Genomic DNA, 71,816 nt, shown 5'->3' with positions numbered 1-71,816 from the left:
GCTCGGCTGGAGTGGTTTGTGCCTCATTGGTCTGGGTGGGTGGTCACCCCATCCCCAGGTTATCAAATTCAGATATATCCTTGTAGAATTACCATGTGTGTACTTGAGTGTAATATTTCCTCTGTGTTCTTTCTTTTTCCACATGGTAGGTACAGAGCACACGCAGTGTGTTTGCACCTGAGAACTTGCCCAGTCCAGTTGCTGCTATGCTGCACTCTGTCTCCAGGCTGCACAGGCTGTTTGAGCTTGATGGCCTGTGCTGCCGACCCAGCTGCATAAAGGGGGCCTTGACAACGGTGGGACTCCATATGATAACTATGGCACCTTGTTGGTGATGCCCTGTTGGCTGAATGGTTTAATATCACAACAGACAGACTGGGACATTTACCTCTGGCATTATGCGTTTGTCCCTTTTGTGTATGCTGTGCATGTGCCTTTATACACTGTCACCTTATGTATTTTTGGTTCTGGTGGGGAAAGCCTTCCTTAGCAAAGGGGGTAGAATGTAGGAGTAAATACCCTTTTCTGGAAGATTTTGCTACTGAGGAGTCTGGTATTTCGCTTAGGAAAGGCTTCGCTGCCACTTTCTCAAAACAGTGCTATTCTCTCCTCCCTCGCATTTCAGAAGCTTCCTCTCTGATATGTGAGGAGAGAGCAGATGCCACAGGCCTTTGAATCCAGCAAGGAGAGAGGGGGGAGCAGAGATAATAAAACTCAAAGAAGAAACAGGAGGCATGTCTTTCTCAGGCCCAATGCTGCTTTGCAGCCTGGTTCAGGGTCTCCTTTGAAAGTTTTTAGTGTTCTCATATTCAGAATAAACCTTTTTGGATTCTTTCCACTGCCTTGGTATTTTTGGGGGTACCCGCATGTATCTTACCACACATTTATATTTCAGCCATCGTCCTCCATATCACAGAGGCTTTATCCACTTGGCCTCCTTAATTGCAGCACATTTTACATTCATGTAAAATGTGCAATAGTGTCCATGGTTAAGTCCAACCCTCGATCACGAGCCTATTTGTATGTTCCATCTCTTCCTTGATGTCCCAAGGTGTCATGGGCCCACCAAGCTAGAAATAATTCACCCTTATGCTTCCTGTCCAGATCCACCTGAGCCACTTCAGTCCTAGCAGCCTGATCCATCTGCTGGTTGTTCTGATGTTCTTCAGTGGCCCGACTCTTGGGAACATGAGTATCTATCTACATGATGTACCTTCACAACCAGGTTCTCCACCTGGGCAGCAATATCTTGCCACAATGCAACAGCCCAGATGGGTTTCCCTCTGCACTGCCAGTTATTCTGCTTCCATTGCTGCAACCACCCCCACAGGGCATTTCCCACCATCCACGAGTCAGTGTAGAGATAAAGTACTGGCCATTTCTCTCATTCAGCAATGTCTAAGGCCAACTGGATGGCTTTCACCTCTGCAAACTGACTCAATTCACCTTCTCCTTCAGCAGTTTCTGTGACTTGTCATAGGAGTGTCTGTACACCTTCCATCTCTGATGCTTTCCCACAAGACGCCAGGATCCATCAGTAAACAAGGCATATTGCTTCTCACTTTCTGGTAATTTATTATGCAGTGGGGCCTCTTCAGCAAGTGTTACCTCCTCCTCTGGTGACATTCCAAAATTTTTCCCTTCTAGCCAGTCCATGATCACTTCCAAGATTCCTGGATGACTGGGATTCCCTATTCAAGTTTGTTGTGTGATCAGTGTGACCCACTTACTCCATGTAGCATCTGATGCATGATGTGTGGAGGAGACCCTCCCTTTGAACATCCAACCCAACACGAGTAACCGGGGTGCCAGGAGGAGCTGTGCTTCGTTACCAGTCACCTCCAAAGCAGCTAGAACCCCTTCATAAGCTGCCAGTATCTCCTTTTCAGTTGGAGTATAGCAGGCTTCAGATCCTCTGTATCCCTGACTCCAAAACCATAGGGGTTGACCTCAAGTCTACCCTGGTGCTTTCTGCCAGAGGCTCCAGCCAGGGCCATTCTCCCTGGCTGAGGTGTAGAGCACATTTTTTACATCTTGCCCTGTCCAGACCGGCCCGAGGGCTACTGCATGAACTATCTCCTGTTTGATTTGTTCAAAGGCTTGCCATTGCTCAGGGCCCTATTGGAAATCATTCTTCTTCTGGGTCACTTGATGGAGAAGGCTGACAATCAGGCTGTAATTTGGAATGTGCATTCTCCAAAATCCCACAACACCTAAAAAAAGCTTGTGTCTCTTTCTTGTCAGTTGGTGGAGACATTGCTGTTATCTTGTTAATCACATCCACTGGGATCTGCCATTTTACTCCTAAAAACTGTGTCTCCTGGGCAAGTCCCTTTGCTTTGTTTTATGGAAAAAACAGCTTTCAGAATGATTTGGATTATTTTCTTCCCTTTCTCAAAAACTTCTTCTGCTCTCTTGCCCCACACAATGATATCATCAATATATTGCAGGTGTTCTCGAGCTCCCCCCTGTTCCAGTGCAGTCTGGATCAGTCCATGGCAGATGGTAGGGCTGTGTTTCCACCCCTGGGGCAGTCGATTCCAGGTGTACTGGACACCCCTCCAGGTGAAAGCAAACTGTGGCCTGCACTCTGCTGCCAAAGGGATCAAGAAAAATGCATTAGTGATATCCATTGTGGCACCACTCTACTGCCTTTGACTCAAGCTCATATTGAAGTTCCAGCATGTCCGGAACAGCAGCACTCAGAAGCAGCATGACTTTATTCAGGCCACAATAGTCTAACTGTCGTCTCCATTAGTGGTTAGACTTTTGCACGGCCCATATGGGGCTGTTAAAGGGTGAGTGGGTCCTGATGATCACTCCTTGGCTCTCCAGTCAACAAATCAGCTTATGGATGGAAATTATGGAGTCTCGGTTGGTGTGATATTGCCTCCGGTGCACCATTGTGGTAGCAATTGGCACCTGCTGTTCTTTGACCTTCAGCAGTCCCACAACAGAAGGATCATCTGAGAGACCAGGCAAGGTAGACAATTGTTAAATTTCCTCCATCTCTAAGGCATCTATACTTAAAGCCCAACGATACCCTTTGGGGTCCTTGAAATACCCTCTCCTGAGACAATTTATGCCAAGGATGCACGGAGCCTCTGGGCCAATTCCAATGGGATGCTTTTGCCACTCATTCCCAATCAGGCTGATTTCAGGCTCCAATACAGTCAGCTGTTGGGATCCCCCTGTCACTACAGAAATACAGATGGGTTCTGTCCCTGCATAGCTTGATGGCATTAGGGTACACTGTGCACCAGTGTCTACTAAAGCCTTGTACTCCTATGGGGCTGAGGTGCCAGGCCATCGGATCCACACAGTCCAGTAAACCATTATCTCTCTCTACCTGGCTGGGGGTAGGGCCCCTCTAATACTGATCACAAGATTCCCACTAACTTCCTGTAGAAATGGACTAGAACTTCTCTCCATAGAGTCAGTAGTATGATCAGCCCTTCTATTCTGCCTGGAAAACTGTCCACTGGAGACTGGAGCGGGAACTTTCCTGGAAGAACTCCCATTTATGGTTGTTTTTCCCTGCAATTCCCACACCCGTGCCTCTAGGGTCAAGGTAGGTTTTCCATCCCACTTCCTCATGTCCTCTCTGTGGTCCCACAGGTAAAACCACAGGGTACCCCGTACTGTGTACCTTCTGTATCCTCTCTCTTGAGCAAGAGGACTCCTGCTGTCAATTGCTGAGATACCAGCCTATACAGGTGGGGAGTAGGACAGATCCTCTCTGGATTGCTGGAACTCCCGGGACAGTTTATCTGATAGTTTCTCCACATCTGAGACAAGAAAAGAAGAAATAGTGTCTTCATATTCCTGGAGTGGACAAACTGCTTCATCCATTGTTAGAGGTGCATCATCTTTCCAAATTAATGTTGGCATGTGCCGTTGGTGTGCTCTGTATAAATTTCCACCACATGGGTCATAGACATTGGACTTCATCTGGATCCGTGGGGAACTGCGCATTTTCTGGGTCATAATATTTCATTTCTCACATGGCTAATTCCCTCAGGCATTGGATACCTTTCTCTACTGCAGTCCATTTACCTGGCTGACATGGAATATCGTCTTTATAGGGATACCTTTCCCTCACACTTGCCAGGAGCCACCTCCAGAGGCTCAGGGCTTGTGTCTTTTTCCCCCATCACTTTGTCAATGCTGAGTTCCTTAGCAAGTGATCCCAGCTGCCTGGCTTCCTTACCCTCTAATTCCAAACTGCTAGCCCCATTGTCCCAGCATCAGAGCAGCCAGGCAGTAATATGCTCACCTGGATGACAGCTAAAATCTAGTTTTTCTGGATTCTGCACTTGCTCAGGGGTAAGTGCTGCAGGATGTTCTATCCCTATAAGACCTAAAATCAAGTCAGAGAAATGCAAACAATGCAAGCTATCATACAAGTTATCTGTGGTGAGTTACTGGTGGTGCCAGGGTACTGGTTTTGGTGTTGAATTATGCTAAAACCAACCTAGTTCACAAAACTTCAAACACACATCCTGCTTTTTGAAGTAGGATTTGACAGAGAAGCTGCTTGCTGGCCTGTAAATTTTTGACTAGCAGTCAATCACTTTATAAAAGCCCAGTCCAAATTTCATATATCAGATTCTTCCACATACTTCCTTGAAGTGTGTGGAGCTTCTCCTGTGAAGCAGGGATGCCTGTTCATGGTTACTCCCCAGAGGTTAAGTGAAAGAGAGAGATCTGCCCATGTTCATCGTGTGGTGAGTTTTATCAATCTCTACTTAATGATTGTTTCTTTTTGCTAGCTTTGATACAATTGCTTTAATGTAATTGCTTTGATACAGTGCACTATACTATTTTATGCTATCATATACTCTACTAGTAGGTTTTAGCTTTTACACTGTGTAGCAAATAACTCTGATTAAGATCTTTCATCTGTTCACTTGTCTGTTCATTTGTCTGCTCATTTGTCATAACAAATAATGAATTTTATATAAATATATCTGATTTGCTATCATTAAAACTTGCAGGACAAAGTAATTCAATCACACCTCTATAATTCCCTAAATTTAAACCACTGACAAAATCTGAGGCTAAGATTGGATCCAGCTGTGAGAAGGAGTTTAGAAAGCAAGGGAGTCCTTTCTGCGCTTCGTGACTCAACGGCAGGGCTTCTTTAATAAACTTTGTCTTAAGTCATGACAGTAAGGTGCAAACACGTTGGAGGTGCCCACTGCCCTAGGTACTTGCCCATACTATCCCACACACCCCGCCACTCCGAACTATCCAGCCTTGGGGCAGATCTCTGAGTGATGTTCTTAATTAACTGTCTGACCTTAAACAAGACTTGAACCATATGCAGCAACATGCTGGCTCCTAGCAAAAGGACCAGGTTGGTTTCAAGGGTATTCAAAGCATATTCAAAATCTAAAATTCTCAAATGCTACTGTAATCAGCCTGGAAGAGAAGGAAGGAAAGAAGGAGGGAAGAAAGATGTAGGAAGGTATCTTCTCCATAGGTTGGCTCTCTGAGGAGAAAAGGCCAAAGGTGTGATTATTAATTGTTCCCAGTAGATGACTCCCAATGCACAGAGGTGCCTGCAATGCTGAATACATACACCAGATTGGTGTCCCAACCAGCAATTCTACCATATCATAAGCCAATACTACAAAGTACCCCACAATGTTAGTCTTATCCCAGGCCCCAAGGACAATAAAAATTACCCCAGGGAACACATACTGCAAGTAAGGCATTACCAGTGTTACAGAACACAAGCCTGAGACAAAACGCAACAATTGTGAGAGCAAATAAATCTACATTGTAACCAGCAACTATTAAACCAGTACAATGAATGTTTATCACAATCTTGTTTTAACATGCTCTGGTCAGATCTGTTGTTATCTCAACCCTTCAAGCCTCACATTGGGCACCAAAAAGGACTGTCATGGTTTAAGTCCAGATGGCGAATAGACACCACACAGCCTGTGAAGTAAGAAAACCCACAGGTACCCCCAAAATGCCAGGTAGCGGAAGGACTGTAGGAAAATTTATTTCCAAAGTTGAGAATGCTAGACTTAAAGAACATTAACCTTAAAGGAATTTCAAACACTGGGCCTGGGGAAAGATATGCCCCCTGTTCTTCTCAGGGCTTTTATCATCCCCGGCCCCTGCTCTGTGGGGGCCTTCACATATGTCTGCAAGGACTTACCTTTTTTCATACTGAAATAGAAAATGAAATAAAATATTAGATATTTAGCTATGAAGGTGTGACTTTGCAAAATGTAAAACTGCTTAAAAGTCTCTGACCAAACTGTGGGCAATTGAGATAAAAAGCTTAGAGAATAGGGAAGGTTTTTTGGCACGTAGAGAGGGGTGTATAACCTGTAACTGTTTGAAGTGATAAAACTTTATGTAACTACTCTATAATGGTAAGAATAGGAGGTAAAACTAAGTGTCTATTTAGATAAGAAAGACTGCAAAAAGAGTGTGTGTAAAGATAATTTTGAACTTGCTACTTTCAAACTGTATAAAAGGCTATGGTATTTCTTGGCTCGGCGGAGTGCACTGGGGAGAACACCTGCCCCTTTGCATTCCCCGGCTGTAATAAAAGTGATTTTCAGATTGTTCAAAGGTTTCTTTGAATCAATTCGGCACCCCAGATGGGACTAGATCTCTGCTCGCTGGTGAGGACCCTCCGGAACCGGGGACCCTCTGCGCACCCAGGGACGTTACTCCGGTGAGGCTCCCCGGGCTCCGCTGGATCACCATGGGAGTAGATGAAGACCCTGTGCACAGGTATACAAATTTTAAAGCACTCCTATTATTTTTTTTCTTTTTTTCCCCCTAGGGTTTTGGGAAGGAAACCGTAAGTCGTACACTGGTTTTTAGGGCTCTGAGCTTGCTAGCAGCTAACAAGAGCAACACCCTTTTAATAGTAGGTTCGAGTCCTACCGGGAGGATGCATATGGCTTTGACTGTGAGTTAAAGTCTCACCAAAGTTATACCAAATTCCTCGGGCTAAGAGGAATTTTGGGCAGAGGGCTGCATCCTTCTGACTATGGGTTAACAGTCCCATTAAAGGGTGGCACAGGTTTTTGATTGTGAGTTAAAACTCTCACCAAAGGTATACCAAACTCCTCAGTCTAAGGGGATTTGGAAAGAGGTACAAATGATTTTGGGTTTACGGTTGTGGCTAGATTTGGGACTTGGTTTTGGAATTGCGATTATTATAAGTTTGGTAATATATTATATCTGGGTTTTGTTTTAAACCATCTGTCTGTGTTCCATGTGTTTGCTGAATTGTATTGTTTGCTTTTGTCTGTGAGTATTGTCTCTCATGTCATAAAATTACTGTTGTATGTTAAGTAAGCAGGATATTGGGAAATGATATTTGTTTTCATATATGTTACAGGTTTTCTCCTAACCATGGTAAAAAGACTACCTTCGTGTGTTTACAGGAGATAGTGGTTTTGTGGTTTTGTGGTTTTGTAGTTTTATGGTTTTAAGCAGAACCTTAACACTCACTGTTTGCAGGGATTGAGCCAGGAGATTTGCTGGCCGCTTGCAGATACCACAAACTCCAGGACTGACAACCTCTGAAAGTGCAAAGCTGTATCGTTGCTCAATCTGTAGAAATTGTTCACCTCGTACTTGTAATCTGTGTTAAATGTTGGCAATTTTGGCATGTTAGGGGCAAGATTGGCATTAAGAGATCTTAGCATTGTAGTGATTAAGTCTAGATATGGTTTTATACAGTATCTAAGAGAGAGTAACAAAATCTGCAGGTAAAATAAGGCGAAAAGGAATAAAAGGTGGATCTTTTCTCATTAATACTTAGATTGTGAGATTGTTACCTTGTATCAGTAAGTGTGGAGCGTGGCTATTTCGTGAACACCTAAGAAAAGAGTTTCTTATTGCCAGACTGAGGATTGCTACCGGACAGGAGATACTTAAACAAGCTAACAGGGCTGACTTAGAACTTTCCTGCCTCAAAGCTGGTGCTGTGTGTGTATGGTGTGTTGAAAGTGTATAACTGAAATTTGTAGATAGCCACAAGTTTGCGCCTTTGTTATCGTGCAAAGGGCACGACTAAAAGCAGGCCAAAGCAAAAGCTAAAAATGGGAAACCAGCAAGGGAAACAAGAGGTTGATAAAAGCCCATTAGGATGTGTTTTAACACACTGGAAAGAAATTGGGGAATCTCAGGGTGGGATTACTAACAAGAAAACTCTAATCAAATATTGTTCAGAATGGTGGCCCCTCTATAAACTAGAGGAAGGAGCAAAGTGGCCAAAGCATGGATCATTAGACTATAATATTTTACTGCAGTTAATGTTGTTTTTGCGGAGGCATGGAAGATGGAACGAGGTCGTTTATGCTGACATGTTCTTTTGCTTGAGGGAACACCCAGAATGGCAGAGAGAGTGTGGCATTAATTTAGCCCCACGAGACCCGTTTGTTCTAACATTAGAAAAGGAAAATTTAAAACAAGGTATAGGAGAGCTCAAAAGGTGTTGTTCAGCCTGTTCAATAGGACAGAGGTGTTTGAAATATACCAACAGGGAAATGGAAAGTGGAATTGAGGATTATGTAAGTCCCTTTGGAGAAAGGGCAAATGAAATAGCCGAAGGAGGGGCTTCTGCTCCCCCCTCAGGACCGAACAGTGAATTGTCCGCATCTCCAAGACAGCAGGGGAGGGACAGGGACGGAGAAAGGGGAAGAAGGGAAATTTCCTACTCCCCATCCTTATCTCCCCTGAGCAGGTGGACACGCAGTAAAATGAGAGCAAAATCTGTCTCCCCACACACAGAAGCCAGGCGGACTATACAAGCCCCTTTAAGAGAGGCTGCAGGACCGCAGGGGCCTATAAAACTTAATTTCTCTATGGGAGATTTAGAAAATTGGAAGAATATTGCTCGTAAATATAGAGACGACCCAGTTGGGGTAGCAAAGAAATTTAAAGCATATGTTAAAGCTGTAGATCCAGACTGGGAAGATGTGGACTTAATGTTGGATGCTTTGACAGAAACTGATAAAGAGTTAGTTTTAAAAGCAGCAAGGACATATGCACAAACCAAGTTAGCAGCTGGAGATGATTTGAATTTCTATTTCCCACGAGATAAACCAGGTTGGGACTATAACGAACCTGACCATTATCAAATTCTCCAGGGATACCGGGGTTGGGTGGCTTACGGAATAGAAAATGCAGTTCCCAAAGCAGTAAACTGGGGTTCTCTTTATGCAGTAAAACAAAACACTGGAGAAACCCCTACTGAATTTATAGATCGATTAAAGGAAGCAATGCGAACTTACACCACCTTAGACCTATCAGGGGACCAGGGCCAACAGCAGCTAATTTCACTGTTTTGGGGTCAATCTTCAGATGACATCAGGCGCAAACAACAAAAATTAAAAGCTGAAGATCAGAGAAATATCGAAAAATTAATTGAAGAAGCGTGGCGGGTATACAGGAACCGGGAAGGGGTAGAAAGACAGAAATTAGGTGAAACTATCACAAAGGCAACCATCGCCGCCCTGGATAAAAGAGACCATCACTCTAGGAGACCTGGACGGCACCCTGGAAGTAGTGACCATCAGAAGTTGAGACCAAACCAATGTGCAATTTGTAAAGAAGAAGGACATTGGAAAAGAGAATGCCCTCAAAGGAAGCAAAAACCTATTTTAATGGCAGAATTGGACCAGGATTAATGGGGACTGAGGGGTTTGCCCCCAGGGATCCCTTGGTTATAATGGAACTGGGGAAAAATAAACATAAAATAGAATTTTTAGTAGATACTGGAGCAACATTCTCTGTGTTAAATCAGGAATTAAGCATTGTGGACTATGTATCTTTGAATGTGATAGGAGCCACTGGTCAAGTTGAAAAAGTATCTTTTATGAAACCACTAAGTTTTAAATTAGGTAGGACTTTAGGTATACATAAATTCCTTTATATGCCTCATGCACCTAAATCACTTTTGGGAAGGGATCTATTAGAAAAATTGAATGCAGAAATTAGGTTCAACAATGCAAATTAAAGTAAAAGAAAATGAATTAATTGAAATTTTAAGTCTTGCTCTAATCCAGCCACAGATATCGGGAGAAGTACCACCAGCAATCTATGACCAAATCTACCCTGGGGTTTGGGCTGACGGGACCCCAGGAAGGGCCAGACACGCTCAACCTGTAACAGTAAGATTAAAACCTGGGACATGGCCGGTAAGAATTAAACAATATCCTCTCAAACTAGAAGATAGAAAAGGAATTAAAGAAATAATTGACAATTTTATCAGAATTTAACACACCTATTTTGCCAATCCGTAAACCAGATGGCAAGAGCTATCAGCTAGTTCAGGACCTCAGGGCTATTAATAAAATTGTTGAAGAGCTCCACCCAGTGGTAGCTAACCCATATACACTTCTAACTAAACTAAAAAATGAATATGTCTGGTTTTCTGTTTTAGATTTAAAAGATGCCTTTTTCTGCTTGCCTTTGGACCCTAAAAGTCAAAAATTTTTTGCCTTTGAATGGGAAAACCCGGATACAGGAAGACGATCACAGCTCACATGGACTGTTCTTCCACAAGGATATAAGAACAGTCCAACCCTTTTTGGAGACCAGCTTGCCAAAGATCTTGAAGAATGGACTGCACCTTCAGACAGTGGAGTCCTCTTACAGTATGTAGACGATTTATTAATTGCAACCAGTACACAGGAGGAATGTGAAAGCTGGACTGTGAGCTTATTAAACTTTCTGGGGCTGAAAGGATATAAAGTATCTAAAAACAAAGCCCAGATTGTCAAGAAAGAAGTTACTTATCTAGGATATGAAATCTCAGGAGGACAACGTCGACTTGGGCCAGAAAGAAAAGAAGCCATCTGTAAAATACCTTTGCCCCAGAATAAATCTGTAAAATACCTTTGCTCCGAAAGAACTTCGCACATTTTTGGGAATGTCTGGCTGGTGTAGGTTTTGGATCTACAAATATGGACTAATAGTCAAACCTCTATACCAGATTCTACAAGATGGAGATCAACAATTAACATGGACTGGAGAAGCTAAGCAAGCCTTCCATCGGCTTAAGAAGGAACTGATGCAGGCACCTGCACTGGGCCTCCCAGATGTAACTAAGCCTTTTTTGCTCTTTTTGCATGAAAGGCAGGGAATTGCACTGGGGGTCCTGGCCCAGCAGGTCGGACAATATCGCCGAGCAGTGGCATACTTCTCTAAACAGTTAGATGAAGTGAGCAAAGGATGGCCAGGATGTCTGAGGGCCATAGCTGCAGTAGTACTGAACATACAAGAAGCCCGAAAGTTCACAATGGGACAGAAAATGACTGTTCTAGTGTCACACGTGGTTTCAGCAGTGCTCGAACAGAAAGGCAGTCACTGGCTTTCGCCCTCCAGGTTTCTCAAATACCAGGCCACTCTAGTAGAACAAGATGACGTTGAAATCATCACCACTAATATCGTAAATCCAGCAACATTCTTAGCAAGTTCAACAACCACAGAGGAACCGGTGTACCATGATTGTATTGAAACAATTGAAGCGACATATTCCTGCCGACCGGACTTGAAAGATACACCACTGCCCGAGGCAGAAATGTGGTTCACCGACGGAAGCAGCTATATGAAAGATGGAATCCGCAAAGCTGGTTATGCGATAACAACCACAGATCATGTCATTGAAGCACAAGCACTCCCTGCTGGCACCTCTGCACAAAAAGCAGAAATAATAGCCCTTACCAGAGCATTGCAACTAGGAGAAGGAAAAGACATTAATATTTGGACGGACTCAAAGTATGCCTTTGGGGTAGTTCATGCTCATGGAGCAGTGTGGAAAGAAAGAGGGTTACTCACATCACAAGGAAAACAGATAAAGCACGCAGAAGAAATCTTAAAATTACTTGAAGCTGTCCAGTTACCGAAAAAGCTTGCTATTATGCATTGTAGAGGACATCAAAAAGGGAATACAGACCAAGTGTGCTGGTTTAAAAGTTAACCAGCAGGGGAAATGAACTCAACTCAAGGGAGAGATTATAAGTCAGAATAACAATTTATTAAAATAATACAGTAAGTACAATTATACAAACAAACAATTGGTTTTAACCCACAAAACCCAAATGTATAACCCAGCACCCTGGGGCATGAACAAAGTGGTGTTCCTTGGGCCCCCCCTTGAGTCCACAGTAAAGGGAGAGGGGAAAAACCTGCTGGTGGGAGAGCTGTTGCAGTCTGGTCAAAAGTGGTGATTGCAGTCCAGTTGAGGGTGGTGGTCTCAGTCTGGTTGAGAGCGGTGAGCTGTGGTCTTCCTCTGGATCCCATGAGTGGTGGAAAGGTTCTGAAACTCCAGGTTTATATATTCTCCAGTTCAGGCAGGAATGGTCAGTCGTTCCCTCAGAGCGGGGAATTCCATAAAAGGATGCTCAGTTCGTTCCCTCAGAGCGGGGAATTCCATAAAAGGGTATGAGGATGCTCAGAGCGGGGAATTCCATAAAAGGGTATGAGGACAGGAACACACCCCCCCCCGACAACAGTTTCTGGGAAAATGGCATGGAGGGCCATAGAATACACAGTTTTGGGCTACACCCATCCAGTGATGAATCGGTCCCAGCTGTTCTAACTAGGACATCAAGAAAAAGGCAATCGATTGGCAGATCGAGAGGCGAAAAAGGCAGCAGAAAATGGCCAGGTAGAACTTGCCTCCCTAATCCCTGATGGCAAAATCATAGAAGTAAGCCCTAATGTATCATATTCAAAGGAGGACTTAAAATTAATAAAAGATCAGCAAGCTCAACGCAAAGGTAACATGTACTACTTAGAAACAGGACAAATAGTGGTACCTGAAAGAGTACTATGGAAAGTTGTACAGGCAGAACATAACAAAACTCATTGGGGGGCAGATGCACTACACAAATATCTAAGGAGACAAATTATAGGATGAAATTTATACACTACAATAATCCAGGTTACTAAACAGTGCAAGACCTGCCTTCAAAATAATCCTCACACAACCAATAAAATCGAGATAGGGACAATTGGCAAAGGTAATCTTCCAGGGCAACACTGGCAGATAGATTTCTCTGAGTTGCCTAGGAAAGGAGGTTACAGATACCTGTTGGTTTTGACAGATACTTTCTCAAATTGGCCAGAGGCTTTCCCGACCTGAAGCAATAAGGCTCGAGAAGTTGTCAAGGTACTACTTAATGACATTATCCCCAGGTTTGGAGTACCTGACATCATCTCCTCGGACAGAGGACCACATTTTGTAGCTAGCATAATACAAAGAATTAGCAGCATCCTGCAAATTAATTGGCATTTACACACTCCATATTGACCACAGGCAAGTGGTCAGGTGGAGAAAATGAATCATTTGATAAAACAACAATTGGCAAAAATCTGTCAAGAAGTAAACCTACATTGGTACCAAGCTTTACCTCTGGCCTTATTGCAAATAAGGGTCAAACCTAAAACTAAAGAAGGGCTGAGCCCTTTTGAAATGTTATATGGAAGACCCTATGGGAATTATTATCAAGGAGAAGATCTCATACAAGTTGGAGAAGGATATGTACGAGAATACTTGATCTCATTAAGTAAACAATTGTCAAAAATTAACAAACAAGTAATGAGTACTCGCTCAAGAGGAATAGACCAGCCTTTACATAACATTTCCCCTGGGGAATGGGTATATGTTAAAACTTTTTCAGGCCAACCATTAGAGGAGAAGTGGAAGGACCATACCAGGTGCTTCTGACAACCTACACAGCAATCAAAATTAAAGAACAGCCCACCTGGATTCATTATTCACGAGTGAAGAAGGCACCTCGAGAAACATGGACGTCAGAACTTGTAGGACCAACCACCCTCAGGTTTACTCGACACTAGCCGCTGGAACTCTGATAAGTATAATAACTCTGGCTCAAGCCATTACCTTAGACTGGCCATGGTCTAGGGCTTATATTGGATATACTGGTATGTCCGGAAAAGACATTTCCAATTTAAACCTGGCCACTGTGGTCATGCACGAAAATAGACCATGTTTTGATTGGGAAAAAAGAAATGGGCTTAGTACCTTAACTGGAATAAGTGGGAAAACACAGATAGGATGTAGAGGAATTAACATACCTGACAATGAGAAACGAATATCCCAAACACAAATCACTGTAAGAGAACCTATAAAAGGAAACCTGATTGGTAAGTCCATCTGTATGTCCGACCAATGCTGGCACAATTTTACCATAGATACACCAATTTCTGTAATATGTCTTTGGGCTACTCTGAAAGGAGACAAAGCACTATCAAAGAAATTTATAATAGACACCACAACAACAGCAACATCACAGACTCCTGCTCCTTCACCAGATACGCTCTCAGAATGTACAAAAAGAAATCACAATCTTTCCCTTGTAGGACCTTATGTAATTAGGCAATCTAATGAGCAGAAGTTACTCTTGGACCCTACATATTCTCTGAAAAAGGTCCAAGTAAAAATACAAACAAACATATCCTCTATAAAAGAGGATTGTCAACCCTTCATTCTCCAAAGTCTTAAAGGATGGAATGCTTGGTTAAAAACTAGATCCCATCATGAAAGAGCCCAGAGAGATCTAATGGGGTGGTTTGGATCAGGACTAGGAGTATTAAATTCAATAGATCAAGAAATGTTAATTAATAAGCTCAGCACTGTAACCTCTGATTTGGGAAAGCTGGAGGTACCACTCAGATCATCATTAATGACTATAGCTGAAACAGAATCTCTTACTACAGATTTGATGATCTTGTTAACTGAACACACATCTAAAGACTTTCAGGTTGTAACTAATGTCTTTGAAAAATTACAACAAGATGTTTCAGTAGCAATACAGTGTATCCAAACTCAGCAATGGATAAAATCTGTATCAGCAGGAATTATAAGAGAAGGAACCTCAGGAATTTTACCTCAAGAAATAAGAGAGATCATATCCAGACAAGACACCACAAGCAAATTTGAAAAAGAACATCAGGCATGGTGGCAGTTAGTGAACTTCACATATAACACAGAGCAGGAGCAGAGAGAGGCATATGTTCTTACCATCCGTGAGGCAAAAGAGCAGACCATATTTTCTGTCTTAGCATTAGGAGCAATACACCGGGACATTGTAGTTAGACCTATAGGGCATAATGTCTGGGCAAGTTATGACAAGGACATGGGGAGGTGGCAAACTGTCAACACAAAGGCCTGTATACCTAGGGAACAACTAGGATATGTGTGTGAAAATGCTGTAATAGAAAAGGAGGATTTATGTTTAGATACAGAAGACAGTGTGTGTACATTTAAAATGTTCCCAAATACACAGGCACAGTCCCAAGTGTATTATGTGGGTAAGGGATGTGCCTGCATCAGGACACCTTGCACAAATATAACGATTGATAATTGTAAAGAGTTAACTAATGGTACTAACTTCTGTGTTTGCAATTTTACTAAAATAATAGGATGTGACTTTAAATACACTGCTCCTGTGACCACCATGCAATTGATCTCGGATAGATATATGTTATATCATGAAGTGCCTAAACTACAAATAGGCATGGACATTAATATCCTCCAGAAAATGCTCTATCATCTGGATATTGAACAAATGATGGAAAAGGTAAATGCTACTTCACGTCGCGTGCTGTGGCAAGTGAAACACGACACAACAGAGATAAAAAACATCATTACAGAAGTGACAAAGACTGGAGAACATCATTGGTGTAGCATGTTTTTGGGATTAACCAATAGACATTCACCCACGGCAGCTCAGTTATTTAACTTCCTGATTCACCCAATCTTGGTTTTGATGCTGGCAACTCTCCTCCTTACAATCATCAATCTATGGATGTGGTGGAAAATAAGAACTATAGCACAACAAGTACACGTGCTCTGGACTGTACAAAAAGTGATGCAAAAGAATTTGCATTAGTTAAAAGAAAAGGGGGGAATTGAAATACTGAAATAGAAAATGAAATAAAATATTAGATATTTAGCTATGAAGGTGTGACTTTGCAAAATGTAAAACTGCTTAAAAGTCTCTGACCAAACTGTGGGCAATTGAGATAAAAAGCTTAGAGAATAGGGAAGGCTTTTTGGCACGTAGAGAGGGGTGTATAACCTGTAACTGTTTGAAGTGATAAAACTTTATGTAACTACTCTATAATGGTAAGAATAGGAGGTAAAACTAAGTGTCTATTTAGATAAGGCAGACTGCAAAAAGAGTGTGTGTAAAGATAATTTTGAACTTGCTACTTTCAAACTGTATAAAAGGCTATGGTATTTCTTGGCTCGGCGGAGTGCACTGGGGAGAACACCTGCCCCTTTGCATTCCCTGACCGTAATAAAAGTGCTTTTCAGATTGTTCAAAGGTTTCTTTGAATCAATACCAGGGAGAGTTTCTCTGGAATGCAGGAAGTGAAAACATCTAAAACTGTCTCTGGGAAAGATGCCTCTTCCAGTCAGGAAAGTCTTCCTAAGCGAAACAAGCCCTGATCTCCTTGCAATAAATCTTTCAGAAGGGTCTTTACTCTTACACAGCCACTCACTCACTCACCCCCACCTCCTCCCCACCCCGCTGGAACAGGGATGAGAATCAAAAGTAAAACTTTTTGGTTGACATAATGTCAGAGACTGAAATGGTTAATGATTTATGCATTCTAGGAGACTTTTGTAGGCTTTTGACTTGCATTATACCTCTGATGAGCAACCGGGTCCCTCCCTCCCTCCAGTGCTGAAAGTGTGAAGCCCTGAAAAGGCAAGAAGAAAACAACTCCCTGCCTCAGGGAAGGCGTAAAAGCATGCTGAGGGTATATAAACTGACTAGTGACTTTGGGGTTTTGGGTTTTTCCTTCTCCCCCACCGCCTGCAAGTCAAGACCACTGCTCTCAAGATTGCCAAGCTGCATCGCTGGATCCCATGGGCGGTGACTATATATGTTTCTTTTTCACTCTCATCCTTTCTTTTTCCTTACTCTCCCTTACTCTTATCCTGTCTTTCTGTCCCTTATGCATTTTCTCCCCCCCCAAAGGTTATCCCTATGTCACATTGTTAAATGACAACATCCAAAATGCTAGCATAGCTGTTGATACAGAATTGTTAAAATAAACCTTGCCAGTATATGTTTTCAGACACCAATTATTCAGTGTCGTTTCACTCTAATCCACCTCAAGGGAATTATTGATACACCCCCCTCCCCTTTTCCTGGGATGGGTCATAACACATAAGAACAGTTTTATAATTGAAACAAAGTAAAATATAATAATAATAATAGTAAATTTAAAAAAGAGAGATAAAACCCAAGAAAAAGAAATGATGCACAATACAATTGCTCACCACCTGTTGACCAATGCCAAACCCTGTCACCAAACCTAGATCAGCTCACCTCCTGAATACCTCTCCCAGTTTATATACTGGGCATGATGTTCTATGGTGTGGAATATCCCTTTGGCCAGTTCGGGTCAGCTGTCCCAGCTGTGCTCCCTCCCAGCTTCTTGTGCAGCTCCTCACTGGCAGAACATGAGACACTGAAAAGCCCTTGACTCAGGGTAAGCACTGCTCAGCAACAACCAAAACATCAGTGTGTTATCAACATTATTCTCATACTGAATCCAAAACACAGCACTGTACCAGCTACTGAGAAGAAACGAACTCTATCCCAGCCAAGACCAGGACACCTGTGTCTCAAACTGTGTGGACAATTTAGCTCAGCAACTGCTAGCATGCTCCAATGTGTATGAAGAGCTTCCCCCCATGTCTGCTCTGAGAGACCATGGGCTGTAGCTCTGCAGGACTCCCCAGGGCACAGAAGAGCTGACACCAAGCCAAAGCCTGGTACTGTGATGGCAAATGGGAGGGCAGAAGCTGGGGGCAGAGCTGGGGTCTCTGCACAGAGCATAGAGAGTGAACTTCCTTGTCAGACCATGGCAAGGGAATGCTGCAGTTCTTAATGCTGCAATACTCCCTTCTCTTTCAGGCCTTTCTCTTTGTACCTGGTGTCATGTCTGGGTGAGTCAACACAGGCAGGCAGCCAAAACAACCACAAAACCACAGCTGAAATGCAAAGAGTAAATTTATTTTATTACCTTGCTAACCAGATGATCCCAAAGCAATACCTAGGCAGAGGTACACAAGCGGGAATGCAGGCACCGTTAGGCTCAGTCCATGCTAGCGGGTGGCAGGCCTGCTGTTTGCACCAATTTATCAAGGGCCCGCGCACCTGTAGTTTACCACCATGCTGTGAAGTCTCCTGCGCTTTTTATGATCTCTGAGCTTTGATCTTCTCTCTCCCAAAACAGGGAGCTCAAGCATGTCTGTGAAAATGCCTCCAAGTCTCTCCAAACACCTACATTATCTCTACAGAGAGATTCTACTTCTCAAAACAGTCAGAGGATAAACAGCAGTAGGCATAATATATGGAGTTTCCCACGCTGTTATTCTCCAGGCCTTAGCATTCCCACCTGCAAGGTCACTTGAGCAAATCTACCATCCTCCTCCCCATTCTTCCGCTTTTAACCCTTTGCTCCCAACAGTGTCTGAAGCAGATGACCTTTCCACAAAGTGAGTCTCTTGCTAGAAGCATACAGCATTACTTTGGGACTACAAGCCAGGAACCCCTCGAGCTAACCCAGTCAGTCTCCCCATCCACACCTGCTGAAGTCTGGTAGTAAACACTCTGTGGGGGTGGCTGGATCAATGGAAAAAGATCAATTGGCAGCACAGAGGGAAACCCATCTGGGCTGCTGAATTGTGGCAAGACATCGCTGCCCGAGTAGAGAAGTTGGCTGCCAAAGTCAATCATGTAGATGCACACATACCCAAGAGTCAGGCTACTGAAGAACATCACAACAACGGACAAGTGTATTGAGCTGCCAAGATTAAAGGGTGTCAGGTGGATCTGGACTGGCAACACAAGGGAGAGTTATTTCTGGCTTGATGGGCCCATGATACCTCAGGTCATCAGGGAAGAGATACAGCATACAGATGGGCTTGTTATCGAGGGGTGGACTTAACTATGGACACTGTCTTCCAGGTTAACTGTAACTGTGAAACACATGCTGCAATCAAGCAGGCCAAGTGGGTAAAGACCCTGTGGTATGGGGGGCGATGGTCAAAATATAAATATGGGGAGGCCCAGAAGATTGATTACATCACACTCCTGCAAACTCGCCAAGGTAAGCGCTATGTGCTTACAATGGTAGAAACAATCACTGAATTGCTGGAGATGTACCCTGTGCCTCATGCCACTGCCCAGAACACCATCTTGGGCCTTGAAAACAAGTTCTGTGGCAGCATGGCACCCCAGAAAGAATTGAGTCAGACAACAGGACTCATTTCAAAAATAGCCTCATAGACACCTGGGCCAGAGTGTATACCAGTGGGTATATCATATTTGTTATCATGCACCAGCCTCTGGGAAAAACAAATACAATGGACTGTTAAAAACCACATTGAAAGCAATGGGTTGTGGGACCTTCAAACATTGGAATTTACCTTTAGTGAGGCCCACCTGGGTAGTTAACACTAGAGATTCTACCAATCGAGCTGGCCCTGCCCAATCAAAACCTCCATGTACTGCAGAAGGGGATAAAGTCCCTGTGGTGCATATGAGGAATGTATTAGGGAAGACAGTTTGGATTAGTCCTGCCTCAAGCAAAGGCAAACTTATCCGTGGGATTGTTTTTGCTCAGGGGCCTGGGTGCACTTGGCAGGTAATGCAGAGGGACAAGGAACCACAATGTGTACTTCCAGGGGATTTGATTTTTGGGTGAGAACAGTCTGTAATGTTGAATTGTATGATATTGGTTGCTGAATGACACTGACACTGTATGTCATAACTACCATGGACAATGAGTATGGACTGCTCCAGATACACTAATCGTGAGCTCCTGATGCGGTTTGCAACCAGCCAACAGCACACCAGCCCTCCTGCCCTGGAAGACATCTAGGACAGATAGAATCCATAGTCATGCATTAAATGAACTCAACAGACATCTTTGACGGATGGCCATTGACTATGGAAATGATACCTGTGCTTGTGTGTATATATATATATATATATATGTATATAGTTAGAAGGTGTAGGACCTGGGCATGATGTAGATGATATAGAATAAGGGGTGGATAACATCCTAGTTCTGGCCAGGACAGGGTTAATTTTTGCAGTATCTGAGAAGGAAGTTATTCTATACCACCTCACATCATTGCCAGGGGCAGGGGAAAGGGACTCTCTTGCTTCCAAGGAAAAGGGGTCCCTCCCGGTTGAGAAAACATGGAGGATGGAATCTTTTATTATACCTTTTTTTTTAAATATTGTTGCTGTTACCGTTCATTTTCTTATCTCACTGCTGTTTCCAGTAAATTGTTCTTATCTCAACCCGTAATCTTCACCTTTTGTTCCTCCAATTCTCAACTCCCTGACGCTGCAGTGGGAAGGGGGAGGGGAAGGGGGAGCGAGAGAGACCAGTGTGTGGTTTGGGAGAGTCTCGGTGGGGACACTGAACTGGGGAGTACCATTCCTAAACCACAACAAATGCCTTGCTTAGAGAGATTAAATTCAGTAGAGACAGACTCCTCTGGGCTGGGAGAGCCCCATAGCTGCTCTTCTTCAGTCCCACCTTACTGCCTGGGCTTTAAGAAAAGGAGGGCGGAACAGAGGAGGCAGGGATTAAGTATTAGCTGGCTCCTTGGAAGGGAGCACCAGGTCATTAAATTATTCATAAGCATCTAGGAGAAAACAAGGGAGTGCCCGCCAGCAGTAGATGGTTGAGAACAACCATCAGACACATTTGATTCCTCCTGATATGAGCGGGGCTTGGGCTGTGGGTACAGTACCACTTGGCTCCAGCAATGTTTCTGGCCCCAAGTAAATGCCACCCAGGTGGGGATGTGAGTGCCCTAACAGACCGAGAAGCGGTCGTGGAGGGGTGGCTGGTGGTGGAAGAGCTGCAGGATGGTTGTTTCATGTGGTTCAAGGGGAACTAGAGCTTTAAACCCCTGATGGGGCAGGGTCTGTGCTGGAATGAGTGGCTCGGAACATGGGTCCTGCGGTGGGGCCTGGTGGGGCAGTCCAGTCCTGCCTAAAAAATCAATCAGGGAAAAGAAAAAAATGCCAAAAAAGAAACAAATCCAGAAAAGGAGTCCTGCAGGTACCTTTGGGTGGAGAGGAAGGGCTGGGTCCCTCCCCCACACCCTTTTACTCGGGGGGAAATTAAGCCTCTGGAGCATGTCCCCCCAAAGCCTCGCCGAAGCTGCCAAGAGACCGCCTCCGACGGGGCCAAACCCGCCTCGCTGCTCGCGCCCACTCGCGCGGTCCCGTCAGCTGAGCCCAGGCCTGCTCAGCGCACTCCAGCTGCTCTTCAAGCACCCGCCTCCCGCCCCTCCTGCTTGGCTGCAACCCTACTCGCGCATTTCCCTTTGCTCGGGCACTAGCCAATCGCGAGGCGAGGATATCTCAGAAGGCTTTCGTGGTGGGACTTTCCGCCTGGATTTTCGCGTTGGTGGATTTTTGCCATTGGCTGCTCGACCCGTCTTGCCCTGTAGAACAGCCACGGCAAGGAAGGAGCTGCGATTGACTGATGGGTGTTGCGCTTGGCTCGTGATGATTGGGAAGGGAAAAGAGAGGGGCGGGACAGAGGAGGGAGAGCGTGCGTTCTTTTTTTTCCTCGTCCCCTAGCTTCCGCCTCTCCGATTGGCTGAGATGCTGGCCGGACGAAATTTCCGATTGGTCAGCGCACGCTGTTGTTAGGCAGGTGAGGCAGCGCGAGGTGGAGTCTTCTGACGAGTCGGTTCTGAGGTTCAGTCAGTGTGAAGCGCCTTGACGTACCACCGCCGCGAGCCTGTCTGAGACCTGTTGTCGACCATCCTGAGGAGCTGTCGCCGGCCGCCTCGCCTCTTTTCCTCTAAGCGCCATGGCCTCAGGATCCGAGTAAGTGTGGGCCGTCCGCCGGCAGGCCGCGGCATAGGCCTGGCTGGCGTTGGGCCCGTCTCGGCCTAGATCTCCTTACCTCGCCTCCGCGCGGCGCTGCCCAGGCTGGACCCGACGTCGGGCCCGATCCTCCCCCGATCCTGCTGTGTCATTCAGATTCTGAGGAGGTAGGGGTGGGGCCGGGAGGGGGATGGGCCGCTCTTCGCGTTCGCCCAGCCAGGCTCTTGTCCGCAGTGGGGCCCTGGGCGCCGCCGCTGCCCCCCCCCCCCCCCCCCCCCCCCCCCCCGCTTGCCGGGCCTCCGCGGGAAGTGTCGAGTAATGGGGGACGAGGCCTGGCCAGGGCCGTCTCGCCTGGGCTAGGCCTCAGCCAGGGAGGGCTTTGTCTTCCAGGCCCTAGAGCGCCGGGGCAAGCGGCGGAGCGGCTGGCGAGGGGGGGAGAGGCATGTCACGGTCTCCTCCCCGCAGGTCCGCAGCGGCCGGGTCGGGGCTGGAAGAGAGTTGGTATTAGAAGAGGAAGATATGTTATACCGGGCTGGCCCCTGTGGCAGCTGAGGCAATCAGCTATATTTTTGTCTCCAGTGTCTTGCCTCACTTTGTTTTCAGTTCCAGGCTGAGGGTCATATTTTGTGCTCCTCAAAAATCAGTCGAGTAATACTGGCCTCAGCTCCCAGGCCACGTGTGCAAGTCACTTCATAGTCCCTTGAGAGGAGTAAAAATAATTTCCAAATCCAGGAAAACTTCAAGTGACTTGTTAGCTTTGCCAGAGGCTCTTTCAGTCCCTTTAGTGTCTGTGGTTTATCTTCTCCTTTTCTTTTGCAACTTCTGCAATTTAGACCCACTTGGTCTTACTAAGTCAGTTCCAGCAAGGTGTGCCAAGAATTTAGTGTGCAGTAGAGCTTGTGGTGGAAGTGATGGTCTCAAAGACGTATTTTGAGTCTGAGTGAGGTGAACAGTGTTTTTTAAAAAGAAATTTATACTTTTGCAAAGTTGTTCTCACCACATAGGAATTCACAAAAGTTACTCTGCAACTGGAAAACAGTTACTTCTTAGTTACAGATTTTGGGTCAATGCTGTTGGCAGCCATCTTGTTGAACTGAGCTTTAGCAGAGTATAGCATTGCAAGATCTAATAGAGTGTTTCTGAAAAGATTCTTGGTTTTGTGTGTATACCTGTCTAAAACAGTATTTGAGAACTTGGCATCTTGAGCATGGGTATGAACTCACTGCTTGGTTGTCATGTGTTGTTCCAGTAAGTGGCTGCAGTCATCAGATATTTCACTCATTTACGTTGAGGGATTTTTTTTTTAATACTTACCCAGAGAAAGTAGCTCAGACTGTAATAGGGATGTTCAGGGTGGTAAAAAAACACTGACAGGTTTTATCTAGGAAGTGAGTTCATGAGGGTATTGATAAAAAGGTACACCAGCATACAGAAGGCATGACTGTTTTCACTTCTGTTACTAAAGCTGGAATAATTTTGAGTTGGTGACTTTTCATTGTATATTTAACATAGACTTGCAGGAACAAGTCAGTTCCCTACTTTATGTGGAGCTTTGAAGGTTGATAGTCATTTTCAGGAGAATCAGTAATCAGTAATTACTTTCTGATCTCGCTCTTCATACTGTCTACCACAATGCATAGCCTCTGGGCATTATCACATGCTGAACAAGGAGAGCTCTGACACAGAAAAGTGATGAAGTGACATAATCGTAGAATCACAGAATGGTTTGGGTTGGAAGGGACCTTAATGATCATCTCATTCCAACTTCCCTGCCATGGGCAGGGACACCTTCCACTAGACCAGGTTGCTCCAAGCCCCATCCAGCCTGGTCTTTAACACTTCCAGGGCAGGAGGTTGGAACGAGATGATCTTTGAGGTCCCTTCCAACCCAAACCATTCTATGAACCCCCAGGAGAGATGCAATGATAGCAAATGGTGATAATAATATTCTAAATTGCTATTGGAAGATGGGTAGTGCTTGTCTGTTCAAGTCCTTACTCTTGTCTGTAGGAGAAATAACATCACTCTCCTGTGTAGCTGTCATAATTTCTTAACACCTTTGTTTCTTTGTCTGCAGAACTGTTAGGTCAGATAATGAATTATCTGTCACACATTTTATGGTATAGTAGGCTAGAGTTGTAGTGACTCCTATGAAGGTATTATGGAAAGGTGCTTATATCCTAAAAAAAAAGGAAACCCCATTTTTCATGAGCAGTTGAATATTTCTACTGGCTTGGTACATTTCACTAATAGGCTGTGACAGGCTAAACTCTTACAACTCTTCCTGTCAGGGGAACTGCAGCATTGTCCTTTAATTCCCCTATTTATCTGGAATTTGACACCAAATGGACTTGAACTTTTGTTTCCATCGTAGTGGTTACATGTGATTTCAGACGAACCTGACAAATTCTTTGAGGCAAAACATCTTAGAGTCAGCAGCATCTCACTGACCACTTCTTTTTATAGATTGCTTCATAGCTATTTCCATTTGATTAGTAAAGTAGTTATATTTAGTGACAGAAAGCATTCTGCTTTGAACTCCTGAAACTGGTGCCTAGGAATAATATTATCTTTTCTCTTACTGTTATGGTTTAAGCCCAGCTGGAGATGAAGTACCAGCCACTCGCTCAACCCCGCCCCTCTCTCCCCACCACCCCCTCTAACCCGGTGAAATGGGGAGGAGAATCAAAGTAAAACTTGTATGTTTAAATAAGAACAGTTTAATAATTGAAAATAAAGTAAAATACAGTAATTATGGTAAATGCTAATAATAATGATAATAAAAAGGGAAAAACAAGTGATGCACAATGCAATTGCTCACCACCTGCTGACTGATGCCAGACCCCCCTTCCCGAACCTAGATTGGCTCCCCCTTCTTGGTAACTCCCCCCAGTTTATATACTGGGCATGACTTTATATGGTATGGAATATCCCTTTGGTCAGTTTGGGTCACCTGTCCTGCCTATGCTCCCTCCCAGTTTCTTTTGCGTACCTCTTCACTGGCAGAGCATGAGACAAGAAAAAAAGTCCTTGACTTAGGATAAACATGACTTAGCAAAAAACCAAAATATCAGTGTGTTATCAACACCATTCTCATACTGAATCCAAAACACAGCACTGTAACAGCTACTGAGAAGAAATTAACTTTATCCTACCTGAAACCAGGACATTTACAAACAAGTATAGTTTCTAAATGACAAGACAACAAAGAAACCTGTAGAAAATGGAGAATAAAACGGGTGGTGGGGGTGAAAGGGGGGAGTCATATCACTTGGACTCATTAACTTCTGTTTTCTTTGCTAGTTCTAAAGCAGATGACTTATCGACTGCTATTCTGAAGCAGAAGAACAGGCCCAATCGGTTAATTGTTGACGAAGCCATCAATGAAGACAACAGTGTTGTGTCACTGTCCCAGGTGCGTCACCTATAAAAGCAAAGCATTTAATCTGGTAATTTGCAATCTGTTGCTGTCTATTAACTTGAAATGTAACTTTGCAACATGAATCTAAGTATTTGTGTCAGAAGCTGCAGCAGTTACAAGTGAGAGGGGTGGGCTAAATAAATAATCATATATAATAATTATTAATGAATGATAAAGTACATTTTGACTCTAACTTTTAGGATTCAGTTGAGCTCATGCCCTTAGTCTGGCTTTAGGATTAGCTCTTGACTACTGTAGTGGAAACCTCTGTCTTTGTAGATCTAGTATATTGCTTCCAAGATGAAATTCTCCAAAGTCAAGTAACTTTCCTTCAAATACTTGAATTCATAGAATCATTAAGGTTGAAAAAGACCTCCAAGATCATCAAGTCCAACCTTTGATCAAACCACCACCATGTCAACTAAACCATAGCACTAAGTGCCAGGTCCAGGGATGGTGACTCTACCACTTCCCTGGGCAGTCTGTTCCAATGCTTAACAAACCTTTCTGTGAAGAAATTCTTCCTGATGTCCAACCTGAGCCTCCCCTGGTGCATCTTGAGGCCATTTCCTCTTGTCCTGTCACTAGTTGCCTGGGAGAAGAGACCAACCCCCACCCCACCACAACCTCCTTTCAGGTAGTCGTAGAGAGCAATAAAGTCTCCCCTGAGCCTTCTCTTCTCCAGGCTAAACAACCTCAGCTCCCTCAGCCACTCCTCATATGACTTGCTCTCTAGACCTTTCACTAGCTTCGTTGCCTTTCTCTGGACACGCTTCAGCACCTCAATGTCCTTCTTGTGAGGGGCCCAAAACTGGATGTAATACTTGAGGTGTGGCCTCACCAGTGCTGAGGACAGGGGAACGATCACTGCTCTGGTCCTGCTGGCCACACTTTCTGATACAAGCCAGGATGCCATTGGCCTTCTTGGCCACCTGGGCACACTGCTGGCTCATGTTTAGCTGCTGTTGACAGCACCCCCAGGTCCTTTTCCACTGGGCAGCTTTCCAGCCACTCTTCCCCAAACCTGTGGCGTTGCATGGGGTTGTTGTGACCCAAGGGCAGAACCTGGCACTTGGCCTTATTGAACCTCATATAATTGGCCTCGGCCCATCAATTCAGCCTGTCCAGATCCCTCTGCAGAGCCTTCCTACCCTGGACCTGATCCCTTGGTTGTCCTGCATGTGCTGCGTGACCACACTCAAGATGATCTGTTCCATAACCTTCCCTGGCATCGAGGTCAGGCTGACAGGCCTGTAGTTCCCCAGATCCTGCTTCTGACACTTCTTGCAGATGAGCATCCCATTGGCTAACCTCCAGTTCTTTGGGACCTCCTCGGTTAACCAGGATTTCTGATAAATGATGGAGCACGGCTTGGTGAGCTCTTCTGCTGGCTCCATTAGTACCCTTGGGTGGAGCCCATCTGGCCCCATAGACTTGTGAGGGTCTAAGTGGCTCAGCAGGTCACTAACTACTTCCTCCAATTGTTTTGTCAAAAGCTTGTTGTAATGCTGTTATTCTTTACAGGCAAAAATGGATGAATTGCAGCTGTTCAGAGGAGACACTGTCCTGCTAAAAGGGAAGAAGAGGAGAGAAGCAGTCTGCATTGTTCTGTCAGATGATACCTGCTCAGATGAGAAGATTCGCATGAATAGGGTTGTTCGCAATAACTTGAGAGTGCGCCTGGGTGATGTGATCAGGTGAGGACTAGTTTGCTAACTGTTGCGTATCCCTGGGTTGCCTAAATAATTTGTGCACTGGCTTTGAATTGATTTGGTCTGTAGCAGAGACAGGGTCTGCAGGAAGTATTCTTGCATCTTCCAGAGGAGATCACAGAAATGTTTTCAAATGTGTGTCTTACATCAGGGATCTCAGTTTATTTTTGCATGTGTTTCTGGCTGTATGCATATTCAGATTAATACTAAAAAATTATGCTAAAGATTCTCGAATTCTCTTCAGGACCTTCATAAGCCCGAATCCTGTCGTTTAATTAAATAGCTCAATTTACCCCACTGTTGTCATAGTATTCTTCCCAAATTTACATTGTCAGATGAATTCACAATTTTTTTCCCATCTAAATTTTTAGTGTCAGCAAAGTTAACTGTGAAAAGTAGTAAGCAACATTGTAATTGATCTTATAGTATGGTTAGCTCAAGCACTGAGCTGCCCTATAACAAACAGAAGTTAAAACTTGAAGCAGTCAAATAGCAAGATTAAAAATCCCTGAAGGTTGTTTATATTCAAATTTTTGTTATAAAATAATTTTAAAATTAGGAATTCTTTAGGTGTTGCAGGAATTTTGTACAACACTTGCAGAAGGTAGTGGGAAAGCATTGAAGTATACATTTTGGCTTACAGGAGGCAAGTTCCATTCTATGATGGGAGTGGAGAGAAAAAATGTGTCAGCATTTCTTAAACATAAAAATGCTAATTTGCAGGCTTAAATATGTGAGAGCTGACAGCTCTTTCTCCTGAGTATTTTTCTAATCTGGAATATTGTGCATGTTCTGGGAAAATTGGAACCTGGTTTCTGATAGTAGAATTCCTGGAGTGATATCTGGAATAGTCTTTAAATACAAAATTTGTTTCATATGAACTGTAGAGGAGAGGAACAAGTCTGTTCCACCCATCTCTCTACCACTAGAAAATGCAAGTTTTAAACATGACTGCTTTGAGCTACTCTGTGGATTTAAAATAAAGGTGAATCCTTACTTTAACCCTATATAAGGTTACTGTTGGAGTAATTTCTAGTGTGATGGTTCAGCCTGTGCTATCCCCTTCTCTGCTGGGACTGGGTGATAGTGGTTCTCAGCCTTCCAGATGTGTTACTGATTGTCTTGGCTTCATTGCAAGGGTCAGAGAATTTTCACATCTCTTGCCTTCAAAGTTTTTCTTGCTGATCTTTAAGTACTTATTGTGTTAATTTCTGTGGCCTGGTTTCTACCAAAATCCAGATTCATGCACTAATTGCTTCCTGCTTGTAGTCTGTCAGCTGTTTTCCTTCTGTGGGGCAGTCTGTCTTTACCTTTCTGCTATATCCTCACTGTAAAGCCTGTGGTTAAAGAATCTCTTAATAGTCTCTAACAAACTAGCACATGAAAAGTTGCATGCTCAGCTGCAGTTCCATGTAGGCTTTTTTTAGCTGGCAAAGCCAGTTTGAGCTTTTTGCCTCTCTGCCACAGCTTGATACTCTGAGGTGTCACTACAGTATGCTGTTGGCCTACACTATAAAATAATAGCTGAGATATTTATTTAAAAGGGGGAAGGGGCCTTCAGACTTTAACCTAAATGTCAGTCTCCACAAAGGGGGATTGACAGACACCTGGCTATCCCTGGTTGGTACTGAGAACCTTTGCTCAGAATCAGGTTTATCAGCAACAGGAGCTCTATTCTCTGTACTAAATTATGAGGAAGAGAGGAAGGAACAAAGATTTATCCCCAGCTCCCTTTCCCTTAGTTAGTTCAGCAGTAGCTCGTAGAATCATAGAATGGTTTGGATTGGAAGGGGCCTCAGAGATCATCTAATTTTAACCTCCTTACCATAGGCAGGGACACCTTCCACTAGATCAGGCTGCTCAGAGTCCCATCAATTTCTCTGGGCAACCTGTGCCAGTGTCTCACCACCCTCATAGTAAAGAATTTTTTCCTATTATCCAATCTAAATCAGTATTCTTTCAGTTTGAAGCCATTCTTCTTTGTCCTGTCACTGCATGCCCTTGTAAAAAGTCCTTCCAGCCTCTCCTGTAGGTTCCCTTCAGGTACTGGAAGGTGCTATAAGGTCTACCTGGAGCCCTCTCTTCTCCAGGCTGAACAACCCCAACTCTCTCGGCCTGTTTTCATAGGAGAGGTGTTTCAGCCCTCTGAGCATCTTTGTGGCCTCCTCTGGGCTTACTCCAACAGGTCCATGACCTCCTTATGTTGGGGCCCCCAGAGCTGACTGCAGCACTCCAGGTGGGGTCTCACAAGAGCAGAGGGGCAGAATCCCCTTCCTTGACCTGCTGGCTACATTGCTTTCGATGCAGCCCAGGACACGGTTGGCTTTCTGGACTGCAAGAGCACATTGCTGGCTCACATCAAGCTTCTCGTCCACCAACACCCCCAAGTCCTTCACAGGGCTGCTCTCAATCCATTCTCTGCCCAGCCTGTACTTGTGCTTGGGATTGCCCTGACTCAGGTGCAGGAGCATGTGTTGAAACAAAAGTTAGCTCATGACTCTCACAGGTCTTTAGGCTGCATTAGTAACTTATGAATGTATCTTGGGAATGGCAAAGGGGGGGCTACAGAAGAGCAGGGGGTAGTATGAGTCCCCCTCAGCAGTTTTGGATAGGGCTGAGAGGAGTGAATGAAAGCATGTGTTGTGAAGACTAGCTCTCTAATGGACATGATTTTTACCTTGTCATCATTCTTACGCATGTGGGAAGTCCCACCAGGGCTTTGGATGGTCCTTTTTTGCATTTGTACTGGCCTGGGAAGGGACATCACTGCCTTTTCCAGACTTGGGTATAAGTCCAGTATGATGTGGTTAACTGGAGTTTTCTTCTGTTGCAGCATCCAGCCTTGCCCAGATGTGAAATACGGCAAACGTATCCATGTGCTGCCAATTGATGACACAGTAGAAGGGATCACAGGGAATCTGTTTGAGGTCTATCTCAAGCCATACTTCCTGGAAGCTTACAGACCCATCAGGAAAGGTAATAGCACCTGTTATTGAAGTCCTGATGGCAGCAAGTGTGAGCTAGTCCTGATACTGAATAAAAAGAATTTCTGGAAGCTTGCACAGATCTCCATGGAGCATTAGACTGACAACTGTAGAGTGCGATTTTGTTGTTGCTGATTTAATTTTTTTCTAAACTTCAGAAGAAAGAGTGATATTTGTTGCTGGCTGGCAGAGCAGCTTGGTAGTTCTCTGTCATGGTTTAATCCCAGCCAGCAACTAAGTACCATGCAGCTGCTTGCTCACACATCCTCCCCCCTTCCCAGTGGGGAGGAGGATCGGAAAAAAAGTAAAACTCATGGGCTGAGATAAGAACAGTTTAATAATTGAAACAAAATATAATATTAATTATAATAATAATTGGAGAGAGAAAGAGGGAGGAATAAAACTCAAGCGAAACAAGTGATGCACGATAAAATTGCTCACTGCCCACTGACCAATGCCCAGCCCGTCCCCAAGCAGCAATATGTGGCTCCTGGCCAACTCCCCCCAGTTTATATACTGGGCATGATGTTCTATGGTGTGCAATATCCCTTTGGCCAGGTCGGGTCAGCTGTCCCAGCTGTGCTCCCTCCCAGCTTCTTGTGCAGCTCCTCACTGGCAGAACATGAGACACTGAAAAGCCCCAGGGTAAGCACTGCTCAGCAACAATCAAAACATTAGTGTGTTATCAGCATTATTCTCATACTGAATCCAAAACACAGCACTGTACCAGCTACTGAAAAGAAATTAATTCTATCCCAGATGAAACCAGGATATTCTCTTGTGGTTTTTTACTATGTGGGATGGGAGAACATCAGAAAAAGCTCAGGTAGAATTCAGTTTAATGAGATTTTTCTCCTGAGTTGCTACTACTTGATGGGATTGGGGAGTTGCCCACATATCAATCAATTGGTTGGATATACTAGCCAGCACCCTGACTAAATGCACTTTTTCAAAGTAATTTAATTAATTACTGAGAAAGTGCATAAAAAACAAATATACTTTTAGAGTTGTGCTAGTAGCACTTCTGCTGGAACAAATAGGTCCTAATACAATATATACACAAGTTGAATTTATCCATCTTCTGTAGCCCAGTTTAGCCAGGAGTCATAGTGCAGTATCGTATATTCTGCTTCTGGAGACAATCAGTTATAACTAGTAACAACTAGTTATAATAACTTCAAAATGAATTTCGATTAAGTCAAGTCTTTTTGCCTTTTTTAGAAATGTTAAATTGAAATTGAAAGGAAAAGAAACATGATTCCTTGCCTTTGTGTCTTGTATTGAAGCAGAGTATTATTTTTCTATTGTTTGCTGATTTTGTTTGCTGTTTGTTTCTGGATGAAATTTGATGGTGCTCGGGTGGTCACAGTACATCCAGCTCTTGAATTTAAAATGCAGGGCAGTGTTAAAAATGCCGGCAGCATATACCTGCATAACCCACTTCCTTGTCCTCTGGGGCTGCTGGTAGTACAAGGGTTGACATTTTGCATCAGGCTCCTGAAATGTGGGATTTTACAGGTGACATCTTCTTGGTGCGTGGAGGGATGCGTGCAGTGGAGTTCAAAGTGGTGGAGACAGATCCAAGCCCGTACTGCATAGTGGCTCCAGACACAGTGATCCATTGTGAAGGAGAACCCATCAAACGAGAGGTGAGCAGAACCCTGATGTGCAGTTCTACTGTATCCCCTCTGTCCAAAATCTGTTTTGGTGACAGTCCTTAAGAGCAGCAGTGTTATCAGTTCCTGTTTTGGCATTTCGTGTATTGAATGTAATGATTAAAACCTCTGGTTTCAGGAGGTGAGCTGCTGCTGAAGGTAGTCAGAGAAATGTGTTTCCAGTGTCCTTCCTCAGATGCTGAGATAGCACCAGTGCATAGGTTTGCTGATGAGATGCCATACTTTGGCAGCAGCTGGTTTTGCATATATGCTTCCATATATCTCATGCTGGACTTTAGATTCATCTTTTAATTCCAAAGTTCCCTTGATCCATAGCAGGGAGGGCTACAATGTTGCTAAATTTTATGCCATGTGAAAAGAAAGCAATTGGTACTTTTTCAATGAGAAATTTGAAATCTCTAAATGGTTGATTTTAATTTTTTTTATTTTTTTTTCTTTTCTCCTCCCAGTCACTTAAGGTGTCTAAGCCTTGAGTGTCCCAAGCTTGAGGCAACCTGAGTGGATTGTCTGTCGGGTCTTGGCCACCTTACTGTTACAGAGTAGGAAATCTCAGAGAAATGGGCTAAGGTGGTTGTATGCTTCATAAAGCAAGTGCCTTTTTACTGGCTGCAGATCAGGATGAGTCCTAGTTTGTAGTTAGCTCTGCCTTTTGAAAAATTCACCTCTATTTGACACTTGAGGCCATGTCTGAGCATTAGATGAGTCCAGTTTGGGCTCTTCAGGACACAACAGAGACAGATAGGAGCAAGTTCAGCTAAGGCCACCAAAAATGATGTGGAGCTAGAGGTCAGAATGAATGAGGAACAGCTGGGAGGGGGTTGATGCAGCATGGAGAAGGGAAGGCAAAGGGTCAGGCTTACTGGCAACTGCCTGATGGGAAGGGGTGGATAATCAGGCTCTCCCAAGAGCTGCACCCAGGGATGGGACTAGGGGCAATGACACAAGGCAGATCAAGGAAAATTCCCAATAGGAAAAGGCTTCTCCAAGCCCTGGAGAAAGGCATGGAGAGGGCAGGAATCTCCAAACCTGGAGACCTTAAGCACTTGACAGGGCCAGACCCTGAGCAACCTGCTTGAAGTAGTAGTTCCAGCTTGTGGGGCTTGGACTGAGCCCCTCTGAGATTCCAGACTGTGTTATTTTATTATTTTAGCATGGCCTAATGTTACAGATAATTAAGACCAGTAGAAATTTGGACAGCCAAATGAATGGATGCTATAGAGTTATACTGAAAGATTTGGTTATGGGTAGACTTATCTGCACATCTTGATCTCAACATTTTCTGTTAATTTGAGTCAATCCCAAAAGAAAATACTATGTCGGATAACTGTATGGTAGCTAGGGTATGTCAGGTAGTTAGAAATGCCATGTACAGTTTAAGGAATAAGTATATTTTATACTGGACTTCATTGTCTTATTATCTTTGTTAGTGACATCAGAGGGTCACACAACTTGTTTTGCACTAGAGTCTGTAGGGGCCCTGGCAGCAGAGGCTGTAATTCAAGAGGGTGGGCTTCAGTGACGCATTTCCCTTTGCATGTCTGGGAAGAGAGAGCTAAGAAACAATTGTAGAAGACACTAGGAAGACTTGAAAGTGAGAATCTCAAGACATCAAAGAAATGGCAATGAGTAAAAACCTGGGTTCTGTAGACCAGGAGGGATTGTTGAGCTGTTATTTTCACTCAGATGTTTAATGTATTTCCTTCTGGGTAGGATGAAGAGGAGTCACTGAATGAAGTGGGCTATGATGACATTGGTGGTTGCCGGAAGCAGCTGGCTCAAATCAAAGAGATGGTGGAACTTCCTCTCCGACACCCTGCTCTCTTCAAGGCCATAGGGGTGAAGGTATGTCCCTGTCTGCACCAGGTGGATTAGTGGGCTTGCCCTTGAGGATGACTTGATGTCAGAGGTTCATGAGGTATTAGGAGGGGAATAAGTAATTTGTTTTTTTCGGGGGAAGTTTTTTTGTTTGCTCGTATGGGGTTTTTTGGGTTTTTTTGTCTTTTTTAAATGCTGATATTAGGAAAGTATTTCCTTACATGCTTTGAAAACAGATTAAAGTACTGACAACTTGCAAAGCAGAGGGATGCTTTGAATCAGTGCTGTCAGTTACTGGCAAGGTTTTGTTTGTCATGCAAAGTAGTAAGCATGTTGATAGCAATGCTGGGATGGCAGCTGTTGCAGAAGTTTGTATCACAATTTTGGACTGGCTTTATCAAATGCTTGCAGATTCATTGTGGAGCTATTTAGGCATTCTGATACTAGCTCACCACCTAAGTCCCTTGCCTGTGTCCTCAGCCTCCACGTGGGATCCTGCTGTATGGTCCTCCTGGCACTGGTAAAACACTTATTGCCCGAGCGGTGGCCAACGAAACAGGGGCTTTCTTCTTCCTGATCAACGGTAAGTTTTGTGGCTACTTTGGCCCCCGATCTGCTGTGTACTTATTCATCCATCTTATGGTAAGAAATGGTATTAATAGGGCTTGTAAAGCCATGTTGTCTCCCTGACATCCTTCCTTACCTCTTTGAAGTGTGCCTCTGGGGACACTTGGAGGCCATTTGTGTGGAAGTGTCTGTAGTGTCACTTCCCATAAGCTTGTTTTGTAGCAGGCTCGTTGAAAAGACAGCTTTGCAATACAGGGACCTGGAGTCTGTGTGGTTGAGTGTTCATTTATGTTGGTGAGGGCAGAGCTGGGAGTGGCAAGATTATTCTATGTATATGGGTGCAGGACACTTGTTTCTGTTGCTGCTAGCATGTTCCATTCAGAAAAGAAGCTGATCTGCTGTGGATTTGGTTTTCCCTCAAGTAAAGCACAAGACCTGTTCTGTTTCACATAGCAGTTCCACCTAATTAATGTCCTGAAAGCTATCAGTACCTTGGGACTTAGCTACAAGTAACAGAACCTCCTATTGATCACTCTTCACCTGTAGTAGTTGAGGTGGATACTGATTTATGTCCTGTAAGGATCAGACTTTGAATTTTCCTCACTGCTTTTCTGTCCCATTTTACAGTCAGTGGTGGAATAACAACATTTGTACTTGAGTGCTGCTTTTCTTTTCTGATTTCAATCACTTAGACCCATGAAGGTGAAAGCAAAGAAGTATATAGCACAGTATAGCAGTGAGCAGTAGTAGGGAAGTGACTTGCTTTGTATCTCAAGATATCAGATGTAAATGGACCATTTTTAACCATATGCCATCCTTGTCATACTTTCTAAGTGTATGGAAGGTGTTACTGCATGATAATGAGCTGGACATTTCTTTAGACACTTGCATTTCTATTGCATAATAAAAATAACATTGTCAGAGTTAGTGATGCATTCTCTATCTGCTAGTCCCAAGCATGGAGCTGCAGGCAGTGTTGTAGATGGAGCTGGTATGAATTGGTGAGTTACCTTTAATGAAACACTCTTCGTACTCGCCCGCACCAGTGGCTCTGCAACTGGCCTGCTTCAGTTGTCTGGCAGCCTTGCACTTCTAAGGATCAGGTTTCTTTTTCTTGGATCTCTTAGAAGCATACTTTCTCTTCATTACCACTCCCTTCGGCACAATGGAAAATCTGTAAAAACAGAATAAATCTGTGAGCCTGCAGTAGTGTTCAGCAATTGTAGGAGATCTCAGAGGAATGCTGTCCTTCCTTCTGGGATTAATGTGCTTACACATTTTTATTATTTATCCTTTGAGAGGAGATGGGGTTTGGGGAGTTGTTTTTTTGGTAGTGGCTTGTTGGTTTTGGTTAGTTGGTGTGCAAGTCAACACAGGCAGGCAGTCAGGACAACCAGAAACTCATGGCTAAAACATAAAGAGTAAATTTATTTCCATTACCTCACTAACCGGGGGATCCCTGAAGCAACACCTGGGCAGAGGTGCACAAGCAGAGACGCAGGCACTGTTAAACTTGGTCCATGACAGAGGATCACTGGCTGCTGTTCATACAGGCTTATCAAGGGTTATTCCCAGCTGCAAGGTCACTTGAGCACTCACCAGTGTTTTGCTTTTTAACCCATTCCTCCCAACAGTTGTTTTTTTTTTTGGAACTCATTTATAGGATCTTATAGAGGTAATTGTATACCTGTGTAATGCATGCTAAAGACAGCTGCAGTAGTTTACAGCTTTTCCTTTCCCTACCCTGATAATTCATCACCATATAATTTGATTGCTTCCCTTGCAAGCTAGGGCTGGCATTAACTCTGTGTGATGGCACATTACAGAGAAGCTCACCAAGTGTGAAATAGGGTAAGGAAAGAGGCAGCTAAATGTAGCTCATTGACTAGTGTTGCATTCTGTTAGAGTAAACTGAAAACACCAAAATGATGATAGAAAGTAATTCTGCATGCTGGTCCTGCCTGTTCAAATGCAAATTTAATGAACTTGGTTGATAGTATTTGCTTTGGCTTGAAATATACATACTCACATGTAAACCTTGTACTAAAAAAAAAAAATGAGCTGCATGCTTTGGGGCTAGTTGCCTCTCTTCTGGGTGCCACAGTGCCATTATTTTTTCAGGTCCTGAGATCATGAGCAAGCTGGCTGGTGAGTCTGAGAGCAACCTGAGGAAAGCCTTTGAAGAAGCAGAGAAGAATGCTCCTGCCATCATCTTCATTGATGAACTGGATGCCATTGCTCCTAAGAGAGAGAAGGTAAAGAAAACCTTTAGAAGGTAAAGGAGTACATCCTTTTTGGTAGCAGCTGGCATGAATCTCTGCATTTGACTACAGGGTAAAGCAGTATTTAACTTAATGCTTGAAAGCAGTTGGATATCAGAAGAATCTGATATAGTTCACAATGTTTCTTAACAGCTCACATCTGTTGTATCTGTCTGCTCTGGTGCAGTACTAGCTCCTGTGCTGTGTTTTAGAGCTTTTGGTCTAATCATTACTTTCTTCACAGACACATGGAGAGGTGGAACGTCGCATTGTGTCTCAGCTGTTGACTCTTATGGATGGACTGAAACAGAGAGCACATGTGATTGTTATGGCAGCCACCAACAGACCCAACAGCATTGACCCAGCACTCAGGCGATTTGGTAACCACAATTGCCATCTCTTTTTCTGTGTATCAGATACTTTGTTATGGACTGTGCTTCAGAGACCTTGGAAAGATTGAGTAGAAACTAATATTAAACATCTTGTGTTATATAAACCATTGACTTCTCTCCAACTACTTGCTTGAAATTAATTTCTAGATTTCAGCCTTTGATATAATCTTTTGTGCTTTATTAGATTAGAACTTGTAGAAATAATGAAATACTTAAAGAGTAGCACACTTTTTCACTTCATCAATTACGTGAGGTTATTTCAGGACTAAATGCTTAAGGGGTTGTTCGTGCCTCAGGTTGCAGAAGGCTCTGAATTGTCCCATTTCTCTTTTATTGATGAGAAGTCTGGGAGTTTCCGAGATTCAGGTTTTCGAAACTTTGCAATGTGAATGAATGTCTGTCATATGACCAGTTGGTAAAGTCAAATTTGCAGGAAAAATTACCTCTTAAATATGTAATGAGTTGTTTGAATGCACAGTTATAGCTAGAGGAAAGCGATAGTTATACATGCCCTAGTTAATATTACAGTAATACATGGGTTTCCTGCCTCCCCAGATATTGGGGCAGTTCATACTTTTCACCACTTGGGTACTGCTGTGAAAGTTCTGAAAAATTAAATCTCTCAGTATTTGTGGACTCCTGTGCTGAGGACACAAAGGTAGGAATAAACAAAAATGTCTCATGATCTGTTGCTTAGGGAAAGCATATTTTCCTATAAATGAGACTCAGAAAAAAACCCAGAAATCCTCTGTGTTTATGTAATCCCGAACTCTAGTTAATACAGTAGTCTCACTTTCCCTAAATGGCTATAAGCCTTTCTGCCTTCTCTGATCTGACTCTGCTACTGTGCTGATAGATGCTGCAGAGAAACCCGAAGCTCTGGCATTTTCTGAAATTGTATGTATTTGTGGCTCATCATCATGTTCCTGTGTCAGAGGAAGGCAGCAACTGCAGCTCCTTTAGATCACAGAATCAGCAGCTCAACATGTGTTTGTACTCCCCAGGTCGTTTTGACAGAGAGGTAGATATTGGTATCCCAGATGCCACTGGGCGCCTGGAGATCCTGCAGATCCACACAAAAAATATGAAACTGGCTGATGATGTGGATCTGGAACAGGTGAGTAGCATGCTATTAGGAGAGCTTGTCTCTGCTTGTTTAGGACAGTGTGAAACTGAGCAAATATGTGATCTCTGGGCTTCCTTTAACTAGCTTACCAGTGACCAAAAGTCCTCACTCGCTATTAAAGTGCCACTGTCGTCCTGTGTCTGTTTGCTGTGGCTTTCTCTTTAAAAATAAAGCAAGCCTGAAACAGTGCTCAGAGAGCTGGGTGAACATTGTGGTGATACTGGATGGATGTAATCTCTGTCCTGAATGAAGAAATGCAGACCTCAGGCTTATCTTTTTGTATGCTATCTATTCCAGTTGCAACTTGGATCTCGAGTAGGAGATGGAACAGCAGTGTCTTTGCCTGCAAAATAAGTGACAGCACTTATCTTGAATTTGCAGCAAAGCATTAATGTTTCTGTCCTTCAGAGTTTTGTTACACCTCTGAGTGAGTGACCAGAGCATGCATTGCCCTTGCAGAGTGCTTGCTCATATTCCTGAGTCATAGTGAATGCTCTGCTTTCAGGTGGCAAACGAGACCCATGGCCATGTTGGTGCTGACTTGGCTGCTCTTTGTTCAGAAGCTGCTCTTCAGGCTATCAGAAAGAAGATGGATCTCATAGACCTAGAAGATGAAACTATTGATGCTGAAGTGATGAACTCACTGGCTGTGACCATGGATGACTTCAGGGTAATGCAGGAGTGCCTTTCTTTCTTTTGTGTGCAATGTCTAATTGCTTATCTGAAGCAAGTGAACATAACGTGTTAGAATTGATATAATGCTGTTTCTTTTAACAATAGTGGGCTTTGAGCCAGAGCAACCCTTCTGCTCTTCGTGAGACTGTGGTGGAGGTGCCACAGGTTACCTGGGAAGATATTGGTGGTCTAGAAGATGTAAAGAGAGAACTCCAGGAACTTGTACAGGTAAGGGTTTCCAAGAGATTTTTGCCTAGTCAGCTTGAAAAATAATTATAATAATTGTTGTGGTTTAGGAATGGTATTCCCCAATTTAGCGTTCCCACTGAAACACTCCAAACCATGTGCCGCTCGCTCACTCCCCCCCCCCCGCCGTGGGCTGGAGAGGAGAATTGGAGGCACAAAAGGTAAAGATCATGGGTTGAGATAAGAAAAATTTACTGGAAACAGTAAATGAAATGAACAGTAACAGCAACAATACTAATAACAGATTGTACAAGAGAGGCGAACGATTCACACGCAAGTGCTTACCATGCAGAACATGACATTACCCCCAACTGCTTGCTTCACGCTACCCTGACCAGAAGGGATCCCTTCCCCCCTGCCCCCTGTACATGATGTGAGGTGGTATACAATAACCTCAGGGTCCTGGCCGTGCCCCTCCTGGCTACTGCAAACATTAACCCTGTCCTGGCTGGAACCAGGACACAAAATTCAGAACCTCTACACATTCCTGTTTGGGCTGTGAACAGGGTAAATAGAGAGTGGGTATGGTATTTTTGTGTAATGGACTGAAAATATCATGCTGTTCTATCTTAAGAACTTGGGGAGAGGGAGGTGCTGGGAAGCAGCATCAGGCTTTCCTGAGCTGAGTCTACAGGGACATCTTGGGTGGGTGTTGTGATACATGCAGGAACAGCAGCAGTTCTGCTTCTCTTAAGTGGAGACTAGCAGTGGCACCACTGCCAAGAATCCTGTTATGTGATGGCTTTAATATGCTAGAAAGTAGATAAAGATTTTCATATAGAGAGCCTCTGAAGTTTAACTTTCCATCAGTGTTAGCATAGATAGAGGTAAGAAGTAATTGTGAAGCCTTCTGTGAAAGGAGAAGCTGGAACAAAGTTGTGAACGGTCTGTGGAAACTTCTGGTACCTGCCCGCGTTGGGGTGGTTTGGGTTTGATACATCCCTGCTTTCAGTTGGCACTGTAGAAACAGCCTATCTGTGAATAAAAGAATCTACTTTTCAGTCTAACTTCTGGCGTTAAAATCATCACCTATCTCTGTTGTTGTGAAGGATAAATGCTCACATCAGACATCTTGCCTGTCTTTGGAGGGCAGAGCAAATAGGTTGCAGGGCAGACTGAAGTTGGGCTTAAGTGTGCTGGAAAACTACCTGAACTTGTACTTAGTTCACAGGTGGAAATAAACTGTTTAAGGCAGATTTACAATTTAGCTGTGATGCTTTTCAAACCAGTGCCCATTTAAAAACACCAGTGCCACTGAGCAGGCAGAATCTTGTGTTTAGCCCACCAGAAATCATAAAATGATTTGGGTTGGAAGGGACCTTAACGATCATCTCATTCCAACCCCCTGCCATGGGCAGGGACACCTTCCACTAGACCAGGTCGCTCAGAGCCCCATCCAACCTGGCCTTGGACGCTTCTAGGGATGGGGCATCCACAACTTCTCTGGGTAACCTGTGCCCAGAGTGCCTCACCACCCTCACAGTAAAGATTTTTTTTTTCCTAATATCCAATCTAAATCTACCCTCCTTCGGTTTGAAGCCATTCCTCGTCTTATCACTACATGTCCTTGTCCTTTTAAAGAGTCCCTCTCCGGCTTTCTTGTAGGCCCCCTTTAGGTACTGAAAGGCTGATCTAAGGCCTCCCCAGAGCCTTTTCCAGGATGAACAACCCCAACTCTCTCAACCTGTCTTCATAGGGAGGGGTGCTCCAGTCCTCTGCACTTGCTTCAGTTGGTCCATGTCCTTATGCTGAGGGCCTAAAAAATGTTACACTCCAGATTTTAAGCCATAAGCTGCCCAGAGTGGTTACATTTTATTTAAGACTTTTTAAAAGTCTTTTGGTTCGTTATAACCTTGAATTAGTGTCTGGAGAAGGAGTCACACACTCTTCTCTAAGAGAAATTCTTTTAATTTAGTGAGGAAAATAAGATATTTTGGCAAAAGGTTTTACAGGAGTAAAATACAACCAAAAAAAAATATTTCACTAAAACACTCAGCACAAAGACCCATTCTACAGAATCAGTGTACCAGCTTTAATAAAACGCAATTCATTGATTTTAAGTTACCCATAAGAGAAGGAAAATAATAAAATAAGAAAACAGATTAAAAGAGTAAAGAAAGAAAGAAGAGAGAGAGAGAAGGAGAGAGAGGAAAGGAAAAATGGTTGCTGACAAGATTCGATGATTAACATGGTGCAGGCAGCAGGAGAAAAGAGAGAGAGAGCTCACATGGAGTCTCATGTATTGATATAGTTCAGTTTTCCCTCCCAGGCAGGATATCTGGTCAGTGCTTTCCAGGCCTGAATGAGGAATGCTGTAGCCAGTCACAGGCTCCAGGGGTGTGGTGTGGGTGGGCTACCAGGCAGGTCTGCCTTGACTGACAGCCCAGCTACATGACTTTCAGCTCTGCCATGTGCTTTGCATGGGCTCAGCCATGTGCTCTCAGCAGGCCTTACTATGTACCTGCAGGTCTAGGCCCAGTCCTTACACACACACACACACACACACACACGCACACACACACACACACACACAGAGTTGGTTCTGACCCATATCAATAATTCAGTGAGATTTGGATCCAGTATCTCACAGGGCCCCAGAGCTGGATGCAGTACTCCATGTGGGGTCTCACACGACCAGAGCAGGGGAGCAGAATCAAAGAACAGTTAAGGTTGGAAGGGACCAGAGTGGGTCATCTGGTCCAACCTCCCTGCTCAAGTAGGGTCATCCGAGAGGACATTGCATGGCATTGCGTCCCAGTGGTTCTTGAATATCTCCAGTGAGGGAGACTCCACACCCTCTCTGGGCAATCTGTTCCAGTGCTCGATCACCCGCACAGTAAAGAAGTTCTTCCTCATGTTCAGGTGGAACTTCCTGTGCATCAGTTTCTGCCCATTGCCTCTTGTCCTATTGCTTGGCACCACTGAGAAGAGTCTGGCTCCATCTTGTTGGCACCCTCCCTTCAGATACTTATAGACATTGATGAGGTCCCCTCTCAGTCATCTCTTCTTGAGGCTGAACAGCTCCAATTCCCTCAGCCTTTCCTCATAAGAGAGATGCTACAGTCTTCTAATCATCTTTGTTACTCTCTGCTGGACCCACTCAAGGAGCTCCATGTCTGTCTTGTACTGAGAACCCCAGACCTGGACACAGCACACCAGATGTGGCCTCACCATGGCTGAGTAGAGGGGCAAGATCACCTCCTGCAACCTGCTGGCAATTCTCTTCCTAATGCAGCCCAGGATACCATTGGCGTTCTTGGCCACAAGGGCACACCGATGGCTCATGGATGGCTTGTTGTCCACCAGGACCCCCAGGTCCTTCTCCACAGAGCTGCCTTCCAGCAGATCATCCCCAGCCTGTACTAGTGCCTGGGGTTATTCCTCCCCAGGTGCAGGACTCTGCATTTGCCTTTGTTGAACTTCAGACAGTTCCTCTCTGCCCATCTCTCCAACCTGTTGAGGTCCTTCTGAAGGGCTACACAGCACTCTGGGGTATTGGCCACTCCTCACAGCTTTGTGTCATTATCGAATTTGCTGAGGAGGCACTCTGCCCCTTCATCCAAGTCATCAGTGAATAAGTTAAACAATACTGGGCCCAGTATGGAACCTTGGGGGGCACCACTAGTGACAGGCCTCCAACTAGACCCTGTGCCACTGATCACAACTCACTGGGATCTGCCATTCAGCCAGTTCTCAATCCACCTCACTGTCTGCTCTTCCAGTCCACACTTCCTGAGGTTGCCTATGAGGATGCTGTAAGAGACAGTGTCAAAAACCTTGCTGAAGTCAAGGTAGACAATATCCACTGCTCTCCCCTCATCCATCCAGGTAGTTGTTTCATTGTAGAAGGCAAGGTCAGGTTGGTCAAGCATGATGTCCCTTTAGAGAATCCATGCTGACTACTGATCACCTTCTTGTCCTCCATGTGGGTAGAGATTGTCTCCAGAACGAGGTGCTCCATCACCTTTCCAGGGATTGAGGTGAGGCTGACTGGCCAGTGGTTCCCTGGGTCCTCCTTCTTGCCCTTTTTGAAGAATGGGGTGACATTTGCTTTCTCCCAGTCCTCAGGCACCTCTTCTGATCACCATGGCCTTTCAAACATGATTGTGAGCAGCCTCGCTATGGTGTCAATCAGCTCCCTCAGCACTTGTGGATGCATCCCGTCAGGGCCCATGGACTTGTGGGTGTCAAGTTTTTTTAGGTGTTCTCTGACCCAATCCTCCTTGACCAAGGGAAGGTCTTCCTGCCACCATTCCTTTGCCCTGGTCTTCTGGGTCAGAGATCCCTGAGGGCTGGTCTTGTCAGTGAAGACTGATGCAAAGAAAGCATTTAGTACCTCTGCCTTCTCTGTGTCCTTTGTTACCAGGGCTCCCTCTCCATTTACTAATGGGCCCACATTATCTTTTGTTTTCATTTTGTTATTGATGTATTGGAAGAAGCCCTTGTTGTCCTTGACATCCTTGGCCATATTTAATTCTAGATGGGCCTTGGCCTTCCTTGTCTCATTTCTACCTACTCTGACAACCTCTCTATATTCACTCAAAGTGGCCTGACCCTGCTTCCATCTCCTGTGCATTTCCTGCTTGTGCTTGAATAATGACAGGAGTTCCTTGTTTATCCATGCAGGTCTCTTGCCCCCTTTGCCCAATTTCTTGCTCATCAAGATGCATCGTTCTTGAGCCTGAAGGAAGTGATCCTTTAATATTGACCAACTCTCTTGGACCCCTCTTCCCTGCAGGGCCCGTTCCCATGGGATTCTTCCAAGAAGATCCCTAAGGAGGCTAAAGTTAGCTCTCTTGAAGTCCATGGTTACAATCTTACTTGGTGCCCTGCTTCCTCCTTGCCCCATACTGAACTCCACAATCTCACGGTCACTGCATCAAGGCTGCTCCCAACCTTCACATCTCCAACAAGGCCTTCCCTGTTAGTATGAGGTCAAGCAGCACACCATTCCTTGTGGGATCCTCCACTACCTGTGACTGGAGGTTGTCATCAATGCTTTCCAGGAACCTCCTGGATTCTTTGTGCTTTGCTGTGTTGCTTCTCCAGCAGATGTCAGGGTAGTTAAAGTCCCCCACAAGAACCAGGGCCTGTGACTATGAGGCTGCTTCAAGCTGTCTGTAGGTCTCATCCACTTCCTTCTCCTGCTTGGGCAGCCTGTAGCAAATATCCACAATGGTGTCACCCTTACTAGTCTGCCCTTTTATCCTAACCCAGAAGGTCTCGACTCACTCATCATCCACCCCAAGACAGAACTTGATACATTCCAAGTGTAACCTCACATAGAGGGCAATTCCGCCACTGCGTCTTCCTTGTCTGTCTCTCCTAAATAGTGTGTAGCCCTTCGTGACAACATTCCAGTCATGCGAGCTATCCTACCATGTCTCCGTAATTGCAATGAGTTCAAAGCCCTGCGACTGCACACAGATCTCTATTTCCTCCTGCTTGTTCCCCATACTGTGGGTGTTGCTGTATAGGCACTTTATAGAGATATTTGAGTGTGTCAGTATCCCATTGGGGGTGCAAGGAGATGCCCTGTAGTCCTGTCTAGTGGTTACATCTTTGGCTGCTTGTGCTTGCTCGAGGTATCCCCACTTAAGCCTCCTTTTGCTACCTGGGTGGTCACTATAACTCTCTCCTTCCCCTACCTTTCCTAGTTTAATGCTCGCCTTACTAGGTTGGCCATTCTATTGGCAAAAACGTGTGCCTCGCTTTGTTAGGTGGATCCTGTCTCTCCCAATCAGCTGTTGATCAGCAAACAGGGTGTCGTGGTTATAGAAACCAAACCTGTTTGCAACACCAGTGACAGAGCCGGTCATTTACTTGGTAAATGCATCTAGTTCTCCTCTAGCCGTTTTCCCTAACTGACAGGATCAAGAAGACTACCTGGGCCCCCAGACCCTTGACCAACATCCCCAAAGTTCTGAAATCACATCTGATGGTTCCTAAGTTACCCTTGGTATCATTAGTGCCCATGCGAAAGACCAGCAGGGGGTAATAGTTGGATGTGTTGACAAGCCTTGGCAGTCTTTCCATGACATCTGATTTGAGCCCCTGGCAGAAAGCAAACCTCTCTGGACAACTGGTCAGGTCAGCAGATGGGTACCTCTGTCCCCTACAGTAGGGACTCACTCACAACAATTGCTTACTGCTTTGTCTGGGTGATCTTGTCCTGGCACAGGGTCTAGCAACTCAGTTGCTTTGCTTGAAGCCTTACCCAGCTCCTCCTCAGCTTGGAGGGCACTAAACCTGCTTGTTAATGGCAAGTCCTCAGGAGGAGAAGGAGCATTCCTTGTACAGAGAGTGGCCAGTTTCCAGCCTTCTTCTTTTGACTTTGGATTTCTTGAGACATGGTGCAAAGCCCACCTGCATCTCCGATGTAGAGGGGAGCTGAGACTCCCGAGTCTGTAGGGTCTCTGAGAATATCCTGTCTATCTCTTTCTCGTCTTCATGAATGCTGTGCAGTCTACTTCCTCAAGTAACTCCTTGACCTGGCAACATAGCTTCTCAACAAGGGCACACCTTCTACAGAGGAGATGACTCAGCTCCGGCTTCCCAGACAGGCACCAGGCACTCCTTACAACCAGAGGCCTGCAGAGCTACATCTACTGTCAGAAGATCTGTCTCAGTGGAAGCCTCTGACATCACTGATGTAGGAACTCCAACAGCCACTGGGGAACAAGCTTTATAGCATGTCATCACCATAACAGTGGGAGCTTACACTACTAAGACTGGGGAAGAAGGGGCCTCCTTTGCCCCTCGGCATTAACTGCTGCTCCTATTTGCTGCTCTCTGGTACTGCTACTGTGTTGGCCTTCCCAGGCAGAGGAGCCCTTCCTTGTCAACTGCAGTGCAAGCTGCTGCACCTTGTCCTGGCTGACAGGCTGACACCCTGTTTGCCTGCTCTGTTTGCCAAGTTCCTGGTTATTCACGCTCCCTGGGGGCTTCTGCACCTGAGCTATTCACCTCTGTGAGTGACAGTTAGATCGAGCTTGAATCAGCTGTCCTCACTCCTGGCCCCGCCCATGCTGAGTCAGCTGCTCTTGTGCAAGCTCAATGTTGGTCTTGGCACTCTCCTGGGGTTACTCTGGCTCTAGAAACTCACCCTCTTTGCTGCAATCTCCTGCTTTGCTGCAGGATGTGCCTGCACTAGAGCTGTTTGCTCCCTTGACCTGCTAGCCATGCTTTGATGCAGCCCAGGACATGGTTGGTTTCTGGGCTGTGAATGCACATTGCTGGGTCTTGTTGAGCTTCTTGTCTACCAACACTCCCAAGTCCTTCTCAGCAGGGCTGCTGTTGATCCATTCGCCACACAGCCTGTATTTGTGCTTGGGATTGCTGTGACCCATGTGCAGGACCTTGTACTTGGCCTTGTTGAACTTCATGATGTTTGCACAGGCCCACCTCTCAAGCCTGTCCAGGTCCCTCTGGATGGCATCCCTTCCCTTCAGCGTGTTGACTGCGTTGCACATCTTGATGTCATTGGCAAACTTTCTTAGGGTGCACTCAATCCTGTTGTCCATGTCACTGACACAGATGTTAAACAGTGCTGGTCCCTATACCAACCCCTGAGGGACACCACTCATCACTAGTCTCCACTTGGACATCAAGCTGTTGACCTCAACTCTTTGAGTGTGACCATCCAGCCAATTCCTTATCCACTGAGTGGTCCATCCATCAAATCCGTGTCTTTACAGTTTAGAGACCAGGATGCTGCGTCGGACAGCGTCAAATGCTTTGCACAAGTCTGGGTAGATGATGTCAGTCATTTCAGGTAGTGCTTCTGGTAGGAACAGAAACAAAACTGGTCTAGTGGAAGGTGTCCCTGCCTATGGCAGGGAGGTTGGACTAAATGATTTTTGAAGGTCCCTTCCAACCCAAACCATTATGTGATTCTAAAATACAGTCTTATTCTGACTCATCATGAGAGGTTTTTGTTTGTTTTGTTCTCTTTCAGTATCCTGTGGAACACCCAGACAAGTTCCTCAAATTTGGCATGACCCCATCAAAAGGAGTTCTGTTCTATGGGCCACCTGGTTGTGGTAAGACACTCCTGGCCAAAGCCATTGCTAATGAATGCCAGGCAAACTTCATTTCCATCAAAGGGCCAGAATTGCTCACCATGTGGTTTGGCGAGTCTGAAGCCAACGTGCGTGAGATCTTTGACAAGGTAAGTGTATCTTCTGCTCCTTGTGCTATGTTTGTGCTGAGGTACTCCCAAAACCTCCGCTGCACCTGTCTTACTGGCCTGGTTCTTGTTTGTGTGTTTTGTTTTCCCTGCTTGCATTGAGAGCAGAGTCTGCTTTCCTGATGTTAGGGGATTAATTTTCTTTGGCAATATAGCTATTTAGATGGTTTTCTCCTGCTGCAATTTGTATCTGTTGTTACAGGATTAAAAATGCTCCAGTGTCTTAGCAGTGAGGCTAGCTTTAGGATGTCATAGATATTCTCTGCATCCCTGAAAACTTATTTCAACACCTCATTAGCCATCACCTTCTATAGATTTTTAAAACATGCTATGGGTTCTTCTTTTTCTGCAGTTGGACTAAATTATCATTGTAGGTCTCTTCCAACTGAAATTATTCTATTCTTGTCCTGCAATATATGTGGCTTGCAAAGGAGCTCACTTCCACTGCCCAGTTCCCCCATAGATAGTGTGATCTCCTATCCCAGGAGGTATCTGCATGGATTATCTTGGAAATCTTCACTCCTGTGGTCAGGGAAGGTGCTGAAAGAGCAAAGTTGGAAGGAGAGTGAGAAAAAAAAATTTAGGTTAAGAGGGAACCTCAGAGACCATCTGGTCCAGCTGTTTGTCCAGAGCAGGGAGGTAACTTGGAAAGTCAATCAGGTTGCTCGGGGCCTTATGTTCTGATCACATGCTAAGGATGGAGAATCCCTGACCTCTCTGGGCCTTGTGCTAGTGTTTGAGCTCTCATTATGAAGAATTTTTTTCCCATATTTCTAACTGGAATTTTCTTTTCAGCCATTTGTCCCTGGTCTTTCATCCTTTTGCTGTGCATTTTTAAGAAAGATATGACTTCCTTTTCCCTGTAACTCTACCTATTAGGGAGCTGAAGACAGAGACTGGATTTCCCCCTTCCATTTGATATTTTTCACCTACTGATACTCAAGTGCCTAAATAACCAATTGATGTCCCCAGATCCTGCAGGGAGAGTTCTGGTCCAGGCAAATTGGCTCCAGCTTGTCCTCTAGGCATTGGAGTTACCACCCTTCTGCCTGGTTCACAGTGCTCCTAGCTTTGGGGAAGTGCAGCTTGTTGTTCAGGAGAATTTAATTGTTTGTGTGGCAGATGACTGTTCCATAGCAACTCCTCTAAGCTGTCCTTGTGGCAGCAGGGCTCTGGTGTACTCCTCTGAACTGCTTTAATTGTAGGGTGGGCTTAGTGTGAAGTCAGCATGTTCCTCACCTAGTGGTATTAACATGGAGTAATTGTTCCCATTTGCTTTTTGCAGGCCCGCCAAGCAGCCCCATGTGTGCTCTTTTTTGATGAGCTGGACTCCATCGCCAAGGCTCGAGGTGGGAATATCGGTGATGGTGGTGGTGCTGCAGACCGTGTCATCAATCAGATCCTGACAGAGATGGATGGCATGTCCACCAAGAAAAATGTCTTCATCATTGGTGCCACCAACAGACCAGACATCATTGACCCAGCCATCTTGCGTCCTGGTCGCCTGGATCAGCTCATCTACATCCCTCTGCCTGATGAGAAGTCCCGGGTTGCAATTCTTAAGGCCAACCTGAGGAAATCACCAGTTGCCAAGGTAGGATCTGTGCTTTGACTGCATCTGACTTGGGTTTGCTGTAGGCTGCATGTGCTCCTCACAAGCTGGGGATAGAGCACAGGGCTGGTGACTGCTCCATGCAATCCAGAGCTGGGAAACCTTCAGTCCCTGAAAGATGGAAGTGAAGAGGTAGGGGGAGGCTTGAGCTCTGAGACTAGGTATTAACAAAGCTAGATGTTGGTGTGTAAGCACAGCAGGTCTTTGTCACATGGTGGAGTTTTGTCCACAGTGTGGGAACAAGAAAGCCCGTTATGGCAAGATGGAAAAGATCCTTGTACTCTAAAAGAAAAGTAAATGTAGAAAACGGATGGGAAATGGAAATTGAAGAGGAATTGCTGCAGTGAACTGTTGCTGAACTCTTATCATAGGCAAGAGCTATGTTCCTTGCCTAGGGAGCAGGCAGTAATGCAACTGGTAGTTAATCAGAGAAAAGCAGATGTCAAGTGAGAGCTCAAGCTATTTTATGCCAAGCTTACCTTTTTAGGTGCTGCTGGGAAGGAAAGTTTCAAAGGAGGTTGCAGTACTACTCCCTCAGTTGAAGGGAAGGAGCAGGAGGTTGGTTGTCTTGATCTGCCTGTGCTCCATTTCCAGTCTGACAGTGTTTCATTTGACTCCTAATGCTGAGACCTGAATAAATCATCTCCTAAATCCACAAGTCAACCTGCCTCTTCTTGAGGGTGAACAGTGCAGAGGCATTCTTCTCCTCTACTCCACTCTTGTGAGACCCCACTCAGAGGGCTGGAGCCCCTCTCCTATGAAGACAGACTGAGAGAGCTGGGGCTGTTCAGCCTGGAGAAGAGAAGGCTCCAGGGAGACATTATAGCAGCCTTCCAGTACCTGAAGGGGGCCTACAGGAAAGATGGGGAGGGACTCTTTGTCAGTGCATGTAGTGACAGGACAAGGGGGAATGGCTTCACACTGACAGAGGGTAGATTTAAATTGAATATTGGGAAGAAATTCTTTACTGTGAGGGTGGTGAGACACTGGCACAGGTTACCCAGAGAAATTGTGGATGCCCTATCTCTGGAAATGTTCAAGGCCAGGTTGGATGGGGCTTGGAGCAACTTGGTCTAGTGGAAGGTGTCCCTGCCCATGGCAGGGGGGTTGGAACTAGATCATCTTTGAGGTCCCTTCCAACCCAAACTATTCTGTGATTTACAGCTGTTTCACAGGATCTTGCTGGGTGTGGGGGGAATATGGCCTGCCTTTGTATGTGGTTAACTTTTTCCAAAACCAAGAACCTTAACAGCTCATCTTTTCAAAATTGGCCAAAGTTAAGGCAGCACCTTTATACCATGGGATCTAAAGACACTTTTTTGTCACCTGAGGGTGTAAGGTGTAAAGGACAGGCCTCTCTTGGTTTTTTTGTTTGGTTGGTTTTTTTTGTTGTTTTTGTTGGTTTTGTTTTTTTTTTTTCCACTAGGATGTTGACCTGGATTTCCTAGCTAAGATGACCAATGGCTTTTCGGGGGCTGACCTGACAGAAATTTGCCAGCGTGCCTGCAAACTGGCCATCCGCGAATCCATCGAGAGTGAGATCAGGCGAGAGCGCGAGAGGCAGACCAACCCTTCTGCCATGGTGAGTGGGACACTCTGAGCTTTCCCTGCTCATGAGACAGGCAGCCCACTTCTGCCTGTGGGTGAGGCAGGATGCATTCCTCTTCATACCCTCAGGTGGGGATGAGTGGGGTCTCAGCACAGAGCATGGAATGGGAGCATGAGGCCCTCCTGGGCTACCTCACTGTCAGCATTTCTCAGAAGGCCCCTGCTGCAGCCCTGACTTAGTCTGCCACAGTGTCTCTCTCCAGCCCCAACTTTGGTGGGTGTTGGAGCTTCCTGATCTAGCGGGAGGCTGTGGGTGGCTGTCGGGCCATAGAGCTTGGGCATGCAGCTCACCTGGGCCCTCTGTCCTGCTGCAGGAGGTGGAGGAGGATGACCCTGTTCCTGAGATACGCCGGGATCACTTTGAGGAGGCCATGCGCTTTGCTCGCCGCTCTGTCAGTGACAACGACATCAGGAAATATGAGATGTTTGCACAGACCCTACAGCAGAGCCGTGGCTTTGGCAGCTTCAGGTAACCATGGTGGAGTGGGGAGAAGGGCAGCATGGCTCAACCCCAGAATAGAGCATTGAGGCAGCTTTCTGCTGGATTCTGGGTAACAAATTCCCTCTTCCACTGCATTTTCCCATTCTCCCCAGCATGTACAGCAGCCAGCTGAGCATGTAGCAGGTGTAGGCTGTGCTGCATGTTGATTGTAGCTGCTCTGTTAGTGCTCCTGAAGTCCAACAACCCTTTTTCCTTTTAACACAAGCGACAGCCAGAAGTCATATAAGCCTTTTGCGTGATCTGCTGTAAGGTTTCATCCCATTTCTCCTGCCTCTCCTACTTGTCGCTGGGGATTAGCACAGAGGGAGGGGATGGTGCTGAGCTGCGAGTACGCTTTTGAACAGCATCTCTTCTCTCCCCTTCTGCACCATAACATGCAGGTTCCCATCAGGTAACCAGGGTGGTGCTGGTCCAAACCAAGGCACAGGAGGTGGCAGCGGGGGCAACGTGTATAGCGAAGACAATGATGACGATCTCTACGGTTAACTCCGTCCTTGGTGGACTAGCTCCACATCAGGCCTTGTTGTACAGCAAAAAAATCCAGTGTTCAGTGGACTCTTGACTTCTTCATTCTTCAGTCAGAACAGTGTAGCTGCATATCAGACTTTGTACAGGGAATGTTTTCTGCAAACACAAATCCAGAGCAGTGTTCAGTTGGGAGGCAGACAGTCGGGAAACCGACTTAGTTTCTGAGAAATTTCTGTTCTAGTTTATGCGGCAGAATCAGCAGCTTTAGCAAAGAATACAATGCTAGCCTGTATAAAAAAAAATCCCACAAAAATGATAAAAAATAATAAAAATCCCACAACACTCCTTTGTGTGTGACTGGTGCAGTGTAGCTTGTGCTGTCTCTGTAAACCTCATGTCTCGTGCTATCTGAGCACTCCTCAATCTGGTGGAGCCCATCTGTATGCATGCTTCTCTGGTGTGTTCAAGGTTGCTCTTTGTTGTTATATCTCTTAACCCAAGTTAACAAAAGAAATTGGTTTGGCAGTCTGTCTCTCCCCTGCCCCAATTTGACAGGAAGCACCAAGTGAGAGAGCCTGGTAGCAGATATCACTTGCTTCTCTGATGCTGGCCCTGAGCTGTCGGGTCTCTTGCTGCTTTAGCTCCTCTGCAGCAAAGGACTTCAGTAATCCTCGTTCCATCTGCCCTGCCTGAAGGCAGGCACAAGGGGGCTCTTGGGCTGTCTCTGAAGTTTGTGGTGCAGCATTACCCCCACTATGATTAGGAAAGAGGGGATGCTGCAGCACTGTTCATCAGGCTTTGTGGAGAGATTTTCCCCCTTCTCCTGCAATGTTTCATGCATCCCTTTGGGTTTCTGATGACAGGCATGGCTCTCTGCTGCCAGCCTGCCCCTTGTTTTGCCTCATACTCAGTAGTTGAGTTCTGATCATAGTTCTTATCCTTCCTTTATGCTTACAGGTTGCTGCCTTGCTGCTTGATTTATTTTCCCTCCTCTGAACTGAACAATGTGCAACCGCTGTACTTCAGTGTTTTATATGAGAGAAGCCCTGGGTCTGGTCCCATCATGCAAACAGGAGCAGTGTGACAGGCTGGGTATGACCCAGCTGTGAACTGAAGGGGAGAGCCTGTTTGAGGCAATGGCCATAAGATGCACAGAGTGGTCATGTGCTATTGACTTTCGGGGACGGTGCAGGAACTGGCATCCCCCAAGGATCAGTGTTGGGCCCAGTCCTGTTTAATATCTTTATTGATGATCTGAATGAGAGGATTGAGTCTACCACTAGCAAATTTGCAGATGACACTAAGTTGGGGAGGGAGCGTCGATCTTCTGGAGGGTAGGAGGGCTCTGCAGAGGGACCTGGACAGGCTGGATAGATGGACTGAATCCAACAGTTCAACAAGGCTGAGTGTTGGGTCCTGCACTTGGGCCACAACAACCCCATGCAGCACTACAGGCTGGGGGTAGAGTGGCTGGAGAGCGGCCAGGCAGAAAGGGACCAGGGGTACTGATTGACAGCAGGCTGAACATGAGCCAACAGTGTGCCCAGGTGGCCAAGAAGGCCAATGGCATCCTGGCCTGTATCAGGAATAGTGTTGCCAGCAGGACCAGGGAAGTGATTCTTCCCCTGTACTTGGCACTGGTTAGGCTGCACCTCGAGTACTGTGTCCAGTTCAGGGCCCCTCAGTTCAGGAAGGATATTGAGGTACTGGAGTGTGTCCAGAGAAGGGCAATGAGACTGGTGATGGATCTGGAGCACAAGTCCTATGAGGAGAGGCTAAGGGAGTTGGGGTTGTTTAGCTTGGAGAGGAGGAGGCTCAGGGGAGACCTCATCACTCTCTACAACTACCTGAAAGGAGATTGTAGCCAGGTGGGTATCTGTCTCTTCTCCGAGGCAACTAGCAACAGGTCAAGAGGACACAGTCTTAAGCTGCACCAGGGGAGGTTTAGGTTGGACATTAGGAAGAAGTTCTTCACAGAAAGAGTGACTGGGCATTGGAATGGGCTGCCCAGGGAGGTGGTGGATTCACTGTCCCTGGAGGTGTTTAAGAAAAGACTGGATGTGGCACTTAGTGCCTTGGTCTAGTTGACAAGGTGGTGTTGGGTCATGGGTTGGACTCTATGATCTCAGAGGTCTTTTCCAACCAAGTTGGTTCTGTGACTGTGAACTGAGGATATTTGCAAAGAAGCTTAAATGTAGACTGTGTGGCAGAAGGGTACCCTAGGCTTTTGGGGCTGAGCCATGCTGAAGAGGGCAACCTCCCCTGTGGCAGGAGTTATGTGGGATCTGAGCAATGTGAGTTTGAGCCCCAAATCCTGGCAGACCTAGGAGGGCTTCATCAACCTGTCTAGATTTAAGGGAAGAGGGGAGACAGGGAAGAGTCTTGTCTCAAAATGGTAGAAGGATGGGACTATCCATGAGAGGGAGGCTAGTGCATAGCAATGGGGAGAAAAACCTACTATGGTAGGAGGACATCTAAGCCCCTGGAAAGGGCAGGTAGCCCCTGTTCAGGTCCTCTGTTCTACTTAAGAGCTGTCTGCCTGCCAGGATCACTCTTGCCCTGTCCTTATGCCACCTCTGTTCTGCCTTGCAGAGAAAATGCTGCCATTGTCTCCTATGGCACCAGGGTTAAGGATGGCCTGTTCCTCTCATAGACAGATACCTGGGAGCCAGGAGAGCCAAGCAGGGAGGGCTGGCACTCCCCTTTCTGGGGGTAACTGGCACCTGGAAGCCTTTACTCCAGGGCTGCTTCCTTGCCTATACTTCTCAGTTGCTCTGTGTTCCTCCAAGCAGGGGGGATGCAGATACTGGCTTTGCTTTTATGTTATACCCATTTATCAGTGCAAGCCCAAGAGAGGCAGCTCCAGCCAGGAAGGGAACCAGCCACCTGGAAAGGTTCTCCACCCCTGCTGGGAGCTCTCTAGGACTCTTCCACAAGCCTTCCCCAGCTCTGGTATTGGATGAATTTTTTCCTGCCTGTTTGGGGATGTGACCATTCAGCAAGCCCCCAGCAAATCTACCCTGGTGTCTCTGTGCTGTGGGGGCTGGGGCAAGCAGTGTATAGGATAGTAGGGTATATGTGTCCCAGCTCCCCAAAGCCTTCCCTACTACCTCTCATAATTGCAAATGCTAATTAAATCCATCACAAGGACTGGAAACCCTCATCTTTTATCCCCTGCCACCTGTGGGATGTGACTCCTAGTGGGGACAGCACCCACAGGGGTACTGAGAGCATCTGCCCTGCACTGGATCTGTGTAAAACTGCTGGGGGGCTGAAGGTGTCCCCCAAATCAACACCTGCATCGGTCAGGGAGCTTGGCTAGGGCTTCCCTCACCCCCCATGCACCTCCACCCCCACCAACCCCAGGAAAGCAGGCAGCACCAGGGACTGTCTTTGGCCCCAGTCCATGCTCTTTTCCAGGGGCCACCCCTGCAGCAGAGATCCCTGGGAGCTGCATGAGCAAGAGCCTTCCCACAACACACTCCTCCCCTGCCCAGCATCTTGCTGGGGAGACTGGGCAGCCCCGAAGGTGCTGGCAGCTGAGGCTTGTCCTGAATGGAGCAGGAATGGCCAGGTGGGCAGTTGAGGGAAGCCCTTTCTTCACTGCAGTGGTCAGCATTTCCTTGTGCCCCCCTGGGGTTCCCCATGTGGCCCCAAAGCTACATCCCTGTGTCCTTGTGTGTCCCATGTCCATCCCCCACCCCCAACCTTACAGCCAGACCCCACAGAGGGCCAGATGTAGCAGGATGGAGGACTGCCCCCCCCTCCAAGGCGTTGGCATTAGAGACTGGTCCCTGACCCAAGAGATTGGGGCCCTGCAGCACCCCAAAAGTCTCTGGGCTTAGCAGGGTGCTCCTGCCAGCAGAGGGCAGGCAGGGGCCATGCTCAGCATGTCCCCTATCCCAGTCTAGGCCATCTCTATGGGTATCCCTGGCCCCAGGAACCTCCCCTTAGGCATCCTTGTCCCATGAGCATCCCCTCCCTATGGCTATCCCTGCCCCAAGAGCATCCCCACACCATGGGCATCCCTCCACTACAGGTATCCCTTGCCCCAAGGGCATCCCCACACCATGGGCATCCCTCCACTATAGGTATCCACTGCCCCATGGATGTGCCCTCCCAAGTGATATCCTCTGCCCTATGGGCATCCCTGGCAACATTGTCAGTCCCCATGGCTGGTGGGAGAGGGCTGTGCTGGCTCTGCCCCCAGCCTGCCCAGCCCATTAGCTGCTCCCAACCCTGTCTGCTGTGTGGGCTTCAGGATGAGCTTGTCGTAGGGTGATTTTTATGGCCCTGAGCTCTTGCCTGGGAGAGGGCAGTGAGCCACGTCCCCCATTTGGGGTTTGGCAGCCTCTGCCCAGGCCCCTCCCAAAGCCCAATGCCTATGGGATTTTGTTCAAACCATCTGCCCTTACGGCTCCTCTTGCTTGGTGCCCTATGGGCAAACATTTTTCCTGGTGCCTCTGTCAACCACATCCTGGGAGCCTCAAGGGGACGCAAAACCCCCATGGGGTTGCCATGGTGCCAGTGGGAGATAAGCCCCTTCCCTGGCCCTGCTGTCTGCGCCCAGGCCAGGGCAAGCAGAGCCCCAGCGTCTCCCATCACAACACACCCCAAGGAGGTATGTTTTTTAAAATACTTTACTTTTTCTTTTGTCATGGTTTGAGATCCTCAAAATTTTAATTCCCTAGTCCTAGCCCCCTCCCACATCTCAACCTAATGTGGGATGGTTTTTCCAGACAAAACACACCAGACTCAAAATGGGGAAAGGGAATATATTACAATGACTGTACAAATAAATAAATACTACAATATATTATATACACACGATCTCAACTATCTCTACCATGACATAAGTATTTACAATGATCAGATCTCTTCTCCCCTCCAAATAAAAGTCCAGGAGGGAAGAAGGACAGATCCCTTCCAGTCTCTGAGTAGCAACATCTTCTAAGGCAGCAGGTTCTCTTTGTCTTCCACGCAGCAGTTGATAGCTGGACCTCTGCCAGCACACACGAGGGAGGCTTCCAAGCTTCTCTCGGCCCCTTGACGCAGGCAAAGGGGTCTTCCGTGGGCTACGTTCACCCCAGGCAAAGGTCGTTCCACCACAGTCATACCACGAAACACAGGGGGTCTTCGTGGCGGTCTGGTATCTTCAGGAGACTCAAGCCTCTTGCAGAGCTTCTGTGCCCTGCCTCAGGATGGCTGTGAGCTTCTTTGTAGCTTGCAGCAAGGGAGGGCCCCCAAGGTCACCCTCTCTGCATTCCGTCCTGGCTGAGCTCTCAGGACGACTGAGCTTCTTAGCTCTTCTCTGCAGTGCATGTCGCACTTCACCCCTCCCTTCTAGGACGTGAGGGGTTTCCAAGGAGTTTGGGGGGTCTGGTTCAGTTCTTACCCCCAAAACTCTGTCTCTCAGCTGCTGGCTCTCTCTCTCGGCTCTCCTTCCAGGAGTTCTCTCTGCGGTGCTGCATGCCTCTGTTGCTGCTTCTTATCTCTTCTGACCCTGTGCCACCATTTCTCCGGTCAGTGTTGGTCTGTCGCTACTCCTGCCGCTGCCCACGGTGGAGAAAACATCTCCCAGCATAACTACAGACACTTAGCCCAGTCTAACACTGTTCCAAGTCTCTGCAGTCCCCAACTGGGGCTGGGGGGGGGGGGGCCCAGAGGCCCCCAGAGGGCTCCTGCCCTCACTACTCGTGGCTTTCACAACATGGCTACCACTTCTACAACCAAACTACAACTAACCTTCTCTTCCGTTTGCTTGTGGTATGTTTACATTTCGCAGGAGCGCAGATTGGACAAAACTTCAAAACTTCCAGGGGTCACCACCCCCTGGGGTTTTACCATTTTCTTAGCTTCAGGGGGAAAACCTGGTTCAAACCACTACATCTTTCAATACTGACATAAAAAAAAATTAAAAAAACCCAAACAAAATAACCCAATCCTGCTATAAAATATTGAGGTCTCATTGAAACTGAGAAAAACAAAGCAGCTCGCATTCTGTGCACTGACTTGTCTTTTCCCTCCAGCAGTGTCCACTATGTCTAACTCCACAGGGACCAGTGGAGTGAACCAGTGGCATACCCTTGCCATTCAAACCAGGTGATAAATTAAACAGTGCCTAATGAGGTCTCCTCACCCTGTGCCAGAGCTGTGGCACCAGCCAGCCTCCCCGCCCTGTATGACACAATGTACAACTGTACACCTAGCCTCCAATGGACACCCCATACTCACCCCTCCTCCCCTGTCTAAAAGGACCTCCTGTTTCAAGTCAATGATTCCTCCTTAAAAAAAAATAAGGATTCCTGGCAGAATATTCCAGAGGTTTTCTCTGTGGTGCTGTAGTGGAAGAATACAGAGCCTGGTCAAATGTGCCTCCCACTCTAGGAACCCTTCCCAGGAAAAAAAATGGCACAAGGCAGAGTGGGACAAGAAAGGTAAGAACTATAAAAATTCTCCTGATAGAAATGCAAAGGTGTCCTGGCTTTATAGACAATGTGTGCCAGGAGGCAGGACCTCAGATGGAAGAGAAACCCCTCCCTCCAAATTACAAAAATTTGAAATTATGAGACGTTTGAGAAAAGTGTAGAAATGAATAACAATTTTACTAAAAATGGAGAACAAAACAGAACTAAACAACAACCAAACAATAACAGAGAAAATGTCACCCAAAAATCACTGGTTCACCTCCACACCGCTGAGGTAGCAATGCAGTCTCAACATAGTCACATGGTCCTGCTGTAGCCCAGGCAGAGATGTGGCTGCACATACAGCAACAGTGGCAGTGGGGCAGCTGCCATGCAGAAGTGACAACTATGGCGGTGGCAGGAAGCCTGTGGCTGCGCTGGCAGTCAGAGGGCTGTGACAGCAGCAGCAGTGACTGTGCTGGTGGTCAGAGGGCAGCGGCAGCAGTGGCTGTGCATGGCGGGGGAAGCACTGGTATGTGGAGCAGCAATGACTGCCATGCACCGCTGTTGCTCACATGCCCCCCTCCTCCCTGCCCTGCTCCTTCCTTCAAAAATACATGGTAGCATGGAGAAATTCAATAAGAAAATCTAAACCAACACATTATCCACCCTGAAATTTTTCATACCAACATGCTGGGATTTCAACTATACACATAGATGCATTATTCCAATTATATACGCATTTACAAATATATGCATACAGGTACAGTGTTATGGACAGTTTACCCAAAAATTAGGTCCTTTTGAGGTATACACTGTGTTTCCCCATCTTTCTGCATTACCCATGAAGTGCACACTGGTCCTTGAGCAAAAACAATCCCACAAATGGGTTTGCCTTTGCTTTAGGCAGGGCTAATCCAAACCATTTTCCCTAACATACCTCTCAGGTGCACTACAGGGACTTCATCTATGGTGTGAAGGGACTCTGAGTGGGCAGTGCCAGCTCAATTGACAGAACCTCTAGTGTTGACTAACCAAGTAGCCTTTGCTAAATGCTGATCCCAATGCTTGAAATCCCCCCTGCCCAATGCCTTCAAAGTAGTTCTCAACAGTCCATTACACTGTTCAACCTTCCCAGCAGCTGGTGCATGATAGGGGATATGATATATCCACTCAATACCATGCTCTTTAGCCCAGGTGGTAACTAGGCTATTCTTGAAGTCGGTCCCACTGTCTGACTCAATTTGTTCTGGGATGCCATGTCACCACAGGACTTGCTTTTCAAGGCCCAGGATGGTGTTCCAGGCAGTGGCGTGACGCACAGAGTACATTTCCAGCCATCTGGTGGTTGCTTCCACCATGGTGAGCACATAGTGCTTACCTTGACAAGTTTGCGGCTGTGTGATGTAATCAATCTGCCAGGCCTCTCCATATCTATACTTAGTCCATCAGTGACCATACCACAGGGACTTCACTGTCTTAGCCTGCTTGATTGCAGTGCATGTCTCACAGTCATGGATAACCTGGGAGACAGTGTCCATGGTTAAATCTACCCCTTGGTCTCGAGCCCACCTGTAGGTGGCAGCTCTGCCCAGATGACCTGAGGTATCATGGGCCCATCAAGTTAGGAAAAACTCTCACTTGCTTGTGCTGCCAGTCTGGATCTACCTGTGACACTTTGAATTGTGCAGCTCGCCCTGCCTGTTTGTTGTTACGATGTTCCTCATTATCTCGACTTTTAGGCACGTGTCCATCTACATGGCAGACTCTCACAATCAGCTTCTCTCTCCAGGCAGCGATGTCTTGCCACATTTTGGAAGCCCAGATGGGTTTCCCTTTACATTGCAAATTGACCTTCTTCCATTTGTCCAACCACCCCCACAGAGCATTGGCCACCATCCATGAGTCAATGCAGAGGTAAAGCCTTGGCCACTTCTCTCCTTTGGCAACGTCCAAGGCCAGTTGGAGGGCTCTGAGCTCTGTGACTTGACTTGATCCACCTTGTCCTTCAGTGCTATCTGCGACTTGTCATGTGGGACTCCATACAGTTGCTTTCCATTTTCAGTTTGTCCCTACAATGCGACAGGAACTGTCAGTGAAAAGAGCATAATACTTTTTGTCTTCTGGCAGTTGATTGTATGGTGGAAGCTTCCTCTGCATGTGCCACTTTTCTTCTTCCTCTTCATCTGCCAGACCAAAGTTCTCACCCTCAGGCCAATTTGTGATTATCCCAGGGGAATTAGGGTTTCCTATTTGGGCACGCTGCATGATCAAGGCAATCCACTTACTCCATGAAGTGTCAGTGGCATGGTGTGTGGAGGGAACCTTTCCTTTGAACATCCACCCCAGCACCGGTAGTCAGAGTGCCAGGAGAAGCTGTGCTTCTGTGCCAGTCACTTCTGAGGCGGCTTGAACTCCTTCATAGGCTGCTAGAATCTCCTTCTCTGTTGGGCTGTAGTTGGTCTCAGACCCTCTATAGCCTCGGCTCCAGAATCCAAGGGGTTGGCCTCGAGTCTCCCCAGGCACCTTCTGCCAGAGGCTCCAGGAAGAACTATTCTCCTCAGCTGAAGAGTAGAGTACATTCTTCACCTCTGATCCTGTCCTGACCAGCCCAAGGGCTACTGCGTGAGCAGTCTCCTGTTTGATCTGTTCAAAGGCTTGTTGCTGTTTGGGGCCCCAGTGGAAATTGTTCTTCTTGCAGGTTACCAAGTAGAGAGGGCTCACAGTCTGGCTGTATTCTGGGATGTGCATCCTCCAGAAACCTAGGATGATCTTCTCTCCTTTCTCAAAGACTTCTTCTGCTATGTTCCCTCATATTATGATGTCATCAATGTACTGCAGATGTTCTAGAGCCTCACCCTTCTCTAGTGCGGCCTGTATCAGTCCATGACAGATGGTGGAACTGTGTTTCCATCCCTGGGGCAGTTGGTTCCAGGAGTACTGCACACCCCTCCAGGTGAAAGCAAACTGTGACCTACACTTTGCCACTAAGGGAATGGAGAAAAACACATTTGCAATGCCAATGGTGGCACCACCTTGCTGCCTTGGACTCCAGTTCATACTGAAGCTCGAGCATGTCTGGCACAGCAGCACTCAGCAGTGGGATAACTTCATTCAGGCCATGATAGTCCACAGTCAATCTCCATTCTCCATCAGACTTACACACAGGCCAAATGGGGCTGTTGAAGGGTGACTGAGTCTTGCTGACCACTCCTTGGCTCTCCAGTTTATGAATCATCTTGTGAATGGGAATCACAGTCTTGTTTTGTTTGATACTGCTGGCAATGCACTGTTGTGGTGGCAATTGGTACTTGCTGTTCTTCTACCTTCAAGAGTCCTACAACAGAAGGGTTTTCTGACAGACCAAGCAAAATGTTCAATGGTTTAATCCTTTCTGTCTTCACAGCAGCAATTCCAAAGGCCCATGGATGTCCTTTTGGGTCTTTGAAGCACCCGTTCCTGAGATAGTGCATGCCCAGGATACATGGGGCACCTGGACCAGTCACAATGGGGTGTTTCTGCCAGTCTTTCCCAGTGAAGCTCACTTCAGCTTCCAACGCCATCAGCTCTTGAGAACGCCCTGTCACCCCAGAAATGGAAATAGATTCGGGCCCCACATGTCCTGATGGCATTAAAGTACATCGAGCACCAGTGTCAACCAAAGCTTTGAATTCTTGTGGTTCTGATGTGCCAGGCCATCAGATCCACACAGTCCAGTAGATCCTATTGTCCCCCTAGCTGGAGGCAGGGCCTCTTTAGTCTTGGTCATCATAGCTGCTCCTACCTCCCTGTGAATACATCCGGGAGATACCTTCTAGTGGGTCAGATGTGTCATAGTCCTGTCTATTTTGCCTTGACCCTTGCCCACAGGAAACTGGCACTGCATTCACCCTTGCTGACTTCCCTTTTGCATTTGCTTTCTCCTTCAGTTCCTGTACTCAGGCTTCTAGGACATAGGTAGGTTTCCTGTCCCACTGACTCATGTCTTCCCCATGTTCAAGTAGGAAGTACTACAAGTTTGTTCGTGGGAAGTATTCCCTCCCCCCAGCTGGGGAACATCTGTTTCTGACCTTGGGAGCTCTGGTTCACACTGGTGCGACATGGAAACTGTTCTCCTTAGTCTTCTCATTAAGTTTTTAGTGGCTGTCTTTGATTTTGTTGTTAAGCTCCTCTTTGAAATTCTGGAGGTCCTCAACCAGCTTTTCCACAGAAGCAAATTGGTTTCGGGATGGAGCATGGATGGATTTTCATATGCCTGCAACTTCCTTGCCATAGCACCCAGTTTCTTGTGCTTCACCCCACTGTAGCGTGGCTAGGAAGTAGGCATACATCTGTGATCTGAGTCGTGCAAGTTTCAGCCACATTTGGGACATACACCTGATGTTGTCTGGACTTTTTGAGCCTGGCCCATTGTTGGAGAAGATTATCTCGAGCACAGCTAGCTCTCTGAGTTGTTGGATCCCTTGTTCCATGGTCTTCCAGGAGCCTTGCTGCAACTGCAGATCTTCACAGAGGTATCTTTCCCTCACACTCACTAGGAAACATTTCCAGAGGCTAAGAGGTTCCCGCATCTTTATGAACCCCTGGCCGATACCTGAATCTCAGGACAGGGATCCCAATGTGAGGCACTGAGAGAAAAAGCAGAAAAAGAATAACAATTTTAAATAATCCATTTGTGTATTGGATACAGAACCCCTCGGGTATTATGTTGTTCGACTTATTCCTGTTTATTTGGCATGTATTCCTGCATACGTTTTTCCCATTCATAGGTGCTTATCTCAAAATGGGTTCTAAAACCAAGGTAGCTGTGGCTATTTTTCAGTTAATAACTTGGATCTGTGGGGTGGTAAATTTAATGCCTGTAAGTCTCCTTTGGAATGTGTTTTCAGGGCTGTTTTCCTATCATAACCTAAGTTGTTGTCCTTGCGGGTTTTGTGATAATGGCACCCATTTGGGGGGAGAAACGCAGGGGGAGTGTTTCTTCCTGTGGTGATTTGAAACTCCCAAGAATCTAATTTCTAAGTTCAAGCCCCCCTCCCACAGTTTACCCCTGTGAGAGGGTTTAGTAATGGCATGGACTTGATATCTTCCTCACCTCATGTGGAGAGTTTTCAGACAAAACACAACCATTCGTTATTGGGGGAAGGGGAAAATATTTACGAAGGTTTATTTACACACACATATATATATTTACATTGAATTAAATTTCTCTTTTCCTTCAATAAAAGTCTAAGAAGAAAAGAGAAAAGTCTTTCTGTCACTTCTCAGGCCACAGTTCCTTCATTTCAGTTTTTTTTTGTGGCACTGGTTAGTGTCTTTCATTTTTCTGAGGCAGCAGATTTAAGTATGGCAGTCAGGATTTTTGTTCTTACTTTGTGGAAATTCCAACTCTGAGCCCGAGCCTTTGGGGGATTTTCCTTGGAGACCTTCACTTCTCTTGGGTTAGAGCATTTAAGGCAGCTTTCAGTTCCGTCTTACCAGAGCTCCTCTGCTCTGTCTCAGCTCACCAGCATGGTAACAGCAGCACCAGCAGCGGAGGGCAAGGCCACCTCCTCCGCATTCTGTCCTGATTCAGCTCTCAGGACGACTCCAAGTTTTTCAGCTCCTTTCTCTCTCTCTCTAGCTGCTGCTGCATTTTGGGACTCCCTAAGGGTTTGGAAGTCCACCCCTCCTCTTCAGGAGGTCTCTGGGTTTTGGGAAAGTGATACAGTCTTACCCCAAAACAGCCCTGTTGAGTTTTCCTCTGTTTTGTTGCCAGCTCTCCCTCCTGCAGGAACATCTCTGCATCTTTCAGCTGGCTTCACATTATCTCGCTGCTACTGGTTATCTTTTTGGCTTTTAGCCACCATTGTCTCTGTTCAGGACTGCTCTGCTGCCACTTTCAATGTCTTCTGCTGCTGCTGACAGTAAGGAAACTCTTCCAGCTCTTGATTATGGGACCCAGTCCAGCTTTGACACTATACCAGGTCTCCCGTAGCCTCAGCTGGGGAGGCTCACTGGCCCCCTGCTTCCTCCTAGCTCAAATCATGGCTACCTACCTTCTAAACTATCTTCACCACCTTCTCTTCCGTTTCTGTGGGTATGTAATTTCCGCAGGGCGCATGTGGACTTTTGATTGGTCCAGTATTATCAGTGGGGCAAACCATTACTACCTCAGAGAAAAGGTTTTTCAAACCACCACACTTCCCAATCCTTCACCCTTCAGATCTGCCACAACAGTTTTTGAAGAGTTTAAATTCCCTCTAGATGTTAAAGATACCTTACTCTTTGAGGTATGTCTGCAAGGTTGCGTAGTTATGATCTATATCATGTATGAAGCTAGGACCAAGAACTATTGGGCAAGTGCCCAGAAGCCCACCCCAGGAGTGGATAGTTTCAAGTGGCATGGGTCATGGGACAACATGGGTAAGTTCTTGGAGAATTTTTCTGCTCCAATGACTGGGAAGTTTACCCTTGAACAACTGCAGGACCCTGTCAAGGGGATGAAAAACTCTAGACTCGCTTTGAGTATAGAAAGCCAAAAGGCACACACGTTTATTTCAGTGTGTCTCAGTTTAATGAGACTGAAGTGTTTTGCTAAGGAGGATGAGTTATGAGGAACACCAAACTCCTCCCTCTAAGCAACTGTAAATCTGAAATTAAGAGGTTCCAATTGAGGAAGTATAGAGAAAGAAAAACTAACAACCCTTTATTCAAGGATATATGTGTATTGGCAGAACAACAAAAGAACACAAAAACAACTAAACAATAATCCTGTATCCCAAAGTCCCCTTCAAAAAGAAAAAAACAGTTCAGTACTTTCTGCCTTTTGGCGCAATTCTAACCACGATCAGGAGGGGGCGCCGTTGGATCACTGGAGGAGCAGAGCCTGCAGTTGCTTGGTGGTGGTCGGCAGGGGGCACTTTTGGGCTCTGGAGGTCACCATGTGGGGACCCCAGTGCGTGGGAGAAGCCGAAAATGGATGTCTCCCCCCCCACCGAGAAGGGGAAGGGGAAAAGGGGAAAAAAAGGTCTCTTCCCACAGACTCACACTGTCAGCAGCTGGCTCCAGCTGGGACTCCCCCAAAGGTTCCTTTGCAGAAGGATCAAGCCTCTCTGATGAAATCTGAACAAGTCCGGGCTGGGGGCAGAACAGGGTGCAGGAGAAAGGAGGCGAACCGGGGCCAGAAGCAGCCAGATGACCCAGCTGAAAACAAAATGAACCATGGAAATCCCTCCTCACACACACCCTCCCTGAGTCAGGGCAAAAGTGGAGTGACCACCCTTTCCCAAGGAGAGGAAAAAAACTCACCTCCCCCCCCACAGTCTTCTGACAGCCATCGGTCTGGAATGTAGGCCTGCTAGTTAGTTCTTCTGTGTGTTTCAATCACCCCAGCAAAAAGAACCACCCTCCCCCTCACTCGTTCAACATCCCTCTTTCATAATGATGCAGGGTAAAAATGAATCCAAAAAATCCGGTATAATGAACTGCCCAGAGACTTTTGATCTTTGAGCAGCAAAGGTATTTATTGGCAGTGCTGGGAGCAAGCCAGCTATTGCTGGAAAAACTTGCTCAAAGGCTTCACACAAAATCAGCAGTTTTTATACAATTTTCATATATGATTAAATGCATATTCAAGTGATTACAACATATATCTATACATATTAATAACAGGCGGAGTATAGGTGGAGCTCAGGCGGGGCTTGGGGCAGTGCTTCTCTTGGCCCTCAATCTTGGGGGTAGTTCCGTTCTTCTTCCATGGGTCTGGGGGCTTAATCTCATCTTCCTCAGCTTGACCTCTCTTCCATTGTTCTTGACCTGCTCACTGAAGCTTAGAAAAAGGGTTGGTTCCCGGCCTGTTTCTTCTATTCAAATGTCTACCTTATCCTACTGCATCTTAATTTATTACCTCTAGGCCTATTACATGTTCTTTTACCATTCTTTAAGTTTTGGTCCAGTAAGTAGAACAGAATGAGCACAGATGGTTTTGGATGTTAGTAGCTTGTTAGCAGGCCCAAATTTCTTAGTTAACTCTTTTGGGCCTTGCCTCCTGTTTCAAAGAAACAGAAATTCCCACTTGGTTTTTTAGAACAAGTAAACCTATGACACAGTGCCAGGTGCATCAGAAAAAATCCCAAAGGATACACCCTGAATCACATAGGTTTCATAAATTTATACAACTTTCTAATTACAAATTCAAGGATTACCTCATCTGTCCCACCCCATTTTCCCCCACACTACGCCCCCCCTGGAATTGCTTGTTTTTCTCTTGACTCCTTGGTTCTGGCGTGGTTTCCTGCCTTCTGGACCTGGTTCAAGGCCTAAATCCATTCTTGTCTTGTCTGTTTCATCTTCTTTCTCGCTTTCATCAGTCTCTTCACAGGTGCAAGCAACCATCTCTGTTTTATCAAAATTCCTGCCTGTAAAGAATCTCCACAAGAAATTATAAACTACACACTTTCCCTTGAGAACTTCCAAACTTATTAAACTACATGAGTCCTATGGCTAACACTCTCCTTTTAAAATGCTTAGTCTAAAATACATAAATTCTATGGCTAACATTTTCTAATAAAGTACTTAATTTTATGGCTACATGTCCCCCCTCTAGAGACTGAATAGGGTTTTATCCCAACAAGTCTCTACTTATATTTAATTTTGAACCATAAAGATGAACAACAACTACAACATTGAACCATAAACCAAGCTAATATACAAGTACAAATGATAAATACAATTACTACAAACAGCTGTTCCAACCAGGTAGCCATGAAGTGAGATGGTGCCAGATGTTTTCAAAACCCAACGAGGTGTCATCAAGGGTTATCCGATGTAAGGTTTGAGTTTGTTTCCAAATTTCATTAAGATCTGTAGAGATTCTTCTGCTTTGATCTATATAAGTACAACAACTGGTGTTAATAACAGTACACATGCCCCCTTGTGAGACTAATAAAAGATCAAGAGCCATTCTGTTTTGCAGGACTACACCAGACAAACCATGGACCTCCTCCTGTAAGGCAGCAATTGCATCATGAGTTGGATTCTTGATAATTTCTAGTATGGTCGAAATATTGATAATTACTCTCTCTAATGCAAATACTCCTAAAGCAGGAATGAACGCCCTAACTAAACTTTTGAAGGTTGTGGAACATTCAACAATGGAATTAGGGACTCTCTTTATTCTTTTGACGTAAGTTCTTACCCGCCCACCTTGCTCATCAAATTGATGGAATATAGTTATATTCGGCACCAAGGCCCCAAGAACACAGGCCCTATTTTTGTCCAAGGGCAAAATTTTCCATGCTTCGTTCTTACATATCCATTACCAACCTGAACCCTGTGGGGGAACCATTCTCACAGGTAGTTGCACCATTCCTATTATGAATTTTGGTGACAGTCTTACTTTGGATTTAGTCTTATCAGAGTATAGAGGAAGAATGGCCTTTCCCGTGGCATTAACAACTACGCAGGGAACTCTGTAGCTTTCATGATTAGGAACTAAATTGCTCAGGGCTATGGGTAGGTAAGATCTATTAACCTGCCCCCACCATTCAGGTAAGAAATTTTCGGGGGGGGGGGGGGTCCTGAAGTTTATGGATCTCATTGGAATTTGTCTCGTTCATTAATCACCGACCAACTTTTACCTTCACCCATCATTGACATTTGGGTACAAATCCAACAGTCATTCTTATGAAGAATATTGGACACATTCTGAACTAAAGTCAAATGCAAATTTTGCTCCCAAATCTGGTTCATGGCTACTGACAGTATACACGAGAAAAATAGTTTAAGCAACATTTCTCTTTATCTGCAATGGTCCCTTCTGCTCTACTGTCCAAGGAGCAGAAGCCTTCTTAATTCTGGAGTAGTGTATCCAGGGTCCTTGTCCACCAACCTTGACTGCAGTATGGGTAGTCAGTAAAACTTGAAAGGGACCTTTCCACTTGGCCTGTAAGGGTTCGCTGTTCCACTGTTTAATGAAGATCCAGTCCTCAGGCTGGAACGGATGGGCAGGAGCATCCAGTCCTAGGGGTCTAGATGTCATGACGAATCTCTGTAATTTCTGCAAAGTAGAGCCTAAAGCCATTAAACATTTTTGCAAATCAATTTTCCCCCTCATGTGGATTTCCCCTGGAATATGTGGAGTTTGGTATGGCCTATTATACAATATTTCATAAGGACTTATATTGTCCCTACTCCTTGGCTGTATGCAAATTCTCAATAGAGCTATGGGTAAGGCCTGGACCCATGTCATGGAAGTTTCTTGACAAATTTTGCTTATCTATGTTTTAAGAGTGTAATTCATGAGTTCGACTTTACCACCAGCCTGAGGCCTATAAGGTGTATGCAAATCCCAAGTAATTCCCAAAGCTCGACTAACCTCCTCTACCACTGTCACAACAAAATGTGGTCCTCTGTCTGATGACATTCCCAGAGGAACCCCAAATCTTAGGATTATGTCATTGAGTAGAGCTTTCACTACTTCTCTTGCTTTGTTAGTGCGGCAGGGATAAGCTTGGCATTTCAAGCAGGCAGGGCTCAACCAGCTCCCGCTTCTTGTAGGTGAGTGTGCTTTTTAATGCTAGCAATGGTTTCCAGAAAAACAAAAGCCATTACTGCTGTTAATACTAGGAGTGTGTCTGCTCAGACACCCCCCTCGAAGAAGGATGCAGCCACCCAGGTTTCTGGGTGTGCTGAGTGTCTGAGCCTGACGTTGGTACTGGAGGATGGTGTAGGAGGTAGCTGTGTACGATGCGAGCAGGTAAGTGACTTGCTGTGCCTAGTAGCAGAACTTAAGGAAGAGGTAGAGAGATTAAGATGCATTAGGGAGAGTGAAAAGGAAATTGACTGGTGGAGTCAAACCCTTTTGAACCCTAAGGAAGTCAAACAGGAGACGGCGAAGCCCTGCCCCTCCTGCCATAAGGCAGATGGAGCAGACCAAATTGATAGGGGGGAATGGAAACAGGTCCCTAATGGGAGAGGTAAAAGAACTATCTCTCGACCCCCATCACCCCCCAGGGTACCCTTGAAGAATAGATATGAGTCCCTGGACCCAGACAGTCAGTTAGAGGACAGCCAAGAAGATCTCTCTGGAGAGCCTCCTGGTTCAGCCCCATCTAATAGACGGATTACAACCACAGGTATAAAGAAAAAAAGAAGGGTAGTTGTAGTCGGTGACTCCCTTCTGAGGGGAACTGAGGGCCCTATTTGTCGCCCAGACCCATCCCAGAGAGAAGTATGCTGCCTTCCTGGGGCCAGGGTGAGGGATATTAGTAAGAGACTTCCTGAGTTAATCCAGCCCTCAGACTATTATCCACTGGCGGTAGTTCAGGCTGGCAGTGAGGACATTATTCGAAGAAGTGCCAGGATAATTAAAAAAGACTTCAAAGCACTGGGACGGTCAGTTCAGGGGACAGGAGCACAGGTGATATTTACCTCAGTTCCTGTACTATCTGGGATGGATGAGGAATTAAATAAAGAGTGGAGTAAAAAAGCCCAACTCCTCAACACATGGCTAAAAGATTGGTGCCACCATCAAAATTTTGGTTTCTTTGACCATGGGGCAAACTCCATGGTACCTAGTTTCTTAAAATCAGATGGGATTCATCCTTCTGGGAAGAAGAAGAGGACTGTAGCCCATAAGTTAGCAAGGCTGATCAGGAGGGCTTTAAACTAGGTTTGAAGGGGGAAGGGGTTGAAACCGGGCTCTCCAGTGATCAGCCTAAGGATCGAAAGCCTGAGTTAAGAATTAAATCAACAGCCCACCTGAAGTGCATGTACACTAATGCACGCAGTATGGGCAACAAACAAGAGGAGCTGGAAGCCATTGTGCAGCAGGAAGGCTATGATGTAGTTGCCATCACAGAAACGTGGTGGGATGACTCGCATGACTGGAGTGTTGCCATGGATGGCTACAAGCTCTTCAGAAAGGACAGGCAAGGTAGGAGAGGTGGAGGGGTGGCTTTATATGTTAGAGAGTCTCTTGACTCTGTTGAACTTGAGATCAGCAACGATAAGGTTGAGTGCCTGTGGACCAGAATCAGGGGGAAGACCAACAAGGCCGACATCATCATAGGTGTCTGTTACAGACCGCCCTACCAGGATGACGAAGGGGATGAAATATTCTTCAAGCAGCTGGCGGATGTCTCGAAATCCTCAGCCCTTGTCCTCGTGGGTGACTTTAACCTGCCGGATATCTGCTGGGAGCTCAATACTGCAGAGAAGAGGCAATCTAGGAATTTCCTGGAGTGTATAGAGGACAATTTCCTTCATCAACTGGTAAATGAACCTACCAGGGGTAAGGCCCTGCTAGACCTGTTGTTTACAAACAGAGAAGGGCTGATGGGAGATGTAGTGGTTGAAGGCCGCCTGGGAAATAGTGACCATGAAATAATAAAATTTTCAATACTCAGAGATTCAAGGAGAAACAACAATAAAACCTCTATGCTGGACTTCCGGAGGGCAGATTTTGACCTATTCAGAAGTCTAGTCCAGAGCATACCCTGGGAAATAACCCTTGAAAACAAGGGGGTTCAGGAAGGATGGATGTGCTTCAAGCAGGAAGTTTTGAGTGCACAGGAACAGGCCGTACCAGTGTGCCGAAAGGCAAGCCAGCGGGGAAGACAACCAGCTTGGTTAAACAGGGAGATTCTGAAGGAAATCGGGGATAAAAAGAGAGTTTACTGACTGTGGAAGAAAGGGCTGTCTACTTACAAAGAATTCAGGAAGACAGCTAGATCATGCAGAAAGAAAATCAGGGATACAAAAGCGCAATTTGAAGTTAAATTAGCCACTTCTGTTAGGGATAACAAAAAGTCCTTCTATAAATACATTAATAACAAAAGGAGGGGCAAAGAAAACCTCCATTCTTTGAGGGACTTGGAGGGAAACATAGTTAATAGAGATGAGGAGAAGGCTGAGGTACTTAACACCTACTTTGCCTCAGTTTTTACCAGTAGGACAGGTGGCCCTCAAGGCAACTGGCCTCTGGAGCTGGTAGACAGAGATAGGAAACCAAATAGTCCCCCTGTATTCCAGAAGGAAATAGTTAGTGACTTACTGAGTCATCTGGATCCTCAGAAGTCTATGGGACCAGATGGGATCCATCCTAGGGTAATGAAGGAGCTGGCAGAAGAGCTTGCCAAGCCGCTCTCCATCATCTTCCAACAATCCTGGCTCACTGGGGAGGTCCCATATGACTGGAAGTTGGCAAATATCACCCCAATCCATAAAAAAGGCTGCAAGGCTGACCCTGGTAACTACAGGCCTGTCAGCCTGACCTCGGTGCCTGGCAGAGTTATGGAACAGATTATCCTGTGTGAAATCACACGGCAGCTACAGGATGGACAAGGGATCAGACCCAGCCAACATGGGTTTAGGAGGGGCAGATCCTGTTTGACCAACCTGATCTCCTTTTACAATCAAGTGACCCACCTGGTGGATGAGGGAAAGGCTGTGGATGTGGTCTATCTGGACTTCAGCAAAGCCTTTGACACTGTCTCCCATAGCATTCTCCTGGAAAAGCTGGTAGCCCACGGCTTGGACAGGGGCACCCTGTGCTGGGTCAGGAACTGGCTCGAGGGCCAGGCCCAGAGAGTGCTGGTGAATGGAGCTGCATCCAGTTGGCGACCGGTCACCAGTGGTGTTCCCCAGGGGTCAGTGCTGGGTCCAGTCCTTTTTAACATCTTTATTGATGACTTAGATGAGGGGATTGAGTCCATCATCAGCAAATTTGCAGATGACACCAAGTTGGGAGGGAGTGTCGACCTACCGGAAGGCAGGAGGGCTCTGCAGAGGGATCTGGATAGACTGGAGAGATGGGCTGACTCCAATGGAATGAAGTTCAACAAGGCCAAGTGCCGGGTCCTGCACTTTGGCCACAACAACCCCCTGCAGCGCTACAGGCTGGGGACAGAGTGGCTGGAGAGCAGCCAGGCAGAAAGAGACTTGGGGGTGCTGATTGACAGGAGGCTGAACATGAGCCAGCAGTGTGCCCAGGTGGCCAAGAAGGCTAATGGCATCCTGACCTGTATCAGGAACAGTGTGGCCAGCAGGAGCAGGGAAGTGATCCTTCCCCTGTACTCTGCATTGGTGAGGCCACACCTTGAGTATTGTGTTCAGCTCTGGGCCCCTCAGTTCAGGAAGGATATTGAGGTGCTGGAGCGGGTCCAGAGAAGAGCAACGAGGCTGGTGAAGGGACTTGAGCACAAGTCCTATGAGGAGAGGCTGAGGGAGCTGGGGTTGTTTAGTCTGGAGAAGAGAAGGCTTAGAGGCGACC

The 71,816-nt window shown here is 45.9% G+C and overlaps 1 protein-coding gene across 1 annotated transcript; it reads left to right on the top strand.

Annotated features, from left to right (window-relative positions):
- The first annotated feature begins 21,725 nt into the window (after positions 1–21,725).
- On the top strand, positions 21,726–51,502 carry LOC135405086 (transitional endoplasmic reticulum ATPase-like). Its single transcript, XM_064639801.1, has 17 exons — positions 21,726–21,902; positions 25,206–25,317; positions 26,848–27,020; positions 29,869–30,011; positions 31,538–31,668; positions 33,406–33,537; positions 33,991–34,093; positions 36,199–36,332; positions 36,583–36,718; positions 37,735–37,847; positions 38,362–38,526; positions 38,637–38,759; positions 46,735–46,947; positions 48,251–48,559; positions 50,004–50,159; positions 50,500–50,654; positions 51,068–51,502. Exons 1-17 carry the CDS (start codon positions 21,886–21,888, stop codon positions 51,171–51,173), a joined length of 2,421 nt encoding a protein of 806 aa, XP_064495871.1. The 5' UTR covers positions 21,726–21,885; the 3' UTR covers positions 51,174–51,502.
- Positions 51,503–71,816: the final 20,314 nt, after the last annotated feature.

This window comes from Pseudopipra pipra, chromosome W, assembly GCF_036250125.1.
Source record: "Pseudopipra pipra isolate bDixPip1 chromosome W, bDixPip1.hap1, whole genome shotgun sequence".
Taxonomy (NCBI): Eukaryota; Metazoa; Chordata; class Aves; order Passeriformes; family Pipridae; genus Pseudopipra; species Pseudopipra pipra.
Note: the sequence above shows the minus strand (reverse complement) of the source record. Positions and strands in the feature narration are given on the sequence as shown.

Coding starts and splice junctions, on each gene's coding strand:
- LOC135405086 (XM_064639801.1), top strand. Junction 33,538..33,990: donor TCAAGGCCATAGGGGTGAAG/GTATGTCCCTGT, acceptor CTGTGTCCTCAG/CCTCCACGTGGGATCCTGCT. Junction 37,848..38,361: donor ATGATGTGGATCTGGAACAG/GTGAGTAGCATG, acceptor CTCTGCTTTCAG/GTGGCAAACGAGACCCATGG.